The 72,089-nt window shown below is 40.9% G+C and overlaps 1 protein-coding gene across 3 annotated transcripts; it reads left to right on the top strand.

The window, feature by feature from the left end:
• The first annotated feature begins 19,167 nt into the window (after window positions 1–19,167).
• Window positions 19,168–70,136, top strand: LRIG3 (leucine rich repeats and immunoglobulin like domains 3). Of its 3 annotated transcripts, XM_047787089.1 has the most exons (20): window positions 19,638–19,707; window positions 22,744–23,001; window positions 25,473–25,544; window positions 25,742–25,816; window positions 49,616–49,747; window positions 50,313–50,456; window positions 51,449–51,592; window positions 51,912–52,055; window positions 52,464–52,607; window positions 53,577–53,657; window positions 54,561–54,632; window positions 57,075–57,146; window positions 57,653–57,816; window positions 60,234–60,554; window positions 62,589–62,870; window positions 63,812–64,264; window positions 65,668–65,826; window positions 67,467–67,610; window positions 67,702–67,977; window positions 69,470–70,136. In XM_047787089.1, the coding sequence occupies exons 3-20, from the start codon at window positions 25,516–25,518 to the stop codon at window positions 69,712–69,714; spliced, it is 3,081 nt and encodes a 1,026-aa protein (XP_047643045.1). In that variant the 5' UTR covers window positions 19,638–19,707; window positions 22,744–23,001; window positions 25,473–25,515; the 3' UTR covers window positions 69,715–70,136. The 3 variants fall into 3 exon arrangements, with proteins under 3 accessions (XP_047643043.1, XP_047643044.1, XP_047643045.1); XM_047787087.1 differs by lacking the exon at window positions 22,744–23,001 and having other exon boundaries at window positions 19,168–19,707; XM_047787088.1 differs by lacking the exons at window positions 22,744–23,001; window positions 54,561–54,632 and having other exon boundaries at window positions 19,168–19,707.
• Window positions 70,137–72,089: the final 1,953 nt, after the last annotated feature.

Raw genomic sequence — 72,089 nt, 5'->3', positions numbered from 1 at the left:
ATATAAAAACACTATGTTAAGTCCCACAAAAACTATCTGAAATAGATATCGTTACACTCATTTTACTGATTGGAAACTGAGCCTTAAAGTCATTAACAATATTGCTAAAGATCACTCAGGGTTTGAACCCCTGGTCTTCACCACCATGGTACGCTGACCACATCTCTTCTTACATTTTCATGTTCAAAGTCTCTACCATTTGTATGGTGCCAAGTGTTTGGCCATTATTCATTAAGTAATACTACTATGACCTATTCTTCCATCATTTTATGTCCAAATAAATACTGTTCAACTTTCCTTAGAAATGTTTACAATAAATTTTTGATTTTTTTTTTTTTCTGTTTTGTGTTTGTTCCAGTAAACATTTCACTTAGGCTCTTCCGGGGGCAAAATTTCTTGGTTGGATCATTCAAAAGTTCTTCAATAGTTTTTTTTCCTCATTTTCTTATGCATTTCCAACAAATGCTCAAAAAATATAAAAGATATTAACAATGACACAATAATAAAAAAAGGCTTAGCCACCTCCACCTAAGATCTTTGTATCTGTATTTCAAAAAGTTTCTTGAATTTACTTCTTTTTCTCAAATTACATGACCAAGGTTCCTTATGCATAGAGTATTCTACAATCTCTTAATTAGTCTGCCTAACACTTCTTTAGACCCCTCCGTTTAATCCTGAATACCTCTACTGGAGTAATCTTACCAAAGTATTAGTTAACTGGATTCAACTCAACAACAGAAAAACAAACAATCTGATTAAAAAGGGGCCAGAGGAGCTGAATAGACATTTTTCCAAAGAAGACATACAGATGGCCAATAAGCACATGAAAAGATATTCAACATCACTAATAATTAAGAAAATGCAAATCAAAACCACAGTGAGATATCACCTACACCTGTTAGAATGGCTATTTATCAAAAAGGCAAGAAATAATAAGTGCTAAGCAGGATGTGGAGAAAAGGGAACCCTTATCCACTGTTGGTGGGAATATAAATTAGTGCAGCCACTGTGGAAAACAGTACAGAAATTCCTCCTTTATTTTCATTTTTATTTTAATTACTGTAGGAGCTAGAACCAAAAAGATATTGCTACAATTTATGTTACAGAGTGTTCTGCCTATGCTCTCCTGGCTTTACATTTAGGTCTTTAATCCATTTTGAGTTTAATTTTGTGTTTGGTATTAGAGAATGTTCTAATTTCAATCTTTTATATGTAATTACCCAGTTTTCCCAGAATCATTTATTGAAGAGGTCTTTTCTCCGTTGTATATTCTTACCTTGTCACAGATTAGTTGAACTAAAGTGTGTGGGTTTATCTCTGGACTTTCTATCCTGTTCCACTGATACATATTTCTGTTTTTGTACCAGTACCATACTATTTTGATGACTGTAGCTTTGTAGTATAGTCTGAAGTAAGGGAGCCTGATTCTTCCAGCTCCATTTTTCTTTCTCAGGATTGCTTTGGCTATTTGAGGTCTTTTGTGTTTCTATAAATATTTTAGAATTTTTTGCTTCAGGAAAAAATAGAAAATATGAACATATCAATCACAGGTACTGAAATTGAAGCTGTTATTTAAAAACTTACAACAAACAAAAGTCCAGGACCAGATGGCTTCAAGGTGAATTCTATCAAACATTTAGTGAACTGCTAATACCTATCCTTCTGAAACTCTTCCCAAAAACTACAGAGGAAGGAACACTCCCAAGCTCATTCTATGAGGCTACATTACCCTGATACCAAAACCAGACAAAGACACTACACAAATAAAGAAAATTATAGGCCAATATCACTGATGAACATAGGTGCAAAAATCCTGAACAAAATATTAACAAACCAAATCCAACACTACATACACCGTAACCAAATGGGATTTATTTATTCCATAGATGTAAGGATTCTTCAATATCTGCAAGTCAGTCGTTGTGATACATCACATAAACAAAATGAAGAGTGAAAACCACAACCACATGATCATCTCAATAGACACAGAAAGAACTTTTGACAAAACCCAACACCCATTTATGATAAAAGCTCTGCAGAAAGTGGGCATAGGGGGAATCTACCACAACAAAATAAAGGCCACATATGACAAACCCATAGCTAACATCATTCTCAAGAGTTGGAAAACTGAAAGCATTTCCTATAAGATCAGGAATAAGACAAGGATGTCCATTCTTGCCACTTGTATTCAACATAGTTTTGGAAGTCCTAGCCATGGCAATCAGAGAAGAATAAGAAATAAAAGGAACACAAATTGAAAGAAGTAGCACTGTCACTATTTGCAGATAACATGATACTATAAATAGAAAATCCTAAAGATACTACAGGAAAACTACTAGAGCTCATCAATGAATTCAGTAAAGTTGCATCTACAAAATTAATACCCAGAAATCTCTGGCATTCCTATACAATAACAGCAAAAGATCAGAAAAAGAAATTACAGAAACAATCCCATTTACCATTGCATCAGAAGAATAAATACCTAAGAATAAAGCTACCTAAAGCAGGCAAAAGACCTGTACTCTGAAAACTATAAGACACTGATGAAAGAAATAGAACAAATAGTTGGAAAGATAAACCATGATTTTGGATTGGAAAAATCAATATTGTCAAGATGACTATGTTACCCAAGGCAATCTACAGATTCAATCCAATCCCTATCAAATTGCCAATGGCATATTTCACAGAACTAGAATTAAAATGCCATATATATTTTAGAATTAGTTTATTCAAGTCCATGAAAACCACGTTGAAATTACTTTGAATTTTTAGATAAAATTTGAGAGAATTCACTTTTTCATAATACAACACCTGAGAATATAGTATATATGTCTCTATTTGGTCTTATTTAATATCTTACAACAAAACACTATAATTTTTTCCATAAAAGGCATGCATATTTTGATAGTTTTTTTTTTTTTTGGTTGGTGGTGGTAGTGGTAGTAATTAGTTATTGTTGTTGATTTGGGAGATATTATAAAAAATTTTTTGTTTTATTTTTATTACATTTCATGATTTTTATAAGTATGTGGACATACACTGAGTTTTGTGCTTTTATTTTGGTATTGAATAAACTTGCAAAACTCATTGAGGAAATGATAGTAGACATCTTTGGCTTGCTCTGGGTTAAAAAAAAAAAAATGCTGCTGACATTTCACGCTGAGTATGATGTTGACTGTACACTCCTGTGTATGACCTTTTCCAGGTTAAGAAAGTTCAGTTTCATTATGGGCTTGCTCAGACATTGATTCATTTTATCATGAATGAATGCTGAATTCTGTTAAACATTTTTTTACCATTTTTATTGATATAATTAAATATTTTTTCCTTTCATTTTTAATACAGTAAATTATTCTAATTAATTTTACCATTAAACCAATCTTGTTTTAATGGATAAATAATATACTTCACTAATTTTGAGCCTACTTCTGATGAAAGTATGTAAGGAGATAAAACTCATTCCAAAATTTACTTTCATTTCTACCAAAAGTTTTGTGATATAATATTTTTGTAACCATTACTAAATACTTATAATTTTAATTATGACTTTTTGAATCTCTGAGTTGTTTTAAAATGTGTTTTTAAGTGTTTTACATGTTTTAAGAGTTTGAAACTTAGATTCAAACTTGCTATCAATTTCTAAATTCACTGAATTGTGTTTTAAGAATATAAGCTATATCTGGAGTCCCCGTCATGGTACAGTGGTTAACGAATCCAACTAGGAACTATGAGGTTGAGGGTTCGATCCCTGGCCTTGCTCAGTGGGTTAAGGATCCAGCATTGCCGTGAGCTGTGGTGTAGGTTGCAGACTCGGCTCGGATCCCGCGTTGCTGTGGCGCTGGTGTAGGCCGGCGGCTCTGGCTCTGATTTGACCCCTAGCCTGGGAACTTCCATATGTGGCGAGAGCTGCCCAAGAAATGGCAAAAAAAAAAAAAAAAAAAAAAAAAAAAGAATATAAGCTATACGATATCAATGTTTTGATGTGTTGAATCTTTATGCTTTAGAATGTAGTAAGTTTTCATAATGTTCCTTGTGTGCTTGAAAAAAAATGTTTTTTCTATTGCGGAGTACAATGTTCTTTGGTAATGCTGAACGGATCAAACTTGTTAATTTAATCATACTGTTCAAATCTTCCATACCCTCGCTGATGTTTTTGTTTGCTTGACCTATCACTTACTGAGAGATGTACCATGAGATCATCTAGCACAATTTGACACTATCTTATTAGGCGCCTATAAAATAGAACTCTTATATCTTAGAGATGACCTAAACTCATCTCTAGGAATGCCTCAACTTAAAGTTTAATTCTTATGATAACATAACAACTAGACCAACTTTGCCTTGCTTACCACTGAGTGGTAAGAAAACGTTTTCTGTCCTTTGACTTTAAAGCTTTATTCAAAAGTTTTAAGTGCATATTCTATGAGAAGAATATAGCTGGATTTTTTTTCTGTTTTAAAATTCAATGTGACGTCTTTTTCTTTGTTTTTGTTTTGTTTTGTTTGTCTTTTTTGCCATTTCTAGGGCCACTTCTGCGGCATATGGAGGTTCCTAGGCTAGGGGTCGAAACGGAGCTGTAGCCGCCAGCCTACACCACAGCCACAGCAACGTGGGATCCAAGCCGCATCTGCAACCTACACCACAGCTCACGGCAACGCCGGATCCTTAACCCACTGCGCAAGGCCAGGGATTGAACCTCATAGTTCCTAGTCGGATTCGTTAACCACTGAGCCACGACGGGAACTCCATGACGTCCGTTTTTTAACTAGAGTTTCGTTTATTTATGTTGATTGTGATTACTAATATATTTGGATTATTTCTACATTCTTATATGCTTTCCACTTTTCCTACTTTTCCTGTTTCTTTTTTTAATCATGGAAATGGGCACCATTATTATTATCATTGAAAATCTAAAAATATAAAATGAAATGTAGTTTGTTTTCACATAAGCCAGATGTACTCATTGCAGAAAACAGGAAAACACACAAAAGGAACACGAACTTTTAAAATGCAATCAAACATTCCATATTCATTACCTGCACATATACCTGTCCATACTTTTATTTTTCATAGGTCCAAGCAGATTGGTTATAATGAGATTTGTACACATATATAGCATTAAGGTTTTTGAGGAGAAAATTATACTGTTAAATAATATTTAAAGAGATTTTCTTAAGAGTCTAGGATAGATTGGAGGAAAGAGATTAGCATCATAAAATGCAAAACAAAGAGGCTGTTGTAGTTTTCTGAGCATAAGATAAAAGCATGATTAAAGTGCATTTGAGCACTCAGCACTACTTATCCTCGATCAATATGTCATTAAAATAAAAACCAAAAAAAGTCACACTAAGTTTGAAAGCAAATTTTCATACCTCCAGCATTATTAATGTAAGGCATTGTTTTAAGTCATAATTCAAGCATAGCTTAAAGCCACTGAAACTTAGCTCTTTAACAATATCATAAATCTCAGTTGTGTGAAACAGAAATCAGCCCACCTTTGCAACATCGTGACAAGTGATTGGAAGGTGAATTAATCAAAGGTCTGTTCATCTACATGTCGTCAAATTAAATTGGGGTGATAGTTTCACTGAATGAACCAGTTATTTAAATGCTGCATAAATATAGCCATCGTTTTAAAATTAAGAACTGGCAACATTTCTTTTGAAGGTTGCCAAGTTTGGGGCTATTAAAGGTTGTCCCATCCCAAGAACTTTCCACTTGAAGCTGTCAAAGATCTTTTTTCTTAATTAAGCCAAAATAGCTGGATGTCTGAGCTACTTCCTGATTGCAAATTAAGTGTTTTGGAAACCATTCTACATCTTCCAGGCCTAGAGACCAATCCATGGTGCTCTTCAGATTTATGTGCACTCTAGTAGGCAAAGCAGAAGGAGGGACGCCGCCAGGAAAAAGGGCACCGTGCAGGGAGGCAGGTGTTCCTGGTGGGACTTACCACAGGAGGAAATATGTCCCTGGGGGAGTTTGTGCTGCCATGAATAGTTCCTGTAAACTGTCAGGCCAGCCTTGTTTCCACACTGTGAAGAGCTTTTAGGAAGGTATGCAATACCCTTACCTGGCAGAGCTGACATCTTAGTCCCGAACATCCACAGTGCCCTGTCCTGTGCTGATGGCCTCATTCTTCCAGTTAAGGGTTCTGTGTTGTTCCCCAAAAGTGATCACATGCTGCTCTTTGGACTTGATGCTCAGCATCATTTTCATTTTCCCACTTTCCCCATTTTCCCAACTTTTCCTTTTATTCATGTCAAGGCACACTCTTTGGAGCAGTAAAATGCACTAGGTGCTGGGCACATGGCTAGATTCAGGAGATACTGTGAACAATCGCTTGGAAATAATCTGTGCATTCTCCAAACTCATGAATACATGAGCTCAGAAGACAGATGGCGAAAACATTATCCACATTTGCTATTGAGCCTTCAGCCATCCCGGATAACCATCGTTCCCCGGACAATCCAACCCAGGAGGCTTTAGTTTTGCAAGGACTCAGATAAATAGCTCTTCTGAAAATATGGTCAAGAAGGATCCAGACAGACAGATGTCTTGGGCAGAGGCTGCAATCTGCTCAGAGTCACATCACATCAGATTTGTGTGTAGAGGTGAAGGACAACAAATATAACACCTGACTCCACTTTCCCTCCGCTAAATACGGCCACTTATTTTTAGTTGCTCTAGGTGGTGTTTTCCTTTTCTCATTTTGAGAAACTCTCTTTTTTCAATGAAAAGTCAATGGTGAATCACTGAGACCCCACAAGAGAGAACTGTGCTCCATAGAGGACACCTGTGGAGAGGGCCACCATGGCAGTTCCCGCAGAGTGGGTCTGCTGGGCACACAGCCATCCCCCCCCAGGCCAGCTCTGACCTCGGTTACAGTAATGCTAAAGATCTGCTTTAATCCAACCAAAATAAGAGTATGCAGTCCTAAAGCTTTTAAAGAGAAAAAAAAAAAATCTAGTTCTACCTTTGACCCAGGCTATTTTTTCTTCAAACATTTAAAGTTCAAAGGCACCATGTGCGTATACTTTCATTTAAAACTAGAAAGTCATTCTTACTGTATTTGATCACCCTCATTTTAATTTGCACACTTGCTTAATAATAAAGCACATACTGGACTTTAGCCTAATATATCATGTACATAATAACATCAGGACCTTTTTTTAAACTTATTAACTAGGAAATAACATAAAATACTGACCTTGTGGTTAAGTGACTTTTGCATCCATTTTAAATCATTACTATGTTGCTAAAGAGTTGCAAGAGTAAGGTTTTAACATGACTCCTGGGAGAATTCTACCAGTCTTTATGGAACACATTGCTCACAGCTGTGGTGAAACAGCCATTGCTAAAAATCACAGCACTTTTTATTCCACGGCAATGACATCATTGGTATAATTTAACCTTAATTCACATGTGGAAAGCAGTTGTCTACCACTCTGAGATTATCCTCAAACTAATTCTAAGGACAGGGGAGAATTGTAACCTAACTTTATGATTTTATTTGCATTCACGATTAATGTCATTTTCCAAATAATTTGGATCAGATTCTCAAAGGCCATATTGCTCCCCCTATGATGGTGGCTGATCATTTCAAGATACTTCTTAAGGTAATAGGAAACCACCTTTCCATAAGACTGCTATACTGCACAAGATTTCTCAGCACTTCCACTGCCCATATTCAAAAGGTTTTTTGCCCCATTAAGACTTCCCATTTAGAAATGTGACAGTGAGGCAGTTAGTACATACAACCTACACCAGTATCCTTGATAATCTTGATGAGGAATCTGAAATTGTACTGGCAACAACACCAATAACACGTGGATTGTTATCGGGTATTTGGGTTCTCATCGGTGTAGAATAAGAAAGAAAAACAATGGAAAAAAAAAAAACATTATCAAGTCTCTGTTGTCTTATCTGATACTGACTTGTTTCATGACAACTTGAATGTTACCTTGTCGCCTTCTGTTGGGCAACATTAATTTTCAGATTATTTTACAGGATGAAATAAGCCCCAAGTTGCTTTTCAGTTAATAAGAACTAGCCCTCTCCTTGACTTATTTCATCCAAACAGAAGAAATTAATGTGTTCCGATGGGAAAATATAATCAAGGAGGAAGAGGGAAGGACCAGGTAAGAGCCCTCACCTGCAAGGAGCTCATTCTGCTCAAGGGAATTATGTGCACCTAGAAACACAAAGCTTCTAACAGTCAGTCCTTTAGGTCTTCTGCCAGGTGTACAAACCCTGGATGTGTAACCGCTTTGGGGATGCAGATCTTCCATGTAGACCTTCCAAGAAGTTCCATTGATTACTAAGCCCTGGCAGACCTTGTTTTGGCATGAACTTTCAGGGGTAAGTAAACAAGATGAAATTCCCAACCAGCCAGAGGGCTTATACACACACACACACACACACACACGCATGTACATATATACATATGCATATAACATATATGATTTAATTTCAGGTAGTGCTAATACAAAGAAGAAAATAGGTCTTCTAGGACTAGGAATTACCTGGGGGCAAGCAGGAAAGGGAAGCTATTTTGAAGCTGTGGTAAGAAAAGTTTCTCTGGGAGGTGAAATTCAAGCAAAAGCTTAATGTGCTAGAGAGGGATCAGGGAAACATGGTCCAGTCCAATGAACAGCAACTGAAACCATCCTCAGATAACAATAAACTTGGTATGTTCCAGAGATAAAGGGAGAGGGAGCAAGTGTGGTGTTGCCAGAGGGAGAGGGGTTGAAGATCGGTGGAGTTGTGGGAGTGAGGGTGGGGAAGAAAGCAGATCCTGTGGGGCCTCATGGGCCCTGGGGAAAACTTCAAATTTTATTCCAAGTGTGAGAAAACCCATGGGATGATTTTGAGCAGGAGAGGAGAGGCGAGGAATCCCATTTAGGTTTACAGAGAAGATTTGGGCTGCCTTTGGAGAACTGATGACAGAGATGCGCGAGTGGCATCAGAGATTGGGTAAGAGGCTCTACCCTGAATCCAGAGGAAGGACAGCGAGGGCTGGAATAGGGGAGGGGGGGGGGGGGCCTGAGACTCTGAGAATCAGCACACAGTCTGAAAATAGAGCTGAGGCAGGAGGTAGGCTGGAGGCTGTCAGAGAAAGAGAAGAGTTGAGGAGGGTCAGAGGCTGTGTGAAAGGCAGTGCTACCAGCTGTGACAGGTATTCAGGGACCACCGTCAGCCCTGTCCAGGGCCTCAAAGACTCAAGGAGCTCTCACATCATGGGGAGGAAGCCAACACACACACACAGTCACATATCCGCTGACAAGTGTTATAAGAGAAATATCCTCAGGAATTTCCTGATGTCTGGATTTTCCATAGCTTTTATTTAAGCACTTCTTTTTGGCCTCGAGCGTAGACAACTAAATACTGCGGCCTGGCCTGTTGGATCGCTGGTATTTCAGTCCTGGCTAACTTACAAATCTGTACCACAGCATATTCTTTAGTGTTCTTATCATCTAAGTATCTATTGCTTAGCACCATGGAATGTGTTCTCCTTGTTCATGTAAACATGTGAGAAACTATCCCTCTCTTCTCCAAATTCCCATACTGGTCCCAGGCAATCATGATCACACGAGACAGAATCAGTGTCTTTGTCTGTGCTCCTTCAGATTCGTCTGTATTCGACAGAGCAGGATAGGAAGAGAGGAGTTCTATGCCCTCCTGGTAAGGGTTTCATCATCCATGGAAAGAAACCACAAGCAAGGCTACATGGTAATGGGAAAATTACTCCCCCACAAATCCAGAGAAGCAAACTGCAGATTCTCAAATTCAAGAGGGTGTGTTAAAATGCAGAGGACCAGAACCCATCTCTAGAATTTCTGATTCACTAAATCAGGAAACAGGTCAAAGAGTCTTTATGTCAATAATCCTCCCCTATACGTCATGCTAGAGTGATACTGACTACCTTTGGAGAAATACTATCAGCTATTAATTGCTTCATTTGACCCAGTGCCTTCTAAATGGTAGATGGAGGAATTATAGCTAATATAAAGTTTTAGAATTAAGGATAATAAAAGGTGAGAGAAATCTTGATTCTCTAACCTAAACCTCCTTTTATTCTTTTAAATATCAGAATTTTCAGAAGCTGATTGCTCTTAATTTCAGATCTAGTCACATATAAGACACATCTTAGTTCCTAAATATGAATGATCTTAGGACATTTCAGTTATTCTTTTTTTTTCAGTTATTTTTAATGAAGCCAAGCATGCTACATTTGAGTGATTTTTATAAAAACTGATTTAAGAAAAAAATTTTTTTTTTTTTTGCCTAGGGCAAAACTTTAGGAAGAGCCTTTGTGACTGTAATCAGTAATGTTCAAATTATGCATAATTTTGTTTCCAACTTTCTCATCTTGCATCATAAGAATTCAAATATAATTAACAACCAGATGGAGAATTTGACCCTCACTTTGAGAGATATAGCATGTACCTTCATTAACACTACAGGGAAAGATTCAAAATGACAAGGAAAAAAATCTATAGGACATTTTATTGTTCCCTTCACAAGCATCTGGATTTTGATGAATAATCACAAACTTCAGGAAAAAACTCATCAACTTCTAATGCTATAGAATCCTTTTAGGACAGACCTATCAGCATTTAATGTAATTAATTATTCATGTTTCCACTGACTTCCTTATGTGTTATTCTCATTAAGTGAAATAAAGGTTTTGTCCAAAGTCCTGTTTTTAATATACGCCTGGGCTTTAAATTTTTTTTAACCACTACATTAAATAATTTAATTTTCTGGGACAAACTATTCGAGTAAACTTTATTTTTAATAACATTTAAGAAATATCTGAAAAAAATCAATACATTTTTATATGAATTATTTTTGTGTAAAGTCTCATAAAATCATAGATGAGAGCTCTAAATTCATTTAAAAATGAATTCACAACTTTTAACATAGGTTAGCGTGTGCCTCTAGCACTTCCTCTTATAATATCAGAAAATATAGATTTTTATTTCTGATGTCTATGATGTTATTTATAATAAAATTTATTTGTCACGGTATTGATGGCTTAGTAAGTATAAACTGAGATAGTGAAAGTTACTACCTTAACTTGAGTTGGGTCTTTGAATGTGAATAAGACTCTAACTCATGCATGACTGAAAGGACTTGGCCAAGAGCCCTAAAAAAGGGAAGACTCTGAGTTGTTTCTGGAACAATGGATTTGAAGGGCAGCTTTTTCTAAAAGCTGTTTGGGAGTCTCTTTATGTTACAGATACAGAAGACAGACTTGTGGCTGCCAAAAGAGAGAGGGACGGGGAGTTTGGGGTTGGTAGCTGCAAACTATTACATTTAGATAGATATGCAGTGAGGTCCTACTGTACTGCACAGGGAACTATGTCCAATCTCTTGGGATAGACCAAGATAGTATGAGAAAAAGAATGTGTATATATGTACGACTGGCTCACTTTACTGGACAGCAGAAATTGGTACAACATTATAAATCAACTATACTTGAATAAAATAAAAATAAAAATAGAAACAAAAAAATTAAAAATAAAACAAAAAATAAAAGACACCATGGGTATAATTGAAATGTAGATTGTAAAATAAAAACCTGTTTGGGGTGGGGGGAGTTGTTTGGGAAACTAGAACTCAGAGCTAGCCAATTTGGGACATTAAAAAAAAAAAATTTCTCCTTATACCATGTAAGAGTCAGAAAAGCATAAAATTAGCATTAGCTAATAAAACCAAAACTAAAAGAGAATTTTGCTACCACATGTAAAGTATCTCAACAATTGAAATATAATCTCTAGTATCAACATTTCATTTCTCTGGCCTTCTTGGATCACTTGTATCCCATTCATGGTTCCTTGAATTAGGTACAGCCCCAGAAAAATTGCAAAAAAAAAGAAAAAAAGAAAAAAAAAAAGAAAAAGCTAAGCCTGTTTCCCCTTCTACATCTTCTTCCTCTTCTGATTACCAACTAGGTTCTCAAGGAAGCCTTGTGTAGTTTCATAGAACATTGACCTTAAAATGCTACCTTATGCAACGCTCTTGGAGGTGGAGTGTACTTTAGGGAGACAGTCATGCCTGAGCACATGCAGTTAACCTCTAATGACGAGATTCCAAGCACCACTCTGATATCTAAGAAGGGGCATCGACCTTTATAAACCGGAACCTAAAGTGACTGGTTCATATATCTGCATAAGGCAAATATTTTCTCCCAAAATTGATTAGTGCAGAAAGGAGGGAAGAAGGAGGGAAGAAAAGGAGAGAGAATGCCTGCAATCAATTACCTTTAAGAATTTCCACAAAAGTCCCACTACTTTCCTTACTCATCCCAACCCACAGACTGGAACCCCCTTCTCTGGAGCATTAAGGAAGACGTTGGGGAATGCTTGTTTCTTATGACACTAGTGGAGTCAGACTGACTGGCTTTGAATCCCAGCTCTAACAGAGACATATTCCTTAGCATCTCCAGACCTAGATTTCCTTATCTGGTAACACATGGAGGATACCTTATGGGATGCTATGGATGGTTCTAAGAAATAACTGAGTTAAGGCATGTTGAGTATTTAGAGAATAGTAATAAGAATAGTGAGAGTCTGACAACTGACAAATATCTTCATTTGTGGAACTGTAAGAGTCTCTTACTTTCGGAGTTCCCGTCGTGGCGCAGCAGTTAACGAATCCGACTAGGAACCATGAGGTTGCAGGTTCGGTCCCTGCCCTTGCTCAGTGGGTTAACGATCTGGCGTTGCCATGAGCTGTGGTGTAGGTTGCAGACGCAGCTCGGATCCCGCGTTGCTGTGGCTGTGGCATAGGCTGGTGGCTATGGCTCCGATGAGACCCCTAGCCTGGGAACCTCCATATGCCGCAGGGGCGGCCCAAGAAATAGCAAAAAGACAAAAAAAAAAAGAGTCTCTTACTTTCGCCCCACCATACTCATCCATACCAGGCAAATAAACAGAAAGAAGACAGTTCTGATTCCTGTAAGGGTGTCAGAGGAAGAGCAGTACTTGGGAGAAAGAATTAAGAAGAACCACAATTATTCAATTTGCAAAAAGGAAAGCTAAGGAATATTTCTGGTAAGAGTTTCTCTGTTGCCCAGAAGAAGCAGAAAAGCTCAAACAGCAGCAAGGGAGCAGGAGGAATTCATGTATGTGGGTTCTAAGGATGAATGCTCAGACCGAAAAAGTTGTTCAAGTCTGAAATCACTACAGTGGGAGTGGAGGAGGCTGCCTGCTGCAGACATGGTTGTGCCCTGGGGCAAGCAGATAAGCAAGGTGCCCTTGAAAGCTTCTTCAGGCTCTGTATCAGTATTTCCCTGGAAATCTTTTTGTGTGTATGTATAAACATAACAGAAGTGTGTAAAGCTCTGGACTAAAAACTTAAGATTTTTAGCAGGAAAGTCTTTGTACTGCCTTCATTGTAAGAGGAGCACAAAGTCACACTGAAAAAGACTCCATATAACCAAAATCCTTCTTCATTCTCTATTTGAAAATACTTAGGCAGAATGATTTTTGTGAGTTCTGTAGCTTGATACGGTTTCTTGGTTTGAGAAAAAGAAACAGAATTAAGCAGAGAACTTAATTTTGAGACTATTCATGACAAAGTCACCTTAATAATTTGATAATCAGGCCTGGGTAAATAGCCAATGTGTAAGAGAATGAAACTATTAAAAAAACCCAATAAATAACTCAGTTATGAGTGCTCTCTTGGTTTGGAAATGCAAATTAATTCTTAGAGTAGTGTATAGGCCAACTGTTCCTCCAAGAAGTGGGAGAAAAATATTCTGCAGAAAAGTTCCCAAGAGGGATATATGTCTTTTTAGTAAATATACCTAATCATTCTTTTTGACCTCATGGCATAAATCATAACAAATTGAGTTATACAGTAACTTTTTGAAATGGCCTAATGAAATTCCAGTTTGAAAGCTCAGGAACTGTATGCTGTCATAAAACAGAGTTTGAAGGTCTTATATGAAGTTATAAAATGGTTTCTGTTTGTTTTGCATCTTAACATTATTTTCCTCATGTTACTTAGGACAAATAGTTGAAGGTTCATTTAACTCCATCATTCCATTGGTCAATAACCCCAGCAGGAGAATGTTTCTGTAGTTAACTCACTCTATCTCCCTGAATAATGAAAAGAAAACAGCAAATTTGGGGTTAGGTAATAAGAATTAGAATCCACCTGGGACTTCATAGTGTTTTACAGGTGAGGAGAATGAAGCATCAACTTGTTCCGTCAGCCAAAGTCACACTGTTTCTGACCTCCCTGCATCCTCTAAACAACTTCGCAAGCATTTGGATTTCTGCATTTCTGATGGGGTGGCCTATTTTTTATGTGTTGAAATTCCCAGGGGAGTTAAGATGGCTGTTGGCAATCTTGACTGCTGCGGGGAGTTACTGCTGCTGGCTAGAGAAAAACATGGGCCAGTGTTAGAAGAAGAGGAAATAATAGCCTGAGGTCCTTAAAGAAGTGGAGAAACTGAAGACCACACACAGAAAGGATCTACAGATGGGAAAGGACACTCACCATTGAGGAAAATCTGGTGGGGTCACAGCCACTCTGAGCCTTCACCCATTCCCCACCCTGACCCCAGGGCTCACAGCTCCCAGCAGCTCTAGGCTCCACCAAGGTGATTTCCAGTTTTGTCCACCATACAAATTTTCCTCAGAGCACACATTATTCCTAGAGGGTGACTTCAGCAATGAGAGAAATAAAAGCTAGCATATGTGTTTAAGTTATAGCAAGCAAACATGCAGATAACAGTGTTTTCAATTCAAGATACGGCACAGTTGGCCAACGTGAGAGAAACGGATGGTAGGCTATCTTCATTTTTCTAAATATTATCTAAAGAGTTAAGTCATGTTCATTGCAGGGGTTTTGTAAAGTAAGATTCTACTCTCCCGCTCTGTAAGCTAAGCATTGCATTTCTTGTGAGAAAAGGGGGTTATCTATTTCTTCTAAAATGCCTTAATGAATGGGAAAAGATATGGTTAGGTTACAGAGTACAGCAACATTTGCTTTTGGCATCATTATCTGGGGATTTTTGTGCTTTTCTTCCTCCTTTGCCTTATCTCTTTTCCCTTTTCACAGTTCACACTTACACAAACTGTGTCATTCATTGTAATGATAAAGCAAGTACTGAGTGTTTAGCTTTCATTCTTGTCCTTGGATGTTAAAACTGACAGCTTAGCGCCTCTATTACTTTTTATCAGTGAGTCATTGCCCTTGCCAGCACTCAAGATAAGACAGTCTCACACTTGCCGGAGGAAGAAAAAAAAAAAAAAAAACAGGAAAACTGAAAAGAGCACAGGGGCTGGGTTTACTAACCACAGAATGGACAGTAGGCGGCTGTTTTGAAAATGGATGGGCCTTGCCATTCTCCAGGACAAAGTTATAAATGAGAAACCGTCCACTGTGATTTAGGTCATTTCCAATGGAGAGAGTCCATTTTCAGCTACCTGGGTTAACCAGTAAAAACCTCTAAGGAATAGAGAAATTCAACACTTGACCACATTTTAGTCCAAATGTTAAAAGACCCATATTCAAAATGAATCTGATCACCTCACACTAAATTAGCCACAAGAACTGAGAATTACCATCTGATACTCCCATACTGTGTGTGTGTGTGTGTGTGTGTGTGTGTGTGTGCCTAGAAAAACTACACCATGAGAGGATCAGAGAATTCAGTGACACATTAAAGCTGTTTTTTTGGGTGTGGGTCACTGTTATTCACTGATAAATTTGGGTGATTAAACAAAATTGTACGTTCCTTTCCCCACTCTAATAAGACCATCTTTCCTGGCACTGTGCCTTCATTCCTATTGTTTAGGTACTAAAAGAAGCTGCACGGGGCTATGAGAGACCTGGCATTATGGGGGGCAGGGAAGACACCCCATGGAGGCTCTGCCCTGTAGTTTAGAAGGGTTTGGGAAGTTGGCAAAAATACGACATTGATTTAAAGTTCCCATGCAGGACTAGTTCCTCTTTCTATTGACTGCATGGCTCAGGATATACTGAGATGGAGAACAGCCATATTTTAACGTGTGATATATCCTTTCCACATCATTGTAGTTCACTTTCTCAAAAATCATGTGAAGTTCTGAGTAAGCACAACAAGCCACACCCATAAAACATCCTCTGCTAATCAATTCTCACTTGTGACAATGTTAAAGTGGAGCAAAAACTTAAAGATGCTTGCAAAGCAATCTGTGTGAAAAAATCACCTAGATTTCTAGTTTCTACCCAGTTCTTACAATTGTCTCACCCAAATCTAATCTGATAGTATTGTCTTAGTGATTACCCGTAAAGAATCTTTCCCAAGCTTCAACTTCATTATCATAGAAATGAAGTTACTTTCTGGTTGCACTCGTATTTATTTGGCTGATGCAATATTTAATTTCATCATATAATTATAGATATAAGCACGTCTGGAAGGAACTACAGTGAGTAGGAGCAAACATGCAAAGGTATACTAGGGAAGGGCTGGGACCCACTAGACTTCAGCTAGTTTTAAGCATTAGTCCATAAATCTTAGAGAGGGAACACAGAGCGACAGCTAATCTAGTAAACTGATAGATGGAAATCAGATAAGAGCATGTTTACTGCATTCCCATTTTATAGATGAAGAAACTGAGGTGCTGAAAACTTAAGTAACTTAGTCAATACCACATAGCTGGTAAAACCCTTAGAGGATATACAGGATGCATGGTTATGGTGAAAGAATTCTAAGCATTAATTAGGAAATGGTAGAGGGAAAACGGCTAACTACAAATTGCAGTGAATCCTGGATGGCTGGGAATACATTAGAGGGATAGCTAAGTCAGGACTCAGGGAAACCCTCTCCAAAAAAAAGATGGTGCTAAAGACAAAATGCCAGCCAACCAGACAAAAGGCGCAGAGAGTGATCTGGACAGAAGGAGGGCTCAAGGCAAAGAGCACAGTATGGGAAGAGAACTGCAAGCAGGTCCTAGAATAGAGGAGCAAATAAAATGAAAGAGGTAAGTGGAGGCCAAGCACACAAAAACGCTGCAGAAGCCACTCTAGAGAATTTCAACTACTTTGAGGACAATGGGAGGCCGAGAAAAGAAACAGTTGAGTCACAGGATCAGATGTGAGCTTTGAGGAAAATCCTTGACGGCAGCATGGAAAAAGCACTGGAATCCCAGATACGAAAGAGGCTGTGGCAATAATCCAGCAAGAACTGATGATGGTCTGAGTTTGCATAATGTCTCTGACAATTGAGGGGAGATATATTTACTTGCCAGCTTCATTAGGACTTGCTAATTGATTGATTGCAGAGGTAATGGTGTGAATGAGGAAATGTTAAGAGTGATCAAGATCCTCCTGCAGTAGTCCTCTGAATGGAGCCCAGTATCATTCCTTGAGATAGTGAACTCAGGAGCAAGAGGCGTAAGGCTCAAGGGTAGTGAAATTTAATTCTAGATATGTTGCATTTGCGCTTCCAATTTCAGACTATCTACCAGTGGTTGAATATACTACTAGAGGTTTCTCCTAAACTGTGTGGTAAAAATCAGCATACAGGTGTAAATGGAATTCACAAAAGAAGATGAAATAATATAAGGAGAGACTAGATGGAGAAAGAAAATGAGCCAACCCACCCCTAAAAGGTAGCCAATATCTGATGGCAGCCAATCTCTGTCACATGGGTGACATATCAATGAGCAAGCCACCCTATTTATGGCACCATACTTATATAATGGCATGTGTATGATGGTATGTTTCTTCTTTTTAAAAACTTCAGCGCCCCAAGCCTGATTTTCCTCATTGCGATAGATGACAGAGATTGAGCTGGAAAACCCATGCCATAACTGAAGTGTGCCTTGACCACTCCCAAGCAGGCAAAATAATCACTCAAAACTGATGTGGCCTCATTACAAATATTTTCTAACTGTACATCATCAAAAAAAAAAAAAAGTGGTGGGGTGGATGTTAACAATCGTTGGAAAGAGGATGGGATATCTAAAGTGGTGCGCTTCCATTACAAAGTTGAGTCTTTTCTTACCCTCATGAATCAGAGAGTTTATATGAGTAATTTGCTACAGTGGAAATCAAGGGCATGAGTTGAAGGCTCAACTCACTAAGCCATCTCCACTCCTCAATAATAAGCAGTTTAAGCAGCCCCAAGGGATACTTTGGCAGACAGCACTGGAGAAACAGTGTGTGGAAGTCAAAGTTTAAAATAAGCTTTTAGGTTTTGCAACAAATAAGTTACCTTCTCTGGGGTTTATTTCCTCACCCAGAGGAGGAGGGCCATCCCAGATGATCTCTGAGGTCTCCATCACTTCCTGTAGCCCCAGTCACCTGCAGGAGTAAGTCAAGGCACAGACTTCACTGGAAGTCCTATAGGCCTGAACCCACCTCCACCCCACGGAGAGAGAAGGCAAATACTACTTCTAGTCTGGTAGCATTCTCAATCAGGATTTGTCATCACTCAAAGCACAGGAGGACCATGGTGCATATATTAATTTTTACTCCAAGGTCCTTGTTTTCATTTGGCTTTGAAATATTACTGTGGCTACTTTTATTATTTTTACCTACTGCATGCAATCTATGATTGCCATCGCGGTTTATTAGTAGGTCATTTCCCATAATTTCCCCCCAGCTCTATCCAGAACACTACTGCTAGCTATTTGTAACTTAATATACCACTTCCAATACCATGAGTTTTACATTTTATTTTTACTTTTGGAACTGACATATGGGGAAAAAAAAAACCCACCGATATTAAAAAAAAATCTGTATTTTCACTTAAACCATTGTTTCCCCTGTGAGTGGTAGGATAATTTATACTTATTTTAAAATTTGGAATGAAAGGTTTCCTAAAAACTGAACTTTACTCCCCAGAAGGGTCCCCAAATACTTGCAACTCCAAAAGCTGGCCTAGTATTTGCTCACTTGTTTGCTCATTCCCTCCTTTTTTCTCTTCAACTCCATTTGATATATGTTTCCCAGGACGTAGTTGAGACTTCTGGCCCGAGAGGCTGGAAAATATAACTCCGAATTTCCTACAATCTCAGCTCCACTTTCTCCCGCGCTCGGGCCGGGGGCTGGAGCCTTGTTATTGTCACGTGGCCTCGGGATGACGGGCCCTGCCAGCCAATGGGCGTGCGCGGACCTCGGCACGCCCGCCCCTCGGCTCCACTGAGCCTGGACTTGGCGCTCAGCCGGGAGGAGTAGGCGAAAAAGTTTCTTTTGCGGGCGAGAAGGGGCCTCTGTGCGCGGACGCTGCTCTTCCTGCAACTCTGCTGCAACTGGCCGTTCTTTTCGGTTTCCCTCTCGCTGCCCCGGGCATGAAAGGGCTTTGCAGCCGGGACTGAAAAAAAGGTTTTACCTGGGAGCGTGAGAGCAACGCGTGCACACGCGGCCCAGAGCGCGGGCGTCCACTCTCCCGTTGGAAGTTGGTGCAGGGCCCGGAGTGCGCGCCGGCTGCGGAGCCCCGGGCAGAGCGAGAGGCCGCAGGACCTCGATGGGCGCGCCGAGGCTCTGCGCGCCTGCGGCGGCGCTAGGACTGCTGCTGTGCGCTGTGCTGGGGCGCGCAGACCCGACCGAGGGCGGCAGCCGTCCGGCGCTAGGGCCACCTTCGGGGGTCGCCCCGGAGCGCCAGTGCCCCGCTCCATGTCGCTGCCTCGGGGACCTCCTGGACTGTAGTCACCAGCAGCTGGCGCGCCTGCCGGAGCCGCTCCCGTCCTGGGTCGCTCGGCTGTAAGTATTATTTCTGCGAGCGGAGAAGGACCCTCCCTAGATTCAGGACTGCAGGCGAGGGGCCAGGATGCTCGGCGCGCAGCTGCTTTTTCCAGGGCAGCTCCTCTAGGGCCCAGGCCTCGAGCGGCGTTCCTTGGGACGGAAAAGCAGCCTACCCGGCCTCAGTCTTCCTCCATCCCCCCGGTGCTCGGCGGTTAGTGCAGGTGGGCCCTGGGCGCGCCCCTCCCGGCCGCAGGTGGGCGAGGGGACCGAGCCACTGACAACTCCAGAGGGCAGAATCGACATCTTGCGCCTGGAGCTCGCCCGGGGGGCTGAGATGCGCCCCCCGCCAGGCCGGGGCCGGAGAGGTGGCAACGTGGGACTGACCGGAGTTCGCCCTTCTTACTTTGAGAGTTTGATCTGGTGGCTCAAGTATAGTTTCTAAAAGGTTCAACCACCTTTCCCGTACCCAACTAGTAATCGAACGCGCTCCTTTAGTTTGCGAAGCCCCTCAGCAGAGTTCGATCACTGTCCTTGCTATGGTAGATGCCTTCTGTTGTTCTTTACCATGGGCTTATTTGGCGTTTGTAAATTCCATAGAGCCCCTTCTTCGACCAAATTGTAGCACATCCCCGTTCCGGTAAGAAGTTGGCAAGACTGATTGAGTAGATATGGAATGGAAGGAACTATGTTTTTTCAGAACCGAGAGCGTGATTTCTGTAGCTTATCGGCACGTCCAGAGGGTTTAGGAGAGAGAGCTAGGTGCTGTTATGCAAGTTTTTGGATGCTAGCTGTGAAGTCTGCAAACCTGAAATCACTGCCAACTTCGTGGAAGAACAAGGAAGAAAATGTAGTTTAGTTGGAAAGGCTGATTCTTTCTAGATGTCATCTCCTTATTCTCTCCCAGCCCTAGTTAAAATTGGAAGACTGGTGCAAAATGTAAACAATCAAAACTCGTGTTCTTTCTTGCTTGCTTTCCTTTTTTCTTTCTTTCTTTTTTTCTTTTTCTTTTCTTTTTTTTTTTTTGGAAGTAGTTATCTTGGTTTAAAAGAAACAAAAGTGCAGTCCATCCTTAATCTGTAGATTTGGGCCTTGCAGAATTGCAGTGAAAATTCTAAATTCTTAAAACAACTCTAGTCGACTCTCCTAACATCAAAATACTAATAGTAGGAAGTTTGGTCAGATAGTTTAAGAAGTTATGTTTTTAAATCACTGTGCTAAGTATTTGTGAATTATAGACCATCAAAAGCATATTCTTTGTGTTTACAGACCTTGGTTTCATTAAAAAAAAATAGAATTAGAGAGTTTTAGATTAATATGTAATCTTTTATCACGGGATGTCTTCCTTAGTAGTTTTTATTGCAATTGAAGAAGGAGATAAGGGCTTTAACCTAAAGCAGGAAGACTTTCAATTAGTTGTGACTAATTCTGTTCAATTGCCTCTTGTGGGGGTCATGCTGCCTTATTCATGAGATGTGAATGGCTCTATTGACAACATATGGAACTGAACATTTGAATGACTGGAGGTGAACACTTACAAATAACAGAGGGATGAGAAAAAGAAAATTAATATAATGCTTCCTGGGGTGTGTTTAGAAATGCTTGGATCGTTCACCAAATCTAATTTATATTCAAGTTTCTCAATGTTAAGTGGCATATCAGAACATGCCAATGTGCCAGATTTTCTTTGTGTGAATATCTTTTTTTAAAAAATTGGGCATCTTAAAAAAACAACTGCATGGCTTTTGCTTAGAAGTTGAGTTAAACCAAAAGGGGTTTGATACCTATTTAAACGTTGTCTTAAAAGTAGCTGACCTAATTAGGATTTTGTTTTGCAGATAATTTGGTGGCACACTAAAAACAAATTACAGTTTATTTGGTTAGCACAATCTTTAATTACATTTCCGCCAGCAGTAAATTGTCTCGATTCAAGTCCACATTCCTTAAATGTATGTGAAAATAAGTTCCACTTGTACAAATAAGCACCAGGTCTGTTGTCAGGAGCCCCGCTGTGATCATTCATTGGACAGCTTGGTCATTCTTGTACTTGTGTGACTTTTAACCAACTTTGTAGTTGTCACCAAACCATGTGGTCCAATTTTTTTAGTGTAAATGTTTCTTTTGTTTGTGCCTAAAGCTCTAGAGGTCTCCTCTCTCTACCTTTGAAAGGAGCAGGAAAATACTTGGAATTGAGCTTAAAATTCTCCGTTACTTGGTGTTTGGAAGAGGAGGCTTCTTAAGCTTTATGTAATTAGAAAAGCTTTTAAGTAGACTGTTCCCAGAGTTCAGAAATAAGTAGAAAAAGGCGTATTGTTCTTCCCCATAGCTTCACTTCCGAGAGTACTCTTCAGAAAAAATTTGGTGTCTATCTTTTGTTTCATGTGTGGAATTGGCAAGTTGAAAAATTAATCTATTTAACATACTTGCATGTATGTATTTGTCCCACTGTATTCAATTGTAATTTACTGCCATAGGAATCCCATTTGTAAAAAGGTGAATAGTTTGAGGGGTAAAATAATAATATTGTAGTTAGTTCTCCTTTCAAAAAGAAACTTCTAATACTTCAATAAAAGTGGCTCTTAAAACAGTAACTATTTGAAGCGTTCCTTACAACCGCCTTTAAAGGCAGATTTGAGTTTCCATCTAGAGTTTGTGCTTACAAGGAGTTCTGAACCCAGAGAGAAGGGCTAGTGAGACTGTTTACTTAGCCAAAAGAGGGAAAAGTTGCCCAATTGTCAATAAGAACTTCAAGTATTATTAAAATCTCACTGGAATTTCGGAATTATTTGTCCTAGCGTGTAGAAAAGTTTAAGTTAGCTGGACTCAGGCAAAAATGTCTGAAAGGTACTTTCTGCTGGTGTGGCTTTAGTGTCTGCCTGTTATAAATCCTCTGGTCCGGACCAGAATTGGGGCTGGGGCTGGGGCTAATAGTCCTTATGGTTTTCACAGCTGTTTTTCTATATTTTCCAGACTAAAACTTGAACATAGCAGGCTGATTTATGAGTCACTTTGGATCAGTGTCTTAAAACAGCTACAGCCTGGCTTTTTGTTTTTCAGCTTTCCAGATTTCTGCTGAATTAGCAGCTCTGCAGGACCCAGTGGGATTGATTAAGAAGCTGTGCTGGATTTGCATTTTAAAATTTGACTTGGAAGTCAGATTTCCAAACGCTAAGAGGAAGAAAATGATAGCTGGAACCAAATGTTGTAAATTACTTATTTTCACATATATTTATTCACTTGCTAATATGCAGGAAGAGAGACTTCTCTGGACTGTGTAAAGTTTGGTTTTCAAGTGTTTGGCCAGCTGAGTTTGGGGTAAATAGTTAATACCTCCCTGCCTCACCACCTTTCCCATGTATTAACCTCATTACAAAACGTTTTTTAAAAAAAAGGTTTCCTGGGCAAGATGTTCATTAATGGAACTCCAAAAATGAAGACTGCCTTATAGAAAGTAATGGGGTTTAAGAAAACATCGACATTGTACAACTTGAATTTGTTTTTAATGGTCTAGCCATAAAAACAATATAAAGAAGATTTAGGAAAATGTGACATCCTTTAATCATTTCTGAGCCATAAACTGTACTAAGTCTAAATTTAGGTGCATTAAAAGTTTCATTGACTTGAAGTATTTAGCAGTAAAAGTCACTTTAGGGGTGATTTTTTTTCTCCCACATATACTGTGGTTTTAATAGTACACAAAACTTAGGGGTGGGAGTGTGTTGCAATAACTGAAATGTTTAGGTTTGCCAGCTCCTGCTTTTGGATGAGAAATGAGTGGTCCCCTACATGGACCCTGTTCTCTGAAGGCAGTTTCTCCTTTTAAAGGTCTTTTGTTGGAGATCTCATCCTATTACAGGTCAAAAAAAGAGTTAAAGCACTCAGTCTCCCTCACCCCCACCCCCACCCCCACCCCATAAGAATGCCCTGAGGAATAATCCTTACAATGAAGTGAAGAGTGGAATTTTTGTTTTTTCTAATTAAAAGGAAAGTCACCTGTGCAAGATGTAAGTGCCAGATCAGGTCCCCTTTCCTCTGAAAACTTGCAACAATAGGGAATGCAGTCTTAGGCTGGTGCACTGTTCTTTGGATAAGTGGGTCCAAAGGAGGCTTTCTGTTGATTCAGGCTACCTCCCAGGTGAAGAACTCTTTTCCTTGGTTGATTTTGAAAGCCTGTGGGAAATCTGTGACTGTCTGTGGTGCTAAAAGCACACAGGTTTTGTTTGAATCCTAACGTGAGTTGTTGGGCTCACGGTTTCCTTGATGAACTCCAGATGGAAGCGGGCTGGGCTGTGAGGGAAAGTGTCTGGCTCCAGCGTGGGGAGCATGCACAGCAGTGGTTGTAATTGCAGGATTTTTATAGTTTAAAGACTGTGCCAGATTTTTTTTTTTCATGTTATAACTCTACCAGAACAAATCTACTCATGTCTGTTACTGTCTGGTAGGTCTTTAAGCAAACATGTTTCAAATAAAAACCTTTGCAATTTTTTTTTTTTCCTTTTAGGTGAAATAGAAAAATCCAGGTTTATTCTCAAAACAAAAATTCAAAGACTGAAAGGATCTCTGATTTCTAATTATTACCTAATGGACATGCACTGAGTAACACTGTGCTTCCCTGGATGTGATTGCCCTGCCTTTTTCTTTGGTGGGGAGGGGGGTGCATATTATGTATGTAACAAATGGTTCCTGCTTTTCTCCAATCAAGTTTGGTTATCTCTAACTTTGGTTATTTAGAACTATTCAATTTTAAATACTGAAGGAATTAATCTGGTAGGGATGGGTAAGCCTCTTTCAGTAGGAGAGCTTTAAGCCATTCTGTTTGTCAGCCTAGTTTTCAATAGCTCTTCAGCCATTTCATTCTCATTAGACCATTTAGAAGGCACGTATCTGGTGTATTGACCGATATAACCCACATTTGCTAGATTTCGTTTCACATTTTGAATCTTAAATGCTGAGATGATGACCTAGCCTAGAATAGTGCATACGTAAGAGTTTTATTTTGCTTTCTTTTAAATAACTGAAGTTTTATGGAAGTGGTTACTAGGTTAGATTGAATCTCGGAGTTAGAAGCAGATTTATTTTAATGATTGAAAAGAAATCTGATCATAGGTTTCTGTACAGTGCATTTAACTTTGTTAGGTGGTTGATGTGGTTTAAATTATACATTATATGGAGGCATTGCGATTTGGGGAGTTCAGGAAAGCTGAGAGTTTGGGTTATTTCCTACCTGCTCAACACACACCCCTCTACCCCTTCACCACCACCGCCAATGCTTTAAAGAATTTGCTGCCTTCACCCAGAGAAACAAATGTGTGTGAAATGCAATTTCTACTTGGTTTGACTGGAATAAGGTCTCTGATGCTTAGTTGTATGCTAATAAAAAGGTTTCTTTAGAGGTTTTAGTTTCAGCAACCTGCCTAATTAGCCACTTTTCATAAGCTATGACTTCATCCTATCAAGTTGGAAGTGAGGAGATGGCAGGGGATGGGGAGGGTGAAGCAAAACAACCAGTCCACAAAAGATCTGTTCACCCTGGGCCAAAACACATCTCCTAAAACATTTGCGGGCTTGGAGCATTTGAACCTGCCAGCCTCCTAAACTAATTTTGTCCTCAGAGTTTGTATTTTGGAGTTTGCCCTCTAGTTTATGGACAGGACAGATCAGTTATTTCTTATGTTGTCACAAGTGTTGAGAGAAATCGTTCATAAATCCACTCTGTCTAGCACATCATTAAGCCCTATTAGTGATTTTTGGGAACTACTTATAATTGTATCTTTGTTTCCTCATAGGGACTTAAGTCACAACAGATTGTCTTTCATCAAGGCAAGCTCCATGAGCCACCTTCACAGCCTTCGAGAAGTGTGAGTTATTTTCCATTTGACGTTTGAATCAAATATACTACCCATCGTACTATGTAATTGTAAAGAATATTTGAGTTACAGTAAATTACTTCAAACTTTTAACTTGTGAGGGATCTTTAAATAATTTCATAAAGTTTCCACCTCTGTGAGTTGCAGATTGCATAATCAGCTTTTTTTTTTTTTTTTGGCATTTATAGGAAACTGAACAACAATGAATTGGAGACCATTCCAAATCTAGGACCAGTCTCAGCAAATATTATACTTCTCTCCTTGTAAGTGAATGTTAGAAGGATTTCAGATGTATGTTTGCAGGGACCATGGGGAATGGTTCCCTACGAGCTGGAATATAGCTCTTACAAGCAAAATATGCTTTCCTTAAACTGCTTAACTCATTTTCCAGCCTGCCCCCGTCCTCCTAAATTGTAAGTATCACTGTAACAAGGATGCTTTACACTTTGCTGCCATTGCAGATCTGGTCTCCAAGATTCAGAGATGCCACCTTTACCCCACAGAGACATGTATTAGATATGGTAGACTAGGACTTAAATTCTGGTGTCACTCCGTGGTTGTCTTGGGATCTGTAGGTTGGGTATTACATAACTCCTAGGGGAGAATGATCAGAGTTATTTTTCAGGGAGAAATGGAGTTGATAGCTAGGCATTGGGGTGTCCTCTTTTAAGTGTGGTGTCTGTGACGGAAATCAAGGTTCAGAAACATCAAATCAAAATAACAGCTTGATACAGTTAAAATTCAGTATGTGATTGAACTTCAAAATACCATTCCACATTATTTGGCAAATAGGAGTTTTCAAATAGGATTAGAATTGTGTAAATTTTTCTGTATGATTAGGGCAGACAACATTTTTAAATTCATGCCTTGGAGATGTTTTAGAATAATTTTGACTTTCGACCCCTTCAAGGTAGCTTTTAGAATGAGCATGGTTTGGTTTCTAAAGTTAAGTAATTTACCACCTTAATCTTGAATAAGTTAAAAATATATTTGAGCCACTGAAGTTAAATTGTTTTTGTCCTTTAAACAACTTAAGGGAAAAAAACCCACCATTGTTAGTTGCATCTGGGAAAGGTGTTGGGAGGGTTGAAATTATACAGTAAATTTCAGGAAAGCTGTTCAATTAATTAAAGTGATCACTACCCAATTGCTTACATCTGGTGATTTATAGAGGTTTGTTTTTACTGAGGGCCCAGGTCAGCTCAGTCACGGGTGCAGCCGCTGTGTCTGCTTTCCTCTGTTTGAATAAGAGCTAAGTGACATTTGATACTGATGTGGTTTTTCCAAAGATCAGAAACAGAAAGGAATAAAAGAAAACACAGTTGGTATTTGACAAATAAACGCTGAATTAAAAAGGCATTTTTATGCTCGCATTAGTACCTGTTGTGTCTGTCCCAGTTGCTTAAAATTGGGGAGTCTAAATGGAGTACTGGTTTGGGGATCTTAAACATCTTTAGCTATTCAGATTTGACCAGTGGCCCCTATTTAAACCCCAGGGAATGCAGCTTCCTTGCCCTACCGTCCTTGCCCTGGGTACTGGTAGATTCGGTCAGTATGTTCAAGGGGCCTTGAGGGTCACTGCAGGCTTCATGGCTGAGAGGGTCTGCAGTGGAGTGTTGGGATCTGGGTGTGCTGAGGAAAATAATCTTTTCTTTGGCACAGAGAGTTGAAAATTAGAAAGTTCTATCAGAAGTAAATAACCTAATTATTTCACACTTTAAAGCTGGAGTTTGTAATGAGAAAACTGAAACAAAATCTAGAAAATGAGAAACCTTCAGTATTTGAACTCCTCTCCATATTTTTGTTTGTCTCACTTTAGTGGGTACCGAATAATCTCTTCTGAACTTGAATACTCTCTCATTCTTTCCCCTTAACTTGCTGGAGTACATCTAAGCAGAGATTGCTGTGTCCATCTTATACCAAGATAGATCTTACTTATTACCTTGATTATGTAGACTGTGCAAAGAGTAATTTATGTGATGGGCCTGCTAATTCAATATGCATTGTAAAAATTGTATACCTAAGAAATATCTTGAAAAATTTACTTCTCTGGCTGTTTTCTTTTACAAGTGTTTTGTTTTTCTTCTGTAGGTTTCCTTGGAGTTTGTAATACACAGTCGTTATTTCTAAAGCCTGCTTCATTTCTGTCTTGTGTAGGGTAGACTGTTTTCTTTTATATAGGGGCACTTGAAAATAATCAGAGCTGAAAGTCAGTAATTAAATACACTTCTGAAATTTCCCCCCTGAAATTGTTCAACTCCATAATGTGTTTCAGATTAGAATTTGGCTAAAGCACCGCCATTAAATCCCACATCTTTCTGAGTCGTTCCCAAGACTATTTGACTTCTATCAAGATTTTTTTTTTAAACATTTTGTGGAGGAAAACATGTTTCTGAGTATTTGCACAAGCAAAGTATTTTGAAGATATGTTAAAGAAAAGGAGAAGAAATCATTTATAGTCTTGAGTGTGAACTTTAATATTTAATGGTGCCCATACCATCATTGCTCACCATTGTGCGGTGAGGGCCCCTCCCAGCCAGAGGGGTTGGATGCAGATGCAGGAGCCAGCAACTGAGAGGAGGAAGGGGGGTCAAAAACTGTTACTCCATGGCCAGACATCATTGGGGTCAACTGTCACTCCATGGCCAGACACGATTTGGGGTCAACTGTCATTCCATGGCCAGACATGATTTCACTCAGACCAATTCTGATCCTGTCAGGGAAGCCTGGTAAAATGCCAGGGGTAATGGTTGGATGAGCATTGAGCTTTCCCATTAACAAAGCTCATCTCTAACCATGTTGAGGAACTTTCAGTGTGTAAAAGACCTGAATAGACTTGCTTTCCTTTGACTCCCACACAGCATGAGCTCAGAAATCAGCTGGCTTGCCAGGGGCAAAATGTGGTTTGTATTTTCTGTTTATTTTTCTGAATGTCCTAGCCACACATGGCAGGGTGGCATATTTTAAGGGAAGAAGTGGGATAACTGTTGGAATGAACATGTATTGCACTCAAACTGCTGACCTGGCACAGGCGAGTTGATTTTACCAGACGTGGTAGTTCTGGCTTCCTGTCGTGTGGCAACTGCCCAAGCCCTGGACATTTTTGAAACCTGTGACCTGAGTTAGGGCAGATTGGAATCCATAAGTTATGGAACATTACTTGAACAAAAGAGGCCTTATTGGTTATTAGATAGAGCTAGTTGGATCTTAGCTTGACACCAGTAGTTTATAAGTATTGCACAACATGCAAATACTTGGCCTGGTATCTTAAACTTGGAAAGGTATACATCAAGCAACATCAAGGGGTTACCTAGATTACTGGTTAAGAATGTTGATCTCCTGATCCCATCCCTAGAGTTCCTGAATTAATGCTTTCAGGTGGGGCCCAAGTAGATTCATTTTAGCACACCTACCTTGCTGCGATTCTGATCAGATATTACAAAAATATTTCTGGATTACTGAAAGAGTCTGGTTTATCATGTCCAAATAAGCCTTTTCTCATTATTATCTCAAAAATAGAGCATTTTCCCCAAGGCCATCCTTTTATTTGAAGCCTGTCATTTTCTTTTCAGAGATGACTGTGTCATCCTTCTAGAGAAGTTGTTATAAATATTGATCACTTTTGCTTGTGGGACCCCCATCAAGTGTGCTCTATGGATGATGGGCTACCACTGAAGAGATTTAAAGCAGAGTGGGGTGATCACTTCTGCTATTGAAAATGTCACTCTGGCTTCAGTGTGGAGAATGGCCTGGCAGTGGCAGGAAAGGGGCCTTGAGGGGCCAGATAATCCGGAAACCACCACAGTGGGTGGGAGCGATGGTGGCCCTCTTCCCCTAGGGTTAAGTTTCGTCAAGTCAATAGAACAGTGATTAAAAGCAAAGTTCAAGTTGGAATGACTTGCAATGAATTGCTGGCTCTTCTCTTTGCTATAGTTTGTGACCTTGGGCAAGGGACTGTCTGTCTGTGCTTCCTACTCTATGATAAAGGAGAATAATACTAGTGCCCACCTCATCGGGTTGCTGTGGGATTCGGAGAGGGATATGGTGACACCCACCTGGCGTGTGCTCAGGGGTCAGTGAGAAGAAGCCACAGTCATTCATTCAATGGAAGCTGATTGAAGAAACAAACAGCCCTGGGTTCTGATTAGGGTGCTGGGGACACAGCAATGAACAAAGTAGACAAACTCCCTCTTATCATGAAGCTTCCATCCTCATGGGAGGTGAGAGAAAACTAAGTAAACCAATGTTAGAAGAAAAGATAACTTCTGTTACTTGATAAATGCTGGAAGGAAAAGACAGGAGGGGGTCCTGTCCAGATAGAGAGCTGGGTTGGGTGTCCTTAACGGTGGTGAGGGAAGGGTTCTTTCTAAAGGTTTACCAAGTCCTGCTGTGTGCTGGCTACTGTTATAAGGCCAAGATTCAGCAGTGAACAGAACAGAAATCCCTGCTCTCACGGGGCTGACCTTCTCATGACAGGAGAAAGACAAAAAGTACCATGAGAGATGAGGTCAGAGGGGCAAGGTGCTAGGGAGAAAAAGAGAGCAGAGAGGGGGTATAGGAACGTGTGTGGTGGAGGAGGAGGGGGTTGCGGCTGTAAATGACGGTGGAGGGAAGGTGACACTTGAATCAGGGCCTGGAGGTGAGGGCAGGAGTCATGAGGAGTGTCCCACATGCTGGGGTTGGGGGGGTCATCTCCTTAAAGCCTCCCCTGCCCTGTCCAGCCCCTCTTGCCTTGTATATCTGTTATATGATCATGAAATGATTTTGGTATTTCTCTCCCCTACTATGAAGCTTGTGGGGCTGACTCTTGTTTTGCCTAGCACTTAATGCAGGTTATATGGCTTACTTAGTGTATGAATTGAATTAAGGAAGGTTTAGGAACCAGCTACATGCACTTAACATTATGCAGATAGATCTCCTTCTAGAGACTTAGTCTATAGGAGAGGCTCAAGGTTTACAGTGAGAAAAAACATACGTATGTTTTCCCAGTGTTCAGCTATGCATGCTTGGTAATAAGTAAAATTTTCAAAATGAGGGCATTCTCGTCGTGGCTCAGTGGTTAACGAATCCTACTAGGAACCATGAGGTCATGGGTTCGATCCCTGGCCTTGCTCAATGGGTTAAGGATCCGGATTTTCCGTGAGCTGTGGTGTAGGTCGCAGGCGCGGCTCAGATCTGGTGTTGCTGTGGCTCTGGTATAGACCGGCGGCTACAGCTCTGATTAGACCCCTAGCATGGGAACCTCCATATGCCGCGGGGGTGGCCCTAGAAAAGACAAAAAAAAAATTTTTTTTCGAAATGATAACATCAGCAATAATAGTAATGAAAGAAAAGGAAAACACAGGAAAATTAACTTGGGTAGCAAAAGGATTCAGCTCACCACTCTAACTGGTGAGCACATGCCCTGGAGTGTGTGGGAAGTGAAAGCCCCCTTGCTTGCCTGCTTTTCAAAGTTTGTGTCACTCAGTGGGGGTGACTTTGGTCTTCAGAGATAGAAACGCTTCATGGCCCTTGTGCCACATGTGCATGTGAGCCACACTGAACTGAACTGGTCCTGAACTGAAGATTCAGAATACAGAACAACAAAATACAAAATTGATCTGTCCTAACACTGAAGGAAACACAGGAATCATTGGGAGAGACAGAACAAGTGTGCATGCATGTCTGCATAAAAACCTTTGCAGGTGTTTTAAGGGTTCTTCTAGGGTGCATTGATGGCGATTCCCCCACCCACGGGCTTTTGAACACAATGCTGCACGAGACTCCGTGCCATCCTGTCCCGTGTCCTCCTATTTGGGAGGTGCTGCAGGGATGCAGGCAGGTGTGAGTGCCATGCCTTCCCTCAGAAGTCCGATCGGTGGTCTTAGCAATTCCTGTGCCATGAGCTGCTAGTCATTGTAGAACTTGGAGAAGGCTACAAAGACTTTTCTTTCTTCAGTTTTGACACTCCCATAAGTGCTGTACATGTGGTTCTCCAGTGGCATTTGTCACACATCTCACCCAGGGTGGGGCTTGTGTCTTTCCATCCACTCAGCAGTCCAGTCCAGTCCCTGGCACGTAGGAGGTACTCATTACATATCTGAGCAGACGAAGAGATCTCGGGCCCCTGTGCTGGAGGTGGGGCACACAGGTTTTGTCTGGTCTCCGCTAGTGACCTGTCTGACCTCAGGCAGAGCTAATGAACTCCGCCTTGTTTACCTGTAGAAATAGTGTGAGACATCTGCCTGGCTATCTCAAGTGGTTCCGGTAGAGGATCAAATGGCATCATGCACACGAAAGGGCTCAGGCAGTGTGAGCAGCCCCAGCTGCTGCTGTTACAGTTACAGGGGGCTTGGCCGAGGAGCAGAGACTGGGGGCAGTGGGCCAAAGTAGATTCTTGAACAGGAGGGTCCCTGAAGGAAGGCAGGATTTGGAATCATTATCCCGGCAGCAATGGATGAGAGGAAGAGAGAGAATTTGGTGTTTGGGGTGAGTTCTCAGGAAAACTGCTGCTGTCTTCGAGTAGTTCAAAACAATTGATGAGCACTCAATTATAAGTAATAAGTGAACACCATTTCTAGTCTGAGGGTTTCCATCTCTGTAAGTGGGTTTTGAGCTGTGGAAAGTGCGCCCAGAACACCACCTCCTATGAGCTGAGTGCTGGCGGAAAAAGACAAAGAGCCCTTGACCTCTACCTTCAAGAAGAAATAATGGGCAGACCAGTGATAACCAGATACTCCAAGGAGGGTCGTGCCCTGGGTGATAGACACAGAGGAGGGCTGACTTCTCAGTGAGGAGTGTGAGGGTGAGTGAGGGCTACTCCAGCACGGAGACTGGGTGCATTGATAGGGATCAGCTTAGGTGTTTCATGGTTGGCGAGGGTAATTGACTTTTTTTTTAAATGCAGGGGAATGAAATGAGCACATTTCACTTAAGCACAGGATCTGCTGCTCTCCTTTCTTTTCATTAAACAGTGTTCATGTTCAAAATCAAGTGCCATAAAGAAAGAAATATTGTGATGATAATTAACCATCATGTGCTGCCAAATAACCTGGTACCCATCCACCTGTGGAACTGTTCTGTGCTCTGAGCCCTGCTGCAGGTTAAGGCCACACCTGTTTTTCCCACAAAAGGAAATTGGCCTTTTGTGGGGTAGGAGTCAAATGAGCATTGGCTACTGGATCATGAAACTACTAATTAGGAATCGGATCTGCAGGACTCTGTTATCTGTACACTGAACAGAGTGCCATCCCCAGTGGGAATTCCATCCGTAAGCAAGCATTGCCCATTACTGTCCCCAAGTGAGACTAATGAAAAAAATCAGTTTGGAAGATATAAGAAGCTATTGCCTGGTTGCATGACACAGAGTTTATTTAAATAATTCATCAAATTCCACTTATAACTTTCAAAACATATTGATACTTTAATAGCTCACAGCTCGGAAATAAAGTTGTGTGTAGAGAAGGCAAGCATTTTTTAATGTTTCAAGTGCTGATGTAGCTAAGTAATTTTATAATTGTGAGGTAAAGCTCAAAGGTAAAAACAAAGTTGTTTTTTTAAAACAACAAAACAAAACAAAAACCAAAGCCTTTGTATATAAATCATTATTTAAAAAGTCACTAGTTTGTTATATGCCTTAAGGAAGTTGAAGAGAAGCTTCAGCCAAAATTAGAACTTAGGTTCTGGGGAATCAGTGAGCTTGATTCCTATTAAGTGGACACAGACCATCACCTGTCTTTATCCACATGTGGGTATAGATAATTCCATGGAGTTTGACTGCCTTAACTGAAAAATTAAATTATATGCTCTACATTTGAAGATAAATGGGATAGCATCTTCATATGCAAAGGACATTTCACCAGAGAACCACGACCTTCACCAGCAAGCCAGACATTACAGTATTTAACAGCAATAAGCTCATGAAGCCCAAGTCTTACATACGAAACACATAAACATCCTACCATGATAAGTTGTAATCTTTCATTGCATTTAAAAATGTTTATATATGATCTGCACATGAGAGCTACTCTACACAGAGCCATATGTATAAGATTCTCTGAGTTTATCTTCATATTTAATCATAAACATCATAAACCAGTCCCCCAAATGCACATTTACTAGGTTTTTGAATTCTCAGTTTACAGTGGCTGTATTCAAAACAAAAAATTCGTGATCATGTCATGGCTCTTTAAACCCTTCAGGGATTTCCCATTGCTCTTGGATCAGGAGCAGAACTTCTCAGGACAGACAATGCTCTGTATGACCTGAATCCTTTTTTCCTATTGATCCTGCTCACTTCCAGGAACATGCCAACTTGTCCTGCCTCAGGTCCCTTTGCCTAGGATACTCACCCTCCCCCAACACGTTTTCATATCTCACTTATTTACAACGTCTGTGTTCTTATCGTATATGCAATCCCATTTTTCAGTTGTATATTTGTGATTCTTTTTTTTATAATTTTCATTTTTTTCCATTATAGCTGGTTTACAGTGTTTTGTCAATTTTTACTGTACAGCAAGGTGACCCAGTCAAACATACATGTACACATTCTATTTTCTCACATTATCATGCTCCATCATAAATGACTAGATATAGTTTCCAGTGCTCTGTAGCAGGATCTCCTTGCTTATCCATTCCAAAGGCAATAGTTTGTAGCTATTAACCCCAAATTCCCCAATCCGTCCCACTCCCTCCCCCTCCCCCTTTAAGCATTACACCCCCACCAGAATGGAACTTTATAAAACCTGAGACCTTGTCTGTTTTCATCCCTGTTGTAACTTTGGTGTGTAGCTCAGTGCCTAGCACATGGCAGACACTCAGTCCATGTTCGTTGGATGAATGACCAAGTCAGTATCCCAGTCCAAATAACTATATAGTTAATTGCAGGAGAACTAGTCACTTAACCTTTCTGTTCCCACCTCTCTGTACACACTGAAAATTGTTTTCACTAATAAAACTTTGTTCCAAAGTAATAACACTCTTAGATTTGGCTTGGTGACGGAAGGGGCAGCTTTCTTTAGTGGTGGTTCTTGGAGCCCATAAAACTGACCCCCAGTCCCTTGAACTTAACCTTCCAGTGTAGCTTGCCGCAAGAACACCTGTATTGCCAGTGTTTATCCTGAAGCTGCCCCATTTTCTCATCCTTTCCTTCAACTTCACATTAGCTATTCTGATGGCTGCTTTGAAGTATCAAATGCAACTCCTGCCAGAGGCTTCTCTGTGCTGAGTGAGGCCTGTGCTGCCAGGACAAGACAAAACAATAAAGTTACAGCCAGTTGCTTTTCATGATTGAGGTGGCAAGATTCAACATGTGTCTCTGTCCTGGCCTGCTTGCTTTTCCTCCTTGTCTTCCTTATTTTACAGTCTGTGCTGCCTTCCATAGACCGGAGGTACAGGGTTCCAGTGGGCGGTAAGAGAGACCAAAACAGTGAAAGGAGGCTCTAACCAGTACCTTCCCTTCTCTCTCTGGCTGAAAGTTCCTTAGGTACTATGTTCAGAACATAAAGAAAAAAGTCAGTTTATAAATATTAGCACCTCCTTGCTAGCCACCTGTCTGGCTGTCTCCCCCGCTCTCGGGGAAGCTCTAGCAGGTAGATAGAGCAGTCTCTAGAGCGAGGTTGAAGGCAGAATGAAATATTAAGGTAATATTCATGCTGCAAATACCATATAGCACAGGATACCTGTGGTATACATTCTTAGACTGTCAGTTTTACTATGCACATGCACTTTTAAATGTTTTTATAAGAAAACAAACATATGGAGTTAGAATCAAAAAGAGCATCATTTTTTTAGAAAATATAAGATGCTTTTGTTCTCTATCACCTATGGCCATGTAATCCTGCACAAGGTGTTGGCCTAGGAACAAAGGACAGTGCTTTTTAAAGATGAGTGGGTGTTGGAGGTCCCTGGTGGTTCCACGGATTAAGGATCTGATGTGTTATCACTGCTGTGGCTGGGGTTCGATCCCTGCCCTGGGAATTTCCACATGCTGCAGGTGCAGCCGGTAAAAAACAAACCAAAAAACCCCAGAATGGATATTTACAGAATCAGGACACTAGTCAATTCATTTTATAAATCCTTTTTTTTTTTTTTTTGTCTTTTTGCCATTTCTTGGGCTGCTCCCGCGGCATATGGAGGTTCCCCGGCTAGGGGTCTAATCGGAGCTATAGCCACCGGCCTACGCCAGAGCCACAGCAACACGGATCCGAGCCGCGTCTGCAACCTACACCACAGCTCACGGCAACGCCGGATCCTTAACCCACTGAGCGAGGCCAGGGATCGAACCCGCAACCTCATGGTTCTTAGTTGGATTCGTTAACCACTGCGCCATGACGGGAACTCCTAAATCCCTTTTTGTCTTATTCTCCTCCTCCTCCTGTCTGTCTTTCACTTCCTCATCCCCCCCCCCCCCCCGCCATGTAAGTATCAAGGAAAAGGGAGAGGATTAGAAACCGTTTGCTGTATTCTATAACTGGAACGACGTTTGGGTAGTTGTGAGTGTCTGCACACAACCCTAGTAACGTTGAAGTGGAAGAGACATTTTTCCCAGTGGAGAGATCTCTGGAAGAGAGGTTATCCAAGCTCCCCTCAAGCCCTTTCAGGGACAGAAGCTCACTCCAGGTATGGAGCCATCCACCTGGAACAGTTCTAATTGCCAGGCCTCTTTGTTAAGCCAGGCCCTGACTTCCTGCAGCTTCTGCCTTTTGTCCAAACTCTGTACGCTGGGAAAGACGTTGGTCTGTTTTCTGAATCATGATACCTACAAACTTTCACCTATAACATTTCCTTAAAGCCTCTCTCCTCCTGGCTCAGGCTCCAATTACCATTTTCTGTATGACTTGGAGTCTAGACCCAGGGCTGTCCAAGAGCACTTTGGTGATGGAAATCTGTGCGGTCCACCATGGCAGCCACTAGACACATGGGGATGGAACACTTGAAATGTGGCTGGTGTGACTAAGGGTTTGAATTTTAAGTTTCATCAAGCTTCAGTCTAAATAGCCACCCTTGGCCAGTAGCGATTGTACTGGACAGTGCAGGTCTAGACTCATGTTTTTGCCCCCAACACTTCTCGTCTAGCATCATACTGAAAAATACAATGTCCAGAGCAAGATAGTGAGATGTAATCTAATGCAGAATGTCCCAGGACCGTTTCTCTTGACCAGAATACAGGACATTGATGAAGCATAAGTTGTATTGGCTTCTTAAGGGCCATGTGGCATTATTGGCATATATTGAGTTGTGGTCAGCTGACATCCCCCAGTCTGTTGTCATTCTTATAAGAATTGCTTCCAAATAGGCCTTTTAAGATGGTTGATTAAAAATTCAAAACATGGCCTTCCCCCAGTTTAACGTCTCTAGAAGCTTCTAGACCATCATTTTGGTATATTGAGAGGTCTGGAGTGACAATTCCTCTAACGGATGAGTAGCACTTTTCTGTAGTATTTGCACTTGATTATTCACATCTCCGCACATATTCCTACCCATGCTGACACCATAGCGCCACAGGCAGATCCAGTAGCAGCCACTTGGCAGCTCCCCTGAAGGGCCAGGCTGGTTTGTAAACACAGACCAGGGTACAAACTTACTTGTCTGTGTGATCATCGCCACCACGCATTCTGTGTCTTAGGCACAGGGACACTCGGTGAAGTCAAGACATTCTGTATCTGTGACATCCCTAGCCCCTTGGACCATGTCAGAAAAATAAAATGACATTAATTTAGCCTGATGTTTGTAGAGAATGAATCCTCTGGATGAGAACTGTTAATTTGAGGTTCAGAAAAATGATGCCATGTTGTCTGGTTCATAGCATCATCTTAAGGTAAAATTCTTTACCTAGGCTACCGTTTGTTAACATATCTAAGCCGAATGATGTTTTAAATAAGGAAACCCATAGTAATTTGTATGAGGGAAGGATTTATGTTGGTTTTTAGAGAAAAAAAGAGTTTTATTCACTGATTAGATTTCATTGGAGCTTTACTGCAAAGCATGGTGGACCAAACACATTTGCTTCATGCTGTTCCATCCTAGAACGCCCTTAAAAGGAAAAGAAAGGGCTGAAGTGCACACTGACAGGAGCAAAGAGAAAACATCAGAGGAGACATCCAAATGAAAGATGCCGTAAGAGTTTTCCAAGCAGGGGCAGAAATTGTAACTGACCTAGAGTGGAGTAGACCACAAGAGAAGCAAATGCTTTTTTGCTGCAGAACCAGCACTGCTTCAAGAATTCAAAGCCAGAGTTCCCATTGTGGTGCACTGAAAATGAACCTGACTAGGAAACATGAGGTTGCGGGTTCGATCCCTGGCCTCGCTCAGTGGGTTAAGGATCTGGCATTGCCGTGAGCTGTGGCATAGGTCGCAGATGCAGCTCAGATCCTGCATGGCTGTGGCTGTGGTGTAGGCCAGGACCTGTAGCTCTGATTCAACCCCTAGCCTGGGAACCTCCATGTGCCACGAATGTGGCCCTAAAAAGGAAACAAACAAAAAAATCAAATCCGGTAAAGGTGGGGGTGCAGAGTAGGACTGAAGATGGGGAATTGGCAAAAACTCTTCTGTAAGAAGCAGTCACACCTCCATGTCCCCTCTCCACAACTCAAAGCCCAGTGAACACCCCTCCTCTGACAGATAAAGAAAACTGGAAGCTTCCCCTCTAGAGAGTTGAAACAGAAAGTCTCTGGAATTTGGGATACACGCCCAGCCGGGTGAGAGGTGGGGGTCAGGGGGCAGGCATTGCCTTTCGCAATCAGGGCGATTAAGTCAGATCTGAATACCTAGGGTGATGGTCCCCACCTCAGCTTATTTTCCTCTTCGCTTTTCCAGGCACTAGCAGTCATGCTTGTCCCCCCCCCCCCCAGCCTGGAGGTTGGAGGATTTGAGTGACAAGATAGATCATGTTGATCCCATGATCCCATCATGAAACAGCCCCACCCACACACCGGTGGTGATTCTCACAGTCAGCAGGTCCTGGCCTCACAGCCCTCAGCAGGCCTTCTAGAGCTGCTTTTTTACTAAGTACCAGGGGTAGCCTGTGATCATGATTCTTGAGAGTCTGAAATACGTAGGGAAGGAGAACCAGAGACAAAGGATGAGAAGGGAACCTCAAAACAGCCTAAAATCTCTGCTGAGAAGAGACAGGATGTAATACCCTCAGACTAGGAAGAGAAAGTAAATGTAAGGATGATAATAACAACAACAACAGTAATAAAAGGAATAGTCAGGGAATAAGGAAAAACCTCTTAAAAGTTACAAATAGAAAAGGTAATAGAAATATTGGAAGAAAGTTGAAAAATCCTCAAAAAGAAGAACCAAAAGATAAGAAGATAGAAAACAGGAAAGAAAAACATGAGAAATAAGAGGATCAGTCAGGAAATCTAATTGGTATTCCACAAAGATCTATAGAAATAGAAAAGAGGGAATTATCGAGATGGAAATTTCCCAAAAGCAAGGACTGTGTATTTCTAGGTTGAAAGAACTTACTGCAAATGAAATCAAATGAAAAAGGGACATTGCCATATCATTTCAGAATATTGTGGGTTAAAGAGAAGCTCTGAGATGAGGAAAAATAAAATGCCAAGCAGGTTACCTGTGAGGATCAACAGTGGCTCTCCAGGTGTGAGCCTCTCAGCATCAGCATTACCTGAGCGCTTGGCAGAAATGCAGGTTCTCAGGCCCCGCCCAGACCTACTGAAATAGAAATGCTTGTCAGTCTGTGCTCTGAGAGGCCCCTGCCCTCCAGTTCTGATGCCTCCTAAATTTGAGAAACACGGGTTGAGAAGCTGAATGGCCACCAGCTCCTCACATGCATCCACAAAGATAGTTTATTTATTTTTTTTTTATTTTTAAAATTTATTTCCCCAATACATTATATCATTTTCTACTGTACAGCAAGGTGACCCAGTTACACATACATGTATACATTCTTTTTTCTCTCATTATCCTGCTCCATCATAACTGACTAGACATAGTTCCCGGTGCTACACAGCAGGATTTCATTGCTAATCCATTCCAAAGGCAATAGTTTGCTTCTATTAACCCCAAGCTCCCAGTCCACCCACTCCCTCCCCCTCCCCGCTTGGCAACCACAAGTCTATTCTCCAAGTCCACGATTGTCTTTTCTGTGGAAAGGTTCATTTGTGCCATATATTAGATTCCAGATATAAGTGATACCATATGGTGTTTGTCTTTCTCTTTCTGACTTACTTCACTCTGTATGAGAGCCTCTAGTTCTGTCCATGTTGCTGCAAATGGTGTTATTTTGTTCTTTTTATGGCTGAGTAGTATTCCATTGTGTATCTATACCACATCTTCCTAATCCAATTATCTGTTGGTGGACATTTGGGTTGTTTCCATGTCTTGGCTATTGTGAATAGAACTACAATGAACATGCGTGCATGTGTCTTTTTTAAGGAAAGTTGTGTCTGGATATATGCCTAAGAGTGGGATTGCTGGGTCATATTGTAGTTTTATGTATAGTTTTCTAAGGTACCTCCAGACTGTTCTCCATAGTGGTTGTACCAGCTTACATTCCCACTAACAGTGCAGGAAAGTTCCCTTTTCTCCACAACCCCTCCAGCACTTGTTATGTGTGGACTTAATTAATGATGGCCTTTCTGACTGGTGTGAGGTGGTATCTCATGGTAGTTTTGATTTGCATTTCTCTAACAATCAGGATGTCGAGCATTTTTTCACGTGCTTGTTGGCCTTCTGTATCCTTCCTTGGAGAACTGTCTGTTCAGGTCTTTTGCCCATTTTTCAATTGGGTTTTGGCTTTTTTGCTGTTGTATAAGTCATTTGTATATTTAATTTTTTTTTTTTTGTCTTTGGTCTTTATAGGGCCGCACCCGCAGCGTATGGAGGTTCCCAGGCTAGGGGGTCAAATCAGAGCTGTTGCTGCTGGCCTATGCCACAGCCACAGCAACACCAGATCCAAGCCACATCTTTGACCTACACCACAGCTCACGGCAACACCGGATCCTTAACCCACTGAGTGAGGCCAGGAATCAAACCCACAACCTTATGGTTCCTAGTCGGATTTGTTTCCACTGTGCCACAATGGGAACTCCTGTGTGTTTTAAAGATTAAGCTTTTGTCAGTTGCATCATTTGAAACTATTTTCTCCCATTCTGTAAGTTGTCTTTTTGGTTTCTGTTTGGTTTCCTTTGCTGTACAAAAGCTTGTCAGTTTGATTAGGTCCCATTGGTTTAGTTTTGCTTTTATTTCTATTGCTTTGGGAGACTGACCTGAGAAAACATTTGTAAGGTTGATGTCAGAGAATGTTTTGCCTTTGTTCTTTTCTAGGAGTTTGATGGTGTCTTGTCTTATATTTAAGTCTTTAAGCCATTTTGAGTAAAATAGTTTTCAAAATCCTAAAGAATGTGATTTCTAGTCTCAACTCTGTACACATTCAAACTGTCAATCCCATAAAGACATTTCCAAGTATGAGAAAGAAAAAAACACCCTTCTACACAGGGTTTCATAGAAAGCTAATGGAGTATATGCCCAGGAAAATGAGGGGGTAAACCAAAGAAGACTGGGCAGCCAGGCAGTGGGACTCCAACAGAGGAAAGAGGTGACATCCCCCAAAAGTGAGGCCAAGTTTTGTTAAGAGGCTACAGTTTTATATGATGATGGTATGAAGCAAATCGGTCATTTGCAGTGTTTGTCATCCAAATCCACAGCTCCTTTTGTTCCATTTCCTCCCATTGGCAGGTGAGAAAACCAAGGTTCACAAAGTAGAGTAGATCAAGACATTGAATTGGAAACAGAATCAAAATCTCCTTGTGGGGGAACTGTGGTGTGAACTGCTGCTTCAAAGAGAGTCTGCTTTGGGCAGGTTGATTGATGTGTGGCATTCTGGTTTTATGTGTCCTTTTCTGGCCGGCAGCTGTAATGGTCATACCGCTTTACATTTAGGTAAATCCTTACAGGCCAATCTAAAGCTTGATCTAGAGTTTCAAGATCTATCAAGATGATTGGTCACCTCAGGGGCTTGAACCATTTATTGAATCACGAGTTCTGGGGAACCAAAGATGAGTCAGATTCTTTTTGCTCACAAGTACATCACAAGCGAGTGAAGAGACTCACAGTTTAATCACAGCAGTGGTATGACCTGTAAAAATGGCAGTGGAAGGCCCTGCCTCAAAAGATAGTTAGCAAAATTTTTTAATGTTATTTAATTAATTTTTAATGTATATAATTATTTCAGATTAAAATATTTGTTGAGTAAATGTGTTCTTAGGATCCTGTTTTTTTCTAGAACTTGCCCTTAAATTTCTGTTTATGTAAAAGGACTGCATAGAATTTATACTTGGGGATTTTAAAAAGTTGTTTTGGAGTTCCCTTGTGGCTCAGTGGGTTAAGGACCTGGTGTTGTCACTGAAGCGGCTCTGGGCACTGCTGTGGTGCAGGTTTGATCCCTGGCAAAAAAGTTTTTTTGTATATGGTATGAATTTGCTTTTTACCCATATTTCTTTTTTCATGACTACATGCGTTGTAATCGGCACATAACTAGGAACCTGATTATTGGAAGATCTCTGTGTTAAAACATTGTGGGCATCTTTATCATGTTCACACTTCAAAAGTTAATTATATTGTTGACCTGGCTTTTGGCTGAAAAAACTATTCTTTGCTCCTTACAGGGGCTCATTTGTTGCATGGTATCACTAATTCTTCATCAAGAATCTTTCTCCGTAGAGAATTTTTCTCAATTGGCTTCAGTCTTGGGTGCCACAGGACCAGTGGACCAGTCTAGACATGTATTCTTTTAATGAAACTTCTTAATTATCTTTTTAGCAAAAAGATGAGCGGAGACAGTTTATTTTTATCTGCATGGAAGCGGTTCTTTACTTGCCAAGTCTCTCTGTTAAAAGCAGCCTAATATTATGGGGTGTTAGTTATTGCAGCCAAGGTAGTTTCCAAGTAAGCTTTTCTTGGGGGTGGAGGGCTTATTGTTAGAAACATACATAAGTGATCTTTAATGGGTTTGCAAAATGTGGCGTTTTCTTTAACAACGTGTAATGCCTTTATATAATGTTGTTAAACCGGTTGCTTGCGAGTTATGTATAGAAATCAGCATTTCCTTGGGGTCAGGTCGACTCTCCCAGTCAGTACAGTTAATATGCTTGCTCTATGATTGTATGGAATGGCCACAGATTCAGCAGTTTGTTGGCTGCTGTAACTGAATTGGACTTAAGGGATGTGGTCAGAGTAATGCATTCTAAGAAAGGAGGGCATTGCAACATGTTAAAAAAAATGGTTTCAAATTAAATTTCACTGCACACATCCTCTCTGAAAGAAATATGCCCCATGTGCCTACCTTCTCTAACTAGCCAAGCTTGCACGTCTTTACACATCAAGCTGCAAAGCCTTAAGCCGCCTTATGTTGTGCAATAGCTAAAAGACAGTTGAAACTATTGACAGATATTTCTTATTCACCAAGAAGCTAAAGTTTAATTGGTTCAGAAACTCCAGTGTGCAAAAACCTGATATTCTGGTTCCTCACAAAGAATATTCCTCTCTGAGACTCTTCTCTCAGACTCTGGGGATAAACTAATACCATTTATATCCACTTAAGAGTGCAGGAAGTCCTCTTAAGGGTTTCATGCTTTCTGGAGATCACAGTGAGTCAGAAAGAACCAAGCATCACCATACTGAGTGGTCATGTCAGTAGCCTCATAGGTTATATTTTACTGTTATTAGTTTAGTCTGGGTTTACATTCATTGCAGGTGTTCAGGGTACCAGAGCAAAGGAACACATTTCTTACGTATGAGAATACCACATGTCCATGTTCCCAGTGATTACAGACAGGAAAATGCCAGAACTGGGCTATTTTGGTGCCGTCTCATCAAGAGGGGCCCCTAGTCTGCTTTAGATGGGGGACTCATGTTTTAGAAAGTCTCTCATATAAGCAACATTAAACAGCAGTAATTGGTAGAGTAGATGGGGGAACTCCAGTGATGCTGAACTGGGTCCTAGTGTCCAGAGGCTATAGAGCTAGAAACCTGAGTCCATCAGGCAGGGGAGGAGGAAAGCATGGCCTGTGCCCTGGAAACCACAGGAAGAGTAGCGCTTCACCCCCAAAGCAGGTATCAAGGCTGACTGTCGCCATTATTCTAACATATCGCCTCTCTCCTTGCACCTCCTCTTGTCTGCCCTCTGCTGCCAGAGCAGCCTTTCCAGAATGCACGTCTGATGCTGTGACCCCACCATTTGAAGTCCTCTGTCCCCCTCCCTCTCCTTGATCTTGAGATAAAGGCCAAGTGCATAACATGGTTTCATTTACAAGGTCCCACTTGACCTACTCTTGTCTCCTCCCAGCACCTCACTCCTGACCTTCCTCTTTGTCCAGTCTCCACTTGTGAACTCTGCTCCCGTTAAGTCTTTCTTCCATTTCTTCAAGGGGAAGAAGCCTTGCCTTGCTCTCACTGGCTTCTGCTCCCTTCCCACCATTTCTTTAGGAGATTGTCCGTGCTTCTTCCACTTATCCCTCTGGTGGCTGCTCCCATTTGCCTGCCTGCTCCCCTCACTAGCATTTCCGCGCTCCACGGTCTGGGACCATATCCATCTTGCTCAGTGTCTGCCCTTCAGGACCCTCAGAGCAAGTATCACTGTGCAAAAATGGTGGGTCAGGTTTGCCTCTGCTTAAAGGTATTTGGCAAAGTAGGCTGAAAGGTGAAATGAGCGACAGAGTGAAACCATTGTGGTAGGGCCTGAGAAGCCAAGGCTGAAATACCTGGGCCTCCTGTTTTTCCTGTAGCCTCTGAGAAGCCTGAGGGAACCATCTGCATTCCAACTGACCAAGCCCCCCAGGTCTGTGTGTGTCCACAAGGGACTGATTATACTTGACCTCAGCAATGGTTTGACCATGGAACGCCTTGTACTATCAACAAACACAGATGACCAAAATATTCATGGTCCTTAAGCTGAAAGGCTGAAAGGCCTTCTAGTGCCCACTGTACAAATTTTTGAACAATAGGAAGATGCCATTTCCACACCAACTTAAGAAATGGAAAGAGATACATAGTTTGTTTGTTGTTGTTAAAGCATTGTGCATTTCCTGTCAAAAATATTAATTAATTACAGTGCTTTTAATGTGTTCATCAATTTTGGCATTTAACCATATTTGGAGAAAAATTAAAGCTGGAGTTGAATAGAATCTTTGTCTCCTAGAAGTGGCTATTTGTGACCCACTCTGTTAGAAATATATGTATTTTGAGGGTTTTAGGTGATTAAAAAGATTTTTTAACCTAGTTTTTTTTAACATAGTTGTCTTTTTTAAGCCCTTCTTGTTTGATATAAAGCAAATTTTTTTGTTTTTTGTTTTTTGGGTTTTTTTTTTTTTTGGACACTGGTACATATCAGGTGTTTCTTTGCCAGTTAGTCTGAGAGCGCATATGAAACTGGTATTTGGGCTTAATTCAGTTCCATTAGAACAGAGGTAAAATTCTATGATACAGGGACTATTATTCTGGCAGTTGTAAGGGATTTTTGTGCTGGGAAGCAGTGCTGACAAAGACGCACTGTACAAGTTATGCTTCGTTTATAACTGAGCACTTTCACACTGCAATTTAGGAGGTGTGCAGTTCAGGAAATTGCTGGCCTTGGCTGGAGCACACTTTAACTGCAAGGAAAATTTTATTCGTCACTCGACTAATTGGCAGTTTTAATGCCTTGTTCATAATTACCTTATAAACAAACGAATACATAAACCAAAGATTGTAGGGCCTGTTATCTAACTTGTAGCCTTATTTGAGCCATGTGATAGACACCTGTGGGTCTCCCTCTCCCTCCCACCAAAACCCAATTTGCTCCATTTATTGCAAAAACCTATGACTGAGAGTTTCTTTTGGTTGTTGTTAAATATAAGTGTAGCTGTACCAGCCAGCTCCAGACAACCTGGAGGCCAAAACCAGATGCAGAGTTTTACTGGGAGGTGGTGGTGAGGGGCTGGGAGGGATGGAGATGAGAGGGGGGCACTTGGGGGTTACTCTGCTGTTGGTGGGAGGACATCCTGGTAATGCAAACATTTGAGTTGTGTATTTAGGAGAACCTTTTTGTCCCCTAATGTGTGGTTTTGTTAACCCACACACCCTGACCGTAAGGCCCCATGGCTTGTCTCTTGGACTGACTCCATCTCCGGGATGTAGAAATCGACTAATTGTTTCGCTTGCATTACCCTGTACCTCACAGCTAGATCAAGGGGTTTACACACTGACGGATCCAGATGTGGGAAATGGTCAAAATCAGAGGTCATGGCTGACTTGACTCTAAACAAAGTCTATAAGACTTTATGGGAATCTGAGGGGCTTGATATTTGTGACTTGTACACAGGGCTGCTAAGCTTCCCTTTTTTTTAACCTTGTTATCATCACAGAGTTCAGCTCAAGATATACATTGCCTTTGCCCATTACCTTGTATAGGATTACTTTAAAAAATGGGGTTAGGAGTTCCTGCTGTGGTGCAGTGGGTTAAGAATCTGACTGTAGCACCTCAGATTGCTGCAGTTACAGGTTTGACCCCCGGCCTGCTGCACTGGGTTAAGGATCCAGCATTGCTGTAGCTGTGGCATAAGTTGAAACTGTGACTCATATCTGATCCTTGGCCTGGGAACCTCTGTATGCTGCAGCTATAGCCATTAAAAATAATAAAATAAAATAAAATAAAAAAGTTTAATTAAAAATGGGGTTAGATTTTCAGATGACTTGGGTCAAAAAAAAAAATAATAATGATTCCCCCACTGTCCTTAAAACTAACATGTAGCTGATTTTTAACAATATTTGAGAAGTTTTATTAGTTCATTGTTGTTTAAATAGATTTCAAATGTACAACCGGTTTTCTCCCCTTAATGTTCTTTCCTGGGGGGAAAGCAGTGGCTGACATTTGCATGTATTTGGGAAGCCAGTCTTCTACTCTGATGGGTGCCAAACAGAGGCACACTCCTGGGGGCCCCTTAGCCTCCTAGATGCAAGCACAGACCTGGGGTGGAGGGGCACTGTTTCCAGGGCATCCTTAGTGTTGGCATGATGCCTACTGAGCCAGTGTGAATTCCCACTTAGTTTGGAGCCAGAATTTTGGCATTTTTGCAAGGGTCAGAAGTTGCAGGGCTTTCTGGGGGTGCATCTTCACATAAAAACTTGACTGCCAAAATATGTTTGAAACTGTATTCCATGAAATAGCCTTCAGAGAGTGCTTTGGGACTGATAAGGCCTTATTCTGTGAAGTGGCCTAGGAGTGTTTGGACTTGTTAGTTTGAAAGCTCTAGTTTCCTAAATACCAGGAAGCTGTTATCATAATTAAATGGCATAATATATGAAAAATGCTTGGCATAGGGCCTGGCATCCAGTATGTCCTCAGCGTTATTAGATTCCATATCCATTCCAAGATGGGGGTAGAGACATAGCCCCGCTTCAGAGGAGCTCACACTATGGCAGCAAAGACCAAGGGTGTAAAAAGTGCCATGTTAAGCACAGCAGAGGATTTTGTGAAAACACATGAGATGCTTCTAGCTCAGGAGCCTTTGTGGTGGTGACAGGCCTTCAAATTACAATAATGCAGAAGAACTTTAATAAACTCAGAGCTCTATACGAATACAGTTATTGGTTTAAAAAAAAAAGCGACACCTATGAAATCATTTTGTAAGTTTTCCCCTTAAGTGACAGTTTATGGAAACTACGTATAGAAATGGCAGCATGTGACTTAAAAGACACACAGATTTCTACTTAGAGCCATTGGATTGTTTCATTGTTCCTTTGGCTATAAAGAGAAGACCTTTATTTGCAGGCAGACTCTGCCATCATTCTCCCTTGCAGTGCTATTTTCCCCTGTCTGATGGTCCAAAAAGTCCAAGCTAGGAGTTCCCACTGTGGCACAGCAGATTAAGGTGCCAGCACTGTCTCTGCAGTGGCTTGGGGTCACTGCTGTGACTCAGATTTGATTCCTCGCTGGGGAGCTTCCATATGCCATGGGTGCAGCCAAAAAAATAAGAAAAAAAAAAAGTGCCAGCTATCTCATCTAATATGACAATTAAGATGGTTTGCACATCAGTTTGGTTCCTGCTTTTTAGCAAGATTGTCACTTAATGCTGAATCTCCCCCTTGGAAACTGTTGTATTGATGACCTCTTAAGAGCTTTGACTTGGCCTCATTTAGTTTGCTTTGTTTGTTTGTTTGTTTTTCTTAGTGCTCCCCAGTAGAACTTTCCATGAGAGTGGGGATATTCTGTATGTGTACTGACTGTTTGCCAGATACCAGGCACATGTTGCTGTTTGGGACCTGAAATGTGGCTACTGTGACTAAACTTGAACATTTAATTGTAATTTAAATGTAAAGAGCTGCAAGTTCCAGCTGTGGCTCAGCGGGTTATGATAATAGTATCCATGAGGATGCGGGCTTGATCCCTGGCCTCGCTCAGCAGGTTAAGGAGTCGGCATGGCTGTGGCTGTGGTGTAGGCCAGCAGCTGTAGCTGTAAATCAACCCCTAGCCTGGGAACTTCCATATGCTGTGGGTGTGGCCCTAAAAAGCAAAAAAAAAAAAAAAAAAAAAATTAAAAAAAAAGTATATGAAGAGCCGCATTTGGCTGTCATCTTAGACATCCTGGCCTGATGTTTAAGAGAATTAACATCAATTTTTAAAAGATCTGATTACTCCCAGAGATGATTTAGACCTGCCTGTCTTTACGTAAAACCTTTATAATATTCGAAGCCCTGGAGCATATCCACTGGTCTTGAAGACTATGACAATGCATCGAAACTTGCTGTTTCTTAAAGAAAAAGAGATTTATCTAGGATGACTTTTTTTTTTTTTGTCTTTTTGCTATTTCTTGGGCCGCTCCCGCGGCATATGGAGGTTCCCAAGCTAGGAGTCCAATTGGAGCTGCAGCCACCGGCCTACGCCAGAGCCACAGCAATGCTGGATCCGAGCCGCGTCTGCAACCTACACCACAGCTCACAGCAACACCAGATCGTTAACCCACTGAGCAAGGGCAGGGATCGAACCCGCAACCTCATGGTTCCTAGTCAGATTCCTCAACCACTGCACCATGATGGGAACTCCTAGGATGACTTTTTAAAAGCTCAATCAGATGAATATTTTAAGTTCAATGGCATCTGCAGTGTGTGTACTTTCCAAGAGAAGAATTAGAAATGAATTAGTGGGAGTTCCTGTTGTGGCTCAGCAGTAATGAACCTGACTAGCATCCATGAGGACACAGGTTTGATCCCTGGCCCCACTCACTGGGTTAAGGATCTGGTGTTGCCTTGAGCTGCGGTGTAGGTCACAGATGCAGCTCAGATCTGGCATTGCTGTGGCTGTGGTGTAGGCCGGCAGCTGTAGTTCCAATTCGACCCTTAGCCTGGGAACTTGCGTATGCCTTGGGTGTGGGCCTATAAAAAAGAAAAGAAATATCCAGCACAAATGAACATCTCCTCAGAAAAGAAAATCATGGACTTGGAGAAGAGACTTGTGGCTGCCTGATGGGAGGGGGAGGGAGTGGGAGGGATCGGGAGCTTGGGCTTATCAGACACAACTTAGAATAGATTTACAAGGAGATCCTGCTGAGTAGCATTGAGAACTTTGTCTAGATACTCATGTTGCAACAGAACAAAGGATGGGGAAAAAAAATGTAATTGTAATGTATACATGTAAGGATAACTTGATCCCCTTGCTGTACAGCGGGAAAATAAAAAATAAAAAAATGAATTAGGGCTCAGGGAGAAAGAATAGGGAACTTAGCACATCGGTGCCTGGAACACCAACTTGAGGCTGGCCGTTTCATATCCCATTTCATAAGATGACAAGGAAGAAAGACTGTTAACAAAAAAACAGAAAAAAAAATCAGTTTAGATAACCACAGCTATATTAAACACACCCCAATGTATAGAGGAATGGTTTTCCTAATTCTAATATTATGATTTACCTTTTAATGCAGCATTAAAGTGACTGAAGAGTTGCTGTTTAGCTTTTAAAAGTGCTGTTGAGAGCAATCACTTTTCCATATTTTCTGAAGAACAAATTAGAAATAGAAAATATCTTTCCCCTTTCAGATTGTTATTCTGTTGACCCTGTTACCTGTGCTGTTCTTTTAATCCAGAGCTGGAAACAAGATTGTTGAGATATTACCTGAACATCTAAGACAGTTTCAGTCCCTCGAAACTTTGGACCTGAGTGGCAATAATATTTCAGAGCTGAAAACAGCACTTCCTCCCCTACAACTCAAATATCTGTAAGTAAAGGTGTTTGTTTTTTTTAACAAAAGTTTTTCACCTTTTGATGAAAATACTGTACTATATTTTAAAAAGTCAAGTTCAAGATATAATGAACTCTGCTCTTTTTTTTTATTGCTGATGAATCAAAAATGTGACTTTCTTATGGTATAGTGATTTGCTTTAAGCATAATCACAGTCTCACAGCCTTCATTTTATTTTCACATGTTTGGATTACAAAAAAAAAAATGATATCTTTGTTGTAGAAAAACCAAGTGCTTCTTAAAAAAAAAAATCAAAATTCAGCCACTGGTGTGTTTCACTAATAAGCAAATTTCATAAGAATTGGATAAGCCTCTCTAAGGAATGTTGATAATCTTTAGATATTCTAGTCCTCTTTCCCCAGTAGTATGTGTGAATCATAATTGATATTGGTCTACGAGGACCTGAAGAGTTAATTATTTTAAGTGTCCATTGTTACAAATGATGGTTTGGTTCTCTGGAGATTCTTTATGGACAGAGAGTGCATGCACTTTAACTTCTCAAAGAACCAGAAAGGGCTGCTCATCCTCAGACTTTCAACAGGTACATCAACAGCAACCGAGTCACATCCATGGAACCTGGGTATTTTGACAATTTGGCTAACACCCTCCTGGTGCTGAAGCTGAACAGGAACCGAATCTCAGCTCTCCCTCCCAAGATGTTTAAACTACCCCAACTGCAACACCTGTAAGTAAAATGTCCTCTTAGATACTAAACCCTCGGCATCTTCCCGCTGAAATCCACAGTGTTGGCAAAGGGGCCTTAGAAGCAAAGATGTGGCCTTGAGAGCTGGAGCCGTAGAATCTCCGAAACAGAAAGAGCTTTAAATGTCACCTGGCGCCAGCTCTTGCCTGAGAAGGCAGGTTGGATTGTTACCGAAAGAGTGAACAATGTAATCACTGAACAACCTCCGTCCAAAGGCATCCCTGTGGCACTGAAGATAGCATGGTGGCTCTCCACACTGTGGTTTATGAGAATCGTACCAGCAACTTCAGGGGCTCTGAGAGCTTAAGGAGCTGTAAGGAATGGCCTTGCTAATAACGGCGGAACCCTCTGTGAACAGGCTCCCAACAATACAGTGGTTTTCAGCCTTGGCTGCACATTACAGACACTGGGGAGCTTTTAAAACTCCTAAAGCCCTAGACCAATTATATTAGAACCTCTGGGGGTAAGATCCAGGCTTCAGCAATTTTTAAAACTCCCCAGCTGGTTCCAGGGTGCAACCAAGGTGGAGAATGACCGCCTTAAAGAGAAAGCATTAAACACAGAAAAAATGGTCAGAGGAATCGGCTTTGGTAAAAGCAGACAGAACAGGATAAACTTCCCAGCCCTGCTCCTGAAGAGACTTCACGTTTCAATGTCGTCCTCAATACTCCTGTTCTGGATAATTTGAAAACTAGTATTAATTTATTTACTTCCGTCCTGAATGGACAACAGTTTAGAAATTAAAGTGTAGTCTGGTGACAGTATGTTACCGTCCCGAAGATAGATGTTTCAGAAGGAAATTTACTCATTGCTAATAAATGAAAATTCTTCTCAGTAAAAATGTTTAGAAATTTAAACCATTCTCTGTAATTTAACCCAGGCTGGTTTAACACTATTGTAGTAATGTCATATTTTCTTACTGCCTCTAGAATTTGTCATACAAACTAACCGTTTAACTGTAATATCCAACACAGTGAACTGAACCGAAACAAGATTAAAAACGTAGATGGGCTCACGTTCCAAGGACTCGGTGCTCTGAAGTCTCTGAAAATGCAAAGAAACGGAGTGACGAAACTTATGGATGGAGCTTTCTGGGGGCTGAGCAACATGGAAATTTTGTAAGTGAGGGTGGGTGATCGCAGCTCCCGCTCAGGTGGTCGGATGATGGGGTACTCAGTGAGCATCAGCAGCCTTTATTTGAAATCTTATGTAAAAAATCTTATCATTTCTGATCTTATTTTTTTAGTCTCTAGTTTTGTTTCAGGTGATGTGACCAAGAATTTATAAGCACAGTATTTTCTGCAGGTGTCTTTGTCTAGCAAAAGCTAAACGTGGCGTAACGATGGGAATATGTAATAGGTTGTAATCATATGTCCCCTTTGAAGAGTCTAGATAATGAACTTTGGATCCTGCTTTTGATTCTTATTGTCCCCGTAGGCAGCTGGACCATAACAACCTAACAGAGATTACCAAAGGCTGGCTTTATGGCTTGCTGATGCTGCAGGAACTTCATCTCAGCCAGAATGCCATCAACAGGATCAGCCCTGATGCCTGGGAGTTCTGCCAGAAACTCAGTGAGCTGTGAGTTGCCTTTCATTCTCCTCAGGTTTGAGAGCAGGAATCATGCCAGAGCATGAGCTTCTTACCACTGATCTGTGAAATTTTCATAACAAAGTTTCCAAGGTGACAGCTTTTTTCACATGCAACCTAGTCATAGTTTTGTTGTCATAAGTTGAAGCCAGCTCTGCTGTTTCAGTTCTGTGGCCCATGGGCTAAAAGCACTGGTGGTGATTTTCAAATAAAGAGTTTTTTTTCTTTAATTGCTGGGATTAGCAATAATGTTTACCTGGGTATTATTAAGAAGGCAGAGTTTTAAAATGAGGATTATTGTGGTAATATATTACCTTTAAAAAAATAAAAGCACAAGTCGTTGGGTTGAATTGGAAAATAAAAGCTATTGTTCAGTTTTTGTTCTTTTTTTCTTTACAGGGACCTAACTTTCAATCACTTATCAAGGTTGGATGATTCAAGCTTCCTGGGCCTGAGCTTGCTAAATACACTGCACATTGGCAATAACAAAGTCAGCTACATTGCTGATTGTGCCTTCCGGGGGCTTTCCAGTTTAAAGACTTTGTAAGTTACACATTTTACTCTCCGTACAGGAACCTAATTGGTTCCTCAATGTGCCCACTTTTCTCCAAGCAGATTTCCTCTGTTGTGAAAGAAATGTGTACAGCCTCAGAAGTAGTGTCTTAATCTTTCCCAGATCAGTTTGATTAAAATAGGTCCATTTCACCCATGTGTGCTTCTTAAAGGGATTAAAAAGGACAGTGATCAGATTGTTTTGATGATTGCAGTTAGCCTTCTCAGGGTCTCCAGGAAGCTGGTAACTGCTCGAAAGGGAAACAATTTTAAACCCACTAATTTTTCTTCGTTAAAAAATTGAGATTAAAAATCACCCACAGCCAAAAAAAAAAAAAAAAAAAAACAGCACATACAACAGGCAGCCAGGGAAGATGCCTGATGCCTGTTCATCCGACCAGTTATAGCCAGGCTTGATCTCTATCCCAAGAGAAGGAAGAGAGGGTTGGATTAATTGACCTTTGAAAAATCTCCCAGATGTTAACTTTAATATTGTGCAGTGGGCTTTTGATTTTTGCACTGTCAGAAACTTTTGCTCTGTTCACTATTTGAAGCATTACATAATTGAAAGACATGCTGTGTGCTTTGGCGAACTGCTCCTTGTGTGGTTGGAGCAGTGGTTTTAAAGTTTAATGTATTTTTCAGATTAGTCAAGGCTTTCAGAATTTAGTCATCTTGATAGAGGAGTTAATAGGGCCAGAGTCAACTGTCCTGATTTCGAGCAAGAGTGTAAAATGTTGAGGGAGGAAGGCAGGATATAAGAGGTATGCTGGAGAGAGACAGAGTTTTCTATTGTTTTGAAAGGGCCAGAGATGATATGGGAAGTTTTGAGGGATCTGTTACAAATCACATGCCACCTGGGTGGTGATCTTAGATTTTTAAGCGTGTCTCTAATGAGAATGCCTGTATCTCTTGTTAAATGCCTCGTACTAGTTTTGGTAACTCTCCTTTTTTTGTTAGGGATCTGAAGAACAATGAAATTTCCTGGACCATTGAGGACATGAATGGTGCCTTCTCTGGGCTTGACAAACTGAGACGGCTGTGAGTAGGATGTGCTTCATAATTTGCCACACTCTTTGACCTAAAGGTTTTGTCTTAATTGAAGTCAGTTCCACTCCCAAGTTGTCATCTTTAAAGAATTTTAAAATAGGTTCTTAATCTGGTTGCTACCCTTTGTCATTTTCCCAAATGACTGCTGTTATAGAGGATGTGTATTAATTAGATTTTCTTCCTTGGGTATAGTGGTTTTACTAAACACTTGGGTTAGAGCAACTGATTTTAGTATCTAGAGAAGAATTTTAAGTTGTTCTGAGGGCCTAGACTCTTGGGATTATTGTGTAAAAGTCAGTGGATTTAGGAAGTCCAGCATTTTGAAACTTCCAGTCTTGCACTTCCCTCCCAGGAATGTTTAAATGAAGTGATCCAGTGTCCAGTGATAATAGTGCAGTGGGTTCCAGGCAGTACAGGATCAAAACATGTTTCTGTTTAGCCCCAGAACGACCTTGCAGAGAACCAGAGTCTCTGTTTTAAGTGAGTGATTTTCAAATGGAGTTCCGTTTCATCTTAAACTTCTGTGGGTGATAAAGGATCCATGAGGGGGTGGGAGGGTAAGGAGAAAGTTGTCACTATTACCTGCTTTATTTATTAGCAGTCTGAGACATTTTACTTGGAATAAAGTTTCCACCTCTTTGATCAATCACTGCTTTAATTTAATCCTCAGAGTAACTTCTTGAATACCTGTTTTTGTTGGGTTCTCTGTTGAGTGGTTGGCAATTATACTGAACCATGTTAACTGAAATAGATCAGATGCACTTTTTAAAGGATATATTCTTTAACTGAAGAGAGTAGAATTACTCACAAATTTAAAAACAATTCTTTTTATGAGAATTGAACTCCAAAACAGTTTTTACTAACTGTTCCATTATAATTTTTTTTTTTTTAAAGAATACTCCAGGGAAACCGGATTCGATCCATTACCAAAAAAGCCTTCACTGGTTTGGATGCTTTAGAACATCTGTGAGTAGCAGGAGCTTAGTTACCTTAAACATCATCTGAGATGGTTATCTATTTATGGGTCATGAAAAAATAACACAAACTGGAATGTAATTTTGTTCTCACTACCATAGACAGATACACACATCTGTCTATCTTCTGTCTACCTACCTCCTTATTTGTTGATATCTTTATGGAGGTATATGCAGGTACATACTTCTTTTGTATTTAAGGACATTGCTATACATAATTATTGGGTTTTCTTTTTTTTCTTTTTTTTTTTTTTAAGTGCCACAGGTGTGGCATGTGGACGTTCCCAGGCTAGGAGTTGAATCAGAGCTACAGCAGCCAGTCCATGCCACAGCCACAACAATGCCAGATCTGAGCCACATCTGTGACCTACACCACAGCTCATGGCAATGCTGGATCCTTTAACCCACTGAGCGAGGCCAAGATTTGAACCGACATCCTCATGGATACTAGTTGGGTTCATTTCTGCTGAGCTACACTGGGAACTCTTAATTTTTTATTATAGTTGATTTATATTGTTCTGACAATTTCTGCTGTACAGCACTTTTAGTTATTTTTATCAAGCAGTGGTATGTGTAATTTTAAAAAAAAGAAGAAAAAAAAACAAACACAAAAACTCCCATTTATCATGCACCTACATTCCTTGAGAGTGACCAGAGAGTTTTAACACTACTTGAAGAACTTTTGCCTGTTGCTGCTGCTGCTATTTAATTATAAAACGTACAACCTGCTTTTCCTCCTTTACTCTTTTTCTCATTCTCTTTTGTTACTAACCTAGGAATTAGGAGCTGGCAGAAGCAGAACTCAGCCCAGGGCGGCCTCTGCTTTCACAGCAGCCCTTGCCTTCACAACCTGTGCCCCCAGTAACTCCTGGCACACATTTTTGAAATGAGTTAGGGATTAGAATATTTTCAGACATGAAGGGCACAAGCTAGCCAGCCTCGGTAGGAGTCAAACCCTGCCAGGAGCACAGAGCCAATCAGCTCCTGGTAATCATGGGTGCGTGCATATATGGACAATGGGAGTCTAAAGTAGTGTAAAGTGTGTCCACCCTGACTCTTAAGGAATACTTGTAACCAAAAGTTTTGTCTGTTAACCCGGACAAAGGAAGTTACAATGTAAATGCACACGTGGTTTGTACCATCATCAGTGCTGTGCATTTGGCTAGTATGTGTGGCCCACCCGCCATGCAGATGGTGTAGCAGTGCAGCTTGTAGCAGGCTGACTCTGCAGAGCATAATATGGAAGGGCAGGCCAGTATTGCTGGGCTTGCTGAAACAAATTATTTTCAAAGGGAAACTAGCCAAAAGGGTTTGCCATCTGACCCATTCCATTTCTGGGAAAGTGGAATTAGTGGATCAGTGCAGTATTAACCTCTGCTTCAGTTTCCTAAACCTTCTTTGACTCTCCCAGCCTCTTTCTCTGCCCGTGTTGCGGACCTTGATTCTGTCTTGTGTTGCCACTTTGTCTCATTCAGAATCCCTTTTGTCCACTCTGACTCCTGTAAAGGAAAACAGAGCAGTAATCACTGTGGAGAGGACGTTAATTCAGACTGCTTGTAAGAACTGGTTAAAAATAAATTCAGCCCAGAATATTCTTTGATTGTATAAATGTCCTGCCTGAAGTGGTTGTTGGTTGGTTGGTTTTAGCAAGTACCTCTTATCTGAACACCTTACTGTCTCCCCATTAGTGCATTATGTGTGGCAGAATAGGCTAGTGACTAAGAGCAGAGGTTTTGAAGTTGAAAATAATTGAGTTCAAATTTCACCTGCCCCTTTCATGCCAAGCCAAGGTGGTTATACCATCTTCGTTTGGGTTGCTGTCAGGAATAAATGTAAATCACTTAGAATCGTACATGTCATAGAAGGTGTTCTATACATGATGGTTTTTTAAAAGCATAATTACAAGGAATTTTATTTGTGTATTAGATACAGACTATTGCCTTTGGCATGGATTAGCAATGAGATCCTGCTGTGTAGCGCTGGGAGCTATGTCTAGTCAGTTATGATGGAGCAGGATAATGTGCAAAAATAGAATGTGTACATGTATGTGTAACTGGGTCACCATGCTGTACAGTAGGAAAAAAATGTATTGGGGAAATAACTATTAAAAATAAATAAATATGTAAATGAAAGTTACTAATGGTTACTAATTTGAATTATGAGGAATAAAATAAAACAACATGGCAGAACAGTTTAGGCCCTTCTAAGTCCAAAGATCCGTATGTGGTGATGTAAAGCCTTGCTCTCCATAGCAGAACCTACCTCTAAGGCACATATCCTTGTCCTTGAGTCCAGGCTTCCTGATTGCTTCTGGCATTTCAGCACATGGAGTTATTTTTGTGGTGAATGGGGTAGGCAGCGTGGGCCCAACCCTTGGTTGAAGGCACACGGTGGCCCTAATTCCCTCTAATGTATTTGATTTGATTGCTTTCAGAGACCTGAGTGACAATGCAATCATGTCATTACAAGGCAATGCTTTTGCACAAATGAAGAAACTTCAACAGCTGTAAGCTTTTCTCTTCCTTCCAAGAGTTGTGCATTAACATATGGGGGAACCCATCATGGGGTGGGTGGGTGATCCTGGACTGTGTGTCTATAGAAAGTGTCTGGCACATCCTACCCATTCCTTAATTTTTATTACCAGAAAGGAGGAAAAGTGAGTTACTTGTTCATTGTGTTGAAAAGAGGAATGTCTTTCTGTTGCAAATTTGTGATTTAAATGTGTGGGACCTAATTCAGTGCAGTGACTCCTCATAGTAACTGGTTTCCAGCACTAAGCTATTTGGGGTACGTCAGCCCTTCTATCTCCACAGGCCAGTAAGAGCAACACCAACAAAAAATGGTGCTAGTTCCACATCTTTCATTTTAAGATGGACTGTAGCATATTTATTCCATGGGATGTGTGTATTTGGTTTCCACACCCATTGCTTTGTTAATATTTACTTGAGTTTAGTTTACTTGTAGAAATCTGCATTTCATACAAAACAAATTGAATGTAATTACTCTCCTCAGGCACTTAAATACATCAAGCCTTTTGTGCGATTGCCAACTAAAATGGCTCCCACAGTGGGTGGCGGAAAACAACTTTCAGAGCTTCATAAATGCCAGTTGTGCCCATCCTCAGTTGCTGAAGGGAAGAAGTATTTTCGCTGTTAGCCCGGATGGCTTTGTGTGTGGTGAGTGGAATGATGGCCTTGGCCTCTAATTCATTTTTTTCTCCATTTGTCCAATTAATGGATTTGAATAAATGTATGTTCTCTTAACCAAGCTCTTATTTCTGCTGAGGTAGATGAGATGAGATGTAGTTTGCTGATGAGCACAATTTTACCAATGAAAAAAAGTTTTTCTACAGTTTCTTCCTCTTTGTGTTGGCATCAGGGTGGTTTGGTGGAAGGAGAAGGACATTGATTCTTGGGAAAACGTGAAGGATAGTCCTAGCCCTCTGCTTCACTTACATTCCTGAAATCTCACTCCTTGCATCCTTGAAATGGGGATTCTGGGGATTGCTGAGGGGCCCTCCTGAGCTCAGTAAAGAGACTGACTTAAATCTTTGCAGATGCTATCTGTGTGGAATAGAAAGAGGCAATTATTAGCTAGTGATGTATAGGCTGCTAAAAGCTTTACTTTTGGTGGGTAAAATATTGCAAGTAACCAAGTAACAGAAAGTTTGAGTTTATCATAAATAAATTTAAGTTCCTTTGTTTTAAGCTTCTAAGCACCTCAGCGTTTGAAATCTGCTTCCCCATCTTCAGAAGGCTGTTTAGCAAATCTGTATCAAAAACCCAAGTTTGGAATTCCTGAAGTGGCTCAGTGGGTAACGAACCTGACTAGCATCCATGAGGACGCGGGTTCGATCCCTGGCCTCACTCAGTGGGTTAAGGATCTGGCGTTGGTGTGAGCTGTGGTATAGGTCACAGACGTGGCTCAGATCCCGAGTTTCTGCGGCTCTGGCGTAGGCTGGCGGCTACAGCTCCGATTAGGCCCCTAGCGTGGGAACCTCCATATGCTGCCAATGCAGCCCAAAAAGACAAAAAAAAAAATCACCCAAATTTTTGTCTGTCTGGTGCAATCTTACTACACAACACACTGCTGTTTACTATTCGCTGCCTTGGAGACTTTTGTAAAAATAAATGTGCAGTGTGTGTACAGAACGTGAAATCAAAATTTGCTTGAGCATGTGTGTTAAGATACTACAGAACGTAATTTTACATTGGCCTTTAAAAATTTATTCAAAACTCCTTTGCCTTCAATTGTTTAGTTAAGTACAAGAAAAACATTTTTTTTTAAGTTACAGCATTAAATGGTGCCAACAGTTTCTGGAAATAAAACATCTGATGTAGCTTTTGGATCTAAATAAGCATTTGGCATTCATCTGTCAGGGCCTGAGCTGTTCCTTTTCCATGGTTTTTACTTTTCAGTTCTCTAGTCTTGACGTATGAACTCTCTATTATTTTGAGACATATATATATATGCCTCAAAATAGGATATATATAGTATCCATGGATTTTTCACTCCTCCATTGTGAATCTGAACATTGATTTACCAGATGAGAATTTCAGAATAATCATATAGAAAAAGAAACTGTCCTGATTACCATGTGCAGGCATGGAATTGGAAATTTACCCCATTCATACATGTGTGCGTGCACACATACACACACACGCACACTCATACACACCACACAGTTATTTTTTCAGAGCACCCAAATGATGCATCTTGGTTGATTGAAGATGCTTCCTTCTGGGTTTAGACCATCTTTGAGAAACTCAAGTTCAAAAAGGTAACTTTTCTAAAAAGTAACAGAACTAAAAATAACTGTTTGGAATGAAAGAGTTGCCTAGCTCTAATTATAATGTAGCTCTGACAGTGGAGCACAGCAGCCTGATGGATTGTCCACTCTGAACCTCAGGCTGGAGCCAAGGGCTCACACTGAGCTTGAGAGATGCTTTTTCTTTCGCTATAGGATTTTTTTTTTTTTCCTGCTTGACCTACAAATTACTGCTCTTTAATAAGAGTTGTGGTTGTGGTAAATGGGGTATTAATTGCCGGCTTTAGGGATATTGATTATCATTATTAGTGTTTGATTTCTTAATTTTTCTGCTTCTTATTTCTGGAGGACATGGGGGAAAATGCAGTTCCTGATAGTAGCATTTAAAGATGATCCATGAACCTGGAGGTGTCTTTACTGATTTCTTCTTGTATTTATGTTGTTTTTTTTTTTAAAAAAAAAAAAGGACGAGGGGTCCAGAGTAAACTGTATTTCAAAATATCAGTCTCCTCTCCTTTACTTTTTATTTGATATGTTTTAGTGTATTACTCAAGAACTATGAAAGAAAAAAATGTGCTATACACCATAATTGTATAGTGATGAATACATAGGTCTTAGTCTCTATTTGAAATGCATGAAATACTTTATAAACTCTGTCCCAGGCTGTCATTTCAACACCGGGCCTGCTAGTCCATCTGTGAAACATACACAAAGGGTAAAACCTAAGCCACTGTTTGTTTTGAGTTTCTTGGTGTTCAAATCAGAGTCGCATTTGGACTCTCGAGCTTTAAAGCTGTTTTGTTTCCTCCTCTCCATTTTGAACAGATGATTTTCCTAAACCCCAGATCACGGTTCAGCCAGAAACACAGTCGGCAATAAAAGGTTCCAATTTGAGTTTTATCTGCTCGGCTGCCAGCAGCAGCGATTCCCCGATGACTTTTGCTTGGAAAAAAGACAATGAACTACTGCATGATGCCGAAATGGAAAATTATGCACACCTCCGGGCCCAGGGGGGCGAGGTGATGGAGTACACCACCATTCTTCGGCTCCGCAATGTGGAATTTGCCAGTGAAGGGAAATACCAGTGTGTCATCTCCAATCACTTTGGCTCCTCCTACTCTGTCAAAGCCAAGCTCACAGTAAATAGTAAGTGATCTGACTCTCCCTTTTGCATTTACAGACACCTTTCAGAACAGAAAGTACCTGGTTTCCTCTCTTCCCCTTACTCCTAACCCTGTCCTCTGCTCTCACAGTTCCTCACCCTTCCTTTCCCTTCCGCTCCCTCGGCCACATCGAGACCCTCGGTTATTTGTATCGAAGCAAGCAGTTACTGTCTGGAAGACCCCATACGCAGCAGGGTGGGTAACTTGGATGGACCAGACGCTTTTTTGGCTCTTGGAGAGTTCACCGTGTACTCGTCTGATGTTGGAGGCCATGAAGTGTAGACTTAAAGGAGGCTACCCTTTTTTTATTTAATTGACATGTAGTTGAATTACAATGTTATGTTAGCCTCAGGTGTACAGCACAGTGATTCAGTTAGATGTCTGTTTCTTCAGATTATTTTCCATTATTGGTTATTATTACATGATACTGAATGTAGTTGCCTGTGTTATACAGTAAATCTTTGTTGCTTATTTGTTCTACACATAGTAATTTGTATCTCTTAATCCCATACTCCTCCTTTACCTCCTCCTTCCCCTTTTCCCTTTAGTAACCATAAGTTTGTTTTCTGTGTCTGTGTTTGTTTAGTATATATAGAGTCATTGATACTATTTTTTTACATCCCACATATCAGTGATATAATGTTTGTCTTTCTCTGACTTTCTTCACTTAGTATGATATTCTCTAGGTCTGCCCATGTTGCTGCAAATGGCAATATTTCATTGTTTTTTTATGGCTAAGTAATCCTCCATTTTATATGTGTACTACATCTTCTTTATCCATCTGTCAGTGGACATTTAGTTTGTTTCACATCTTGGCTGGGGGTACGTATCTTTTCAAGTTAGAGTTTTCATCTTTTCTGGATATATGCCCCAGGAGTGGAATTGCTGGGTCATATAGTAGCTCTCTTTTTAGTTTTAAAAGTTAATTCCATACTATTTTCCATAGTGGCTGCACCAATTTACATTCTCACCAACAAAAAGCACACCACCTTTTAACTCAGAGATGTAGGTTTGAATCTTGCCCCACTCCTGCTTACAGCTGCGGGACTCTCAGCAAGTTATTTAACTGCTCTGTGCCCCCATTTCCACATCTTTCAATTAGGAATAATATATCTACCTTACAGAGGTATGATAATTGTTAAGTAATCTGTGTAAAGGACTTAGCAGAATGCCTGAAATAGAATAAGTGCTCAGTAAATACAGTAAGTGTTAATTCTGCTCATGAAAGTATCTCATCCCCTGCTTTGTGTTGGCAGATAGACAGTTTTACAGATTATCATTTAATTGTTGTATCTTCCATGGTAAGATATGATTCATTAATGCATTCGTTCAGCAAATGATTGCAGAGGGCTGACACATAGAACAAAAAATTGTAGAACAAAACACATATGTAAGGTCATAGAATGTTAGAGCCAGGAGGGACTTAAAAAAAAAAAAAGATGGAGTGGCCAGGGTACAGAGAGATTAATAATTTGCCTAAGGTGGCACAGATAGTTATCGAGGAATCTAAAAAGTGACTGGAAGATAGCAGAAAGACAACGAGTCTGAAGATCGGGTTACCTATTTCATCCTGACTCCATCATTTCTGTACCTGTGTAACCTTGATGGAGCACCTAAATCGCTCTGTCTCAGCTTGCAGTTGGAAATAACCTCGGCCTTACTATGTCAGGGACATTTATGAGTATCAAAAGAAAGGAGGGGGGTTCCTGCTGTAGCTCAGCAGGAGTAGTAGTATCCATGAGGAGACTAAGTATCCATGAGCAGACGGGTTCGATCCTTGGCCTCGCTCAGTGGGTTAAGGATCTGGCATTGCCTCAAGCTGTGGTGTAGGTTGCAGACACAGCTCGTATCCCATGTTGCTGTGGCTGTGGTGTAGGCTGGCAGCTGCAGCTCCGAGTTAACCCCTAGCCTAGGAGCTTCCATGTGCCACAGGTGCAGTCCTAAAAAAGCGGGGAGGGATGAAAATGAACCTCTGAAACTCCAGAACGCTAATGCCCACATTGTGTTTCTGATTCAGTGCTTCCTTCCTTCACCAAGACCCCCATGGACCTCACCATCCGCGCTGGGGCCATGGCTCGCTTGGAGTGCGCTGCCCTGGGGCACCCAGCCCCGCAGATAGCCTGGCAAAAGGATGGGGGCACAGACTTCCCGGCTGCGAGGGAGAGACGCATGCATGTTATGCCTGAGGATGACGTGTTCTTCATCGTGGATGTGAAGATAGAGGACATCGGAGTCTATAGCTGCACAGCTCAAAACAGTGCAGGAAGCATTTCTGCAAACGCAACCCTGACCGTTCTCGGTAAGTGGATCTTTTCAGATTCTGTGATACATGCTCGTCTTAAAGATAGCAGCTCACCCCAGCCTAAGAAGTGTCAGAAGTTGTGGGGGGCAGAGATGACTCATAGGACACTGCCCTTTCCTGGAGGGGACGGTGGCTTCTTGGAAGCTTTCAAGTCAGGAACGTCTTACATTTTCAGGTCTGTGGCCATTGAGATGAAGCTGCATCCTCCCTCTGAAGGCAGGGGGAGAATAAATGCTTGATGCTTCCCCTTTTTGCAGGACTCACCTTCCTCTACTCTCCATCATGCATATATACATACAATCTAAAGAATATAAGAAATATATGAACTGATTGAGAGGGACCAAAACTCTTTTCTCAGCAGCCCACACCCCTCTGGAAAGCAGTTTGTCTTTTATCATTTACCTACACAGATGCTTTTTTAAAAATGTGAGCATGTTAATCTTATGTGTATCTTTGAAAAAGTAAATCAGAGAAACCTATGGACACCAAAAAATAAATTATTTTCAGAATTTTAATGTAGGCCAGGACATCGTAGCTCTTGAAAGTTTCTCTGTAAAAATTTAAACATTCTGGGTTTTTTCATCCGTTGACACACCCTATGCTTGAAATTATTTTTATACATTTTCTGTTTCTAAAAAAATGCCTAAAATGTTTTGCTTTGTCCCACTTCCACCATTCCCCAACCTTGCCAAGAATGAGGGCGACCAAGAGAAAGGAATTAGTAAATATTAGCCCGAAGTGGTATTATAAGTAAATGACAGGCAAGTGATGAAATGAAATTCCAGATGTTGTACACATTTAGGGTTTTAAAGAGGCATGCACGGGAAGTTTGGGAGATGACACGTTCACCTCCACTTTGAAAATATTTCAGCACAAGGACTTATGCTGCGCAAACCCTAATTTCACATCCAGCTTAAAAACCTAACTTGTCATTTCAGAGACGCCATCATTTTTGCGGCCCCTGTTAGATCGGACGGTAACCAAGGGGGAAACGGCCGTCCTGCAGTGCATCGCAGGAGGGAGCCCTCCTCCCAGGTTGAACTGGACCAAGGATGACAGCCCTTTGGTGGTCACTGAAAGGCACTTTTTTGCAGCAGGCAACCAGCTGCTCATCATTGTGGACTCTGACGTCAGCGATGCTGGGAAGTACACGTGTGAAATGTCTAATACTCTGGGCACGGAGAGAGGCCACGTGCGCCTCAGCGTGATCCCCACCCCCACCTGTGACTCCCCGCAGATGACCGCCTCATCCCTGGATGACGACGGGTGGGCCACCGTGGGTATCGTGATCATAGCGGTGGTTTGCTGTGTGGTGGGCACGTCGCTTGTGTGGGTGGTCATCATATACCACACACGGCGGAGGAATGAGGATTGCAGCATCACCAACACAGGTGTGTAAACAGACGCTTGGCACGGGGCACGGGAGCCTGTGTGTGCTCGTGGTCCCACCGGGATTTCCTCTTGGGGTGTGTGTCTCTCATCGGAGGCCGTGTCGCAGAGGTGACTCATGCTGCAGAACTACAGTTCGTTAAAAATAACACCCCGGCCCAAAATAGAGTTGATGGTTAAAGATGAGTGAGTGCTTTTTGTTAAAAGTTCATCAGAATATCCTGCTGGCTGTGCAAGATGGTCCAAATCACAGCATAAACCAGTTTGACTCCTTCGCAAGGTGGCAACAGAGGACCAGGGCCAGCCCTTCAGGAGTGAGGTGTACGCTCTGCTGTCATTTTTCATTTTGTCATGCATGAGCACTTGTGCATGATTGTGTGCAGACATCTAAGGTAGAGCCTGGTTAGTGGTGGGGAAGGGGCTTAGACTTATATACACAAACTCCTATATTGATAAATATTGTTGGGAATATGGCAGGAATCAAGCTTAATTCATGACCTTAGATACTGTCTCATGAAAATGACAAAGCCTTTTTTTATTTTTTTAACTATAGTTGATTTATAATGTTCTGTCCATTTCTGCTGTACAGCAGAGTGACCCAGTTATACATATATATACATTCTTTTTAAATCATGGACATGGAGAACAGACTTGTGGTTGCCAAGAGGGAGGGGGAGGGAGTGGGAAGGACTGGGAGTTTGGGATTAATAGATACAAACTGTTGCCTTTGGAATAGATAAGCAATGGGATCCTGCTGTATAGCACTGGGAACTATGTCTGGTCACTTGTGATGGAGCATGATAATGTGAGAAAAAAGGATGTATACATGTATGTGTGACTGGTCACCTTGCGGGGCAGTAGAAAATTGACAGAATGCTGTAAATCAGCTTCAATGGAAAAAATAAAAATTATTATACATTCTTTTTCTCACATTATCCTCCATTATGTTCCATCACAAGTGATCAGATAGAGTTCCTTGGGCAGTACAGCAGGATCTCATTGCTTGTCACTCCAGATGCAATAGTTTGCATCTATCAACCCCAACTCCCAGGCCCTCCTACTCCTTCCCCCTCGGCAACCACAAGTCTGTTCTCCAAGTCTGTGAGTTTGTGGCTTCTCTGTAGAGAGGTTCATTTGTGCCATATATTAGATATACTTTGTCAACATTTATTGTTTTTGAAATTTGAGGAGCAGGGCATCCCACAGGCCACCAAGTAGACACTCAGCTCAGGCACCTCGGCAGCAGAGGTCTAATTTGCCTTAACATCAGTACTACACAATCAGGATGGTCTTAGTAGATTGATTTGATTTGAACAGAAAACAGAACAGGAGCTACTCTTTGCAGGGAAGCCTGTGTAGCATAGATGATCATAATGGTTAATCGAATGCTGTTGTTTGATTATAGATGAGACCAACTTGCCGGCTGATATCCCTAGTTATCTGTCATCTCAGGGAACATTAGCTGACAGACAGGATGGGTATGTCTCCTCCGAAAGTGGAAGCCACCACCAATTCGTCACTTCTTCAGGAGGCGGATTTTTCTTACCACAGCACGACAGTAACGGTACGTGTTGAAAATGAACATGGGCTTACTATAGTTGTTGTAAAGTAACCCAATGGACAGTTCAAATATAATATTAATTTTCACAAGAAATTGATACACTCATATATTTAGGACCTGGCCCAAGATCACTAGCAAAGCTGAAATTAAATACTTTTATGCCCTCCTCTTAAATACTAGAAAAATCTTTGTTTCTAGCAATAAAAGACGACCAGTAGGTTAAGTGAAATTTAGTTCCTCCATGCAACGTAATATTTCTCTTACGTTGTAAATGTTCTTTGGCCCTGGATGTTCTTACTGAAGTGACATCACCTGGTTTCATGCATGGTCTTAAAAATCCAGTGATTTAAAATCATTCTATTAAAGACATCTCATTCTGACTCTTGCTTTAAGAACTGTATAGTTTAAAGAATAATAATGGAGGCAGCATAATGCAAGAGCATCTGCTTCGTTCCAGACCCACTTCTGACACTTATTCCCTGTGTATCCTTGAGCAGTTGCAATCCTTCCCTATTAGATTTTTGTGAACATTAAATAAAATAGTAATGGAAAACCACATGGTGCTTGGCACATATTAAGGCCTCAGTAAGTAGAAGCTATGGACGTTATTTTCAAACACTTTACCATCTTTTCCCACAAGCATTGATTGAGTATCTGCTCTGTGGTAGACTCCACAGTTGGGAGGGAAGAGTATTTGTTTTCAGTTTCACAGTTTAGTCAGTAGTGAGACCAAAAAATTGAACAAACAATCACAAAGTGCTTGGCAGGGCAGTGGGAGGGCATGTAGAGATGGAAGATGGAAACATAAAGCTGTTGTTCTGGTTGCACTCATTTGATTGCAAAGAGCAGAGGCCCAGGCTTGTTCCCGTGGAGCAGGGTTTATGGAAAAGACATTTACACAAGTCTAAAGCAAGAGAATTGGCGCACAAGGGTGGCAGGTCACCTGGGCCCTGGGGCTGGAGACTGATCGGCTTTCAGAGCATCCCTAGAGGCTGCTGCATTACTGAGTCATGTTTGCTTCTCGCCAAGAACAGCACCCACCCTCTGACCGCCCAGCTCCTGCTGCCCAGGCACACAGCCCATCGTGGCATCTCTAACCATCATGCTGTCTCTTGTTTTTTTTTTACCTGATTTGTCCACTACTAACAACATAGCATTTTTTGGTTGTTTAGCACAGATACAATAGGATTTTTTTTTTCCCCAGCTCATCTTTGAGCCAGGCATTAAGAGGAAATGGGTTAAGTGCCAGTCCTTCATCCTGGTCATCAGTGACTTTCTGGAAGATGCAGGCAGTACTGGTGGCAGCATGGGGTCCAGACCATAGCAGTTTTGGCCTTGGTATCTGTACACAGATCAGTTTCTCTTGACAACCAGGTGGGGCCAGCAACTAGGTTAACACATCCAATACAACAGTTAATCAAGTCCTCTCTTAGTAAGATACAGCAAATTTACCCAATTACTAATCCATAGCCTCAATAAATTTTGTAAAAAAAACTTTACCATAAATTTCTGCCATAATTTTCTTTTGTGTGATGTTCTTTCTCAATTTTTCATCTATAAATATGAAAAATGTCAAAAGTACGGAAATGCTGAATGGTACTTGAACAAAAATTGCTTCAGTGACCAAAATGTGTGTTTTACAGGGACATGCCACATTGACAACAGCAGTGAAGCCGACGTGGAAGCTGTCACAGACCCATTCCTCTGTCCCTTTTTGGGACCCTCAGGCCCTGTGTATTTGAAGGGGAGTGTGTACAGCTCAGATCCTTTTGAAGCCTGTCATTCAGGTATGTGGTTTTCTTTTCTAAGTTTTGTTTTCTGGAGAGACTTCTTGAAGCACTAACTCCTATCTCCCAATATTATCCCCAAATTTAAAAGGTTGTGGTCCTGACCCAAGAACAGCTTTAATGGACCACTATGAGCCCAGTTTGGTCAAGAAAAAGGAGTGCTGCCCCTGTCCTCATCCTGCAGAAGAGTCCTGCGAGCAGCGTGTCAGTGATACAGGATGGCCTGCCCATCAGAGGAAGGTACTCAGCTCTTCTCACTCGCAACACGAAGGCCCCGGAATGAACGGCTCATGTCTGAACAAGTCTCCTGCAGATTTCTGTCCAAGTCCAGAAGCAGCATCAGTTACTTTGAGTAATTCTTTCATGGGTAAGTTTATTAAATGATTAGATACTTTGACTCAGGACCCACATTCCAAGTTGCATGGGGCAGAGCCATGAGAGCTTTGAACGCCAGACTGGGCTCAAAAAGGTTTGGGGATTTTTTTTTCTTTAAACGACTCTGTCTTGACATCCTATTAGTTACTGTACTTGTTTCTAAAAGCAAAGGCATACATGGGGATTTTACTTGATTATGTTTTTAATCCGGCGCTAAACCTTAGGAACTTTCTGGGCAACTCTGTGTGTGGCATCATCTAGAAGACAAGAGTTTTGGAAGTGACTTAGGAACCTGGTTTGTCAGCCATGTGGAAAAAGTGGTTTGGGGCTACAACAGCCTTTGGGGTGGAGCTGAGTGCGAGCATGACTGTGGTTTGGGATGTCTGGTGGCTTATAACTAAACCCGCAGTCGAAGGGAAGACGGCGTCCTACCTGGCCATGGCTGCTGTCAGCCGAGCTGGACGGCCTCGTGCGCAGGAGGCTCTCAGAACCTCAAAGCCTGCAGTGGTGGAGGTAGACACTGGCTGGCACCAGGGTTCGTTTGTGGATTTTTCAGTCCAATGCATGGGGACGATGGGATGGAAGAACTGAGATCATCTTTTTGCTGCATGGAAATACAGAAAAATGAACCACAACCCGTCTGGGTTTTTTTTTTTTTTTTTTTTAATAGAATTTTTAACTATTTTACCCAGCTTTTAAGAAATTTCATGTTTTATCATGGTATCATTATTTATATTCCTTTTTGCGAAAAAAATGAAAGTAGTATCTCTTACATGACTGAGTCTGTGGAATACTAAGTTGCTACAAAGGAAGGACAGGCAAGACCTAAGGATTATTAGGAAAGACGCTTCCTGTACTCCAGCACAGTTTACTTGTACATTACCTTCCCAGTGGCCTTTGTGGAGAATCGTGGGCTCTCCATAAAGCTAGGATGTGGGAGAACTTCTGTTAGGAAACTTCTTTTTTTTTTTTTTGCCTTTTCTCAGGCTGCACCTGCAGCATATGGAGGTTCCCAGGCTAGGGGTCTAATTGGAGCTGTAGCCACTGGCCTGTGGGATCTGAGCCGTGTCTGCAACCTACACCACAGCTCACGGCAACACCAGATCCTTACTTAACCCACTGAGCGAGGCCAGGGATCGAACCCGAAACCTCATGGTTCCTAGTCAGATTCTTTATCCACTGAGCCACGACAGGAACTCCAGGGAACTTCATTGCTCGTGATTAATGTTACCGTAGGTCCTGAGACGTAAAGATTGGATGCTTGTATTCAGTGGATACATGTGTAGGAGGGTGCAGTTACCCTCAGCTCCATTCTGTGAAGTCTCTCTTGCCATAGCACAGATATACACACAAACCCTGTAATTTGTATGGACCTAGAAAGTCCAGGGGGTGTTCAGATTCACAGGGTGAAATATTCCTTCGTTTGAATGCATTTTGTTGACTGCTACAAAGGACCCATGTGCTCAAGGGTTTCTTTCTTTCAGGGACGTTTGGAAAGCCTCTGAGGAGACCTCACCTGGATGCCTTTTCAAGCTCTGGACAGGCATCGGATTGTCAGCCCAGAGCCTTTCACTTGAAAGCACGTTCTTCTCCGAACTTGGACTGTGAGTCAGAGGAAGATGGGAAAGAAAGGACAGATTTTCAGCAAGAAAATCACACATGTACCTATAAACAGAGCTTAGAAAACCACAGGACTTCAAATTTTCAGTCTTATGACTTGGACACATAAAATGGGATGGGACCAAGGAAGAATTCTAACATACTACCTCAAGTGGACTTTTATTTAAAAGAGAGAGAATCCTATGTTTTTAAATGGAGCTATGAATTTTAAAAGGATACAACGTCTTATTTATACAGATGGACCAAAATTACAAAAACTTATAAAAATTTTATACTGGGAGTAACTTTCATATAAGAATGCCTTTTTAAACTATTTTACTATTTTATACTTGGCTTTATGCAAAAAAAATATCTTATGTAAATTAATGGTATAAATCCATGACTATTTTATGTATTTTTATAATGCCAGATGTCTTTTTATTGAAAATGAGTACTAAAGCATTTTAAACAATAACTGTCTTGTACATTTTTTGAATAGAGGTCACCGCATTTTATTTTGCACATTACATTTAATAAAGTGTGTCATTTTGATCCCAAGCCCCATCTATACGCTAACGATTTTTATTGTTTTCAACACATTTTAGGCTCAATTATTTTATATTAGCATGTCTCACATTGGTGAAAACTATATTCAGCACATTAAAATATGAGCAAAATATGATTCTGCGTACCTCCCAGGGTTGTTGTAATATAGATTCAAATCAGATTAGTGTTTGTGAAAGCACACTGTAAATGAGAGGGAGCTACAACAATTTGAGGTGCATTCATTTATTTCTAATTCTACCAAGAAAAAGATGTTGTAGTCCGGTGTAATATAGTACAGCCACCATTGTTTAAATCACTGCTTAGGCCATGTTTCCTTAATTATAATAATGTTTTATGTGGCCCAATGCTTTGTGCTCTTCCAAAGTTTCACATCCACCATCCTTTTAATTGTAACGAGAGTGGTTTAGTGCACATTTCTGTAGTTAAATGTCTATAGCAGATGTGGGGTTTCATCCACTGTTCCAGGTTATAATGGGACGCTGGTGGAATTCTTTGCTGTTCTTAGTGATTTCCTGCTGGATGTGCAATTTTTACAGAATAGGTACTATTAAACTCTTCTGTAGCATTCTTTAAGAATTAAAATATTTTCCTAATTTGGTCATCACAGCCCTACTTGTTAAAAACTGAGTATCAAATCTCTTAAATGTGCACAATTTAAAATACTTGTTTTAGGGAGTTCCCATCTTGGCTCAGTGGAAATGTCTGACTGGTATCCGTGAGGATCCCTGGCCTCGCTCAGTGGGTTAAGAATCCAGTGTTGTCGTGAGCTGTGGTGTAGGCTGCAGATGCAGCTCAGATCTGGTGTTGCTGTGGCTGTGGTGTAGGCCGGTGGCTACAGCTCTGATTCGACCCCTAGCCTGGGAACTTCGATGTGCCGCGGGTGCGGTGCTAAACAACAACAACAAAATACATGTTTTAAGCAGCATTTAGGTGAAAATGTCTTTTACATGGCTGACATATATACACAAAAGAAGAATATAATCATTTCTAGAATTAAGTGACATAGTTTGAAGTCATAATTTGTTGAATGAAACAAACATTAAGTCAAATGATTTAGACAACAAATTTTTTTCTTAGTAAACCCTTAAAGTTGGCATGGAAGAAGTTAATATGGTACGTTAAACTTTAAAATCTACTAACCTGTTGAAGGTGTGAATTTATGTCATTGCCAGTTCTTTGAACTAAATTAAAAGCACGCATTAGAAAAGCAGATTCTTCTCAGAGGATATGTCGAGGGTAAAGTTTCCCTGCTTAGTGAGTTTGGAGCTTTGTTGTTCATGAGCCAGAAGCCTGGAGCCCAGATTGCAGTAAGATTTTCCTCCTTTAATTTAGACACCAGAGTCTGGGACAGGAAGTTGATCCTTCCCGGGACCACCAGTGACTAAGTGCAGAGAAGTGATTTCGTATGCTTTGGCTTTATCATATTGCCAGATTTTCAAAATCTTGTTAATTTGTCTTCATTATTGCCAGATGCGATGCAAGCATCGATAAGGGGTCTACTCAGTGATTATGAACTTCTTTTGAAGGATTTAATTTTTCCAGACTTAAGCACAAAGGTTTAAATCATTAACACCTGAAATTCAAAAATTAGATTCACTCTACATTAATGACTTTCTTCCTTTTACTCTGTGCACTGAAACTTATGGATCACATATAATCTTAGCTTTCTGGAGAAACAGCAGGAGCGTAGATTCTTTTTGACATGTGCAGGAAAAGAACATAGGTAATTTTGATTCCCCATATTGAAGTAACAAAGTGAATCTAGTAGGTATTAAGAGATCCAAAAAAAATCATAGACTTAAGGGAAAAATGTAGATAAATATCAAATTATGTGGCTTATATTTTTTCTTTTCAGAAAAAAAATAGGGCACTTCCCAGCCCAGTAATTGAATCCAAGCCACAGCTGTGACCCATGCCATAGCTACAGCAATGCTGGAT

This window comes from Phacochoerus africanus, chromosome 7 (genome assembly GCF_016906955.1).
Source record: "Phacochoerus africanus isolate WHEZ1 chromosome 7, ROS_Pafr_v1, whole genome shotgun sequence".
Taxonomy (NCBI): domain Eukaryota; kingdom Metazoa; phylum Chordata; class Mammalia; order Artiodactyla; family Suidae; genus Phacochoerus; species Phacochoerus africanus.
This window is presented reverse-complemented; position numbering and strand designations above follow the sequence as displayed.

Bases quoted from the DNA above. Each gene is read 5' to 3' on its own strand.
- LRIG3 (XM_047787087.1), top strand. From the start codon at position 19,472: ATGGGCGCGCCGAGGCTCTGCGCGCCTGCGGCGGCGCTAGGACTGCTG. The intron at 25,545-25,741 runs GTGAGTTATTTT...TGGCATTTATAG, and splicing joins CTTCACAGCCTTCGAGAAGT to GAAACTGAACAACAATGAAT. The intron at 50,457-51,448 runs GTAAGTAAAATG...TATCCAACACAG, and splicing joins CTACCCCAACTGCAACACCT to TGAACTGAACCGAAACAAGA.